The sequence below is a fragment of the Schistocerca americana genome, chromosome 5 (assembly GCF_021461395.2).
Source record: "Schistocerca americana isolate TAMUIC-IGC-003095 chromosome 5, iqSchAmer2.1, whole genome shotgun sequence".
NCBI lineage: Eukaryota > Metazoa > Arthropoda > Insecta > Orthoptera > Acrididae > Schistocerca > Schistocerca americana.
This window is the reverse complement of record NC_060123.1, coordinates 630,082,363-630,154,451: the sequence shown is the minus strand read 5'-3', so window position 1 is coordinate 630,154,451 and position 72,089 is coordinate 630,082,363. Positions and strand designations below refer to the sequence as shown.

The following is a 72,089-nucleotide window of genomic DNA, read 5'->3' as shown; positions in this document are numbered from 1 at the left end:
GTAGTTGTTTGTTTCATAACGCCAGCAATCATTCTCATTGCATTACTTACTTGGACATCTATCTTCTGTCCACATGGGCTGCTTATCAAAACTGGAGCAAAATATTTAGCGACTCAGAAGAAGAGATTAAGAGCTGAGAAAGGTAGATTGGACGCCGATGCTGGCCAGGTTCACCCAGAAATTTGAGAAATACGTGTTCATGGCATTGATTGTAATACTACACTACTGGCCATTAAAATTGCTACAGACGCGAAATTTAACTGACAGGAAGAAGACGCTGTGATATGCAAATGATTAGCTTCTCAGAGCATTCACACAAGGTTGGCACCGGTGGCGACACCTACAACGTGCTGACATGAGCAAAGTTTCCAACCGATTTCTCATACACAAATAGCAGTTGACCGGCGTTCCCTGGTTAAACGTTGTTGTGATGCCTCGTGTAAGGAGGAGAAATGCGTACCATCACGTATCCGACTTTGATAACGGTCGGATTGTAGCCTATCGCGATTGCGGTTTATCGTATCGCGACATTGCTGCTCGCGTTGGCCGAGATCCAATGACTGTTAGTAGAATATGGAATCGGTGGGTTCAGGAGGGTAATACGGAACGCCATGCTAGATCCCAACGGCCTCGTATCACCAGCAGTCGAGATGACAGGCATCTTATCCGCATGGCTGTAACGGGTCGTGTAGCCACGTCTCGATCCCTGAGTCAACAGATGGGGACGTTTGCAAGACAACAACCATCTGCACGAAGAGTTCGACGATGTTTGCAGCAGCATGGACTATCAGCTCGGAGACAATGGCTGCGGTTACTCTTGACGCTGCATCACAGACAGGAGCGCCTGCGATGGTGTACTCAACGACGAAACTGGGTGCACGAATGGCAAAACGTCATTTTTTCGGATGAATCCAGCTTCTGTTAACAGCATCATGATGGTCGCATCCGTGTTTGGCGACATCGCGGTGAACGCACTTTGGAAGCATGTATTCGTCATCGCCATACTGCCGTATCACCCGGCGTGATGGTATGGGGTGCCATACACGTCTCGATCACCTCTTGTTCGCATTGACGGCACTTTGAACAGTGGACGTTACATTTCAGATGTGTTACGACCCGTGGCTCTACCCTTCATTCGATCCTTGTGAAACCCTACATTTCAGCAGGATAATGCAAGACCGCATGTTGCAGTTCCAGTACGGGCCTTTCTGGATACAGAAAATGTTCGACTACTGCACTGGCAAGCACATTTTCCAGATCTCTCACCAATTGAAAACGTCTCGTTAATGGTGGCCGAGCAACTGGCTCGTGACAATACGCCAGTCACTACTCTTGGTGAACTGTGGTAACTCGTTGACGCTGCATGGGCAACTGTACCTGTACACGCCATCCAAGCTCTGTTTGATTCAGTGCCGAGGTGTATCAAGGCCGTTATTACGGCCAGAGGTGGTTGTTCTCGGTACTGATTTTCCAGGATCTATGCACCCAAATTGCGTGCAAACGTAATCACCTGTCAGTTCTAGTATAATATATTTGTCGAATGAATACCCGTTTATCATCTGTATTTCTTCTTGGTGTAGCAATTTTAATGGCCAGCAGTGTAGAATAACAAACTTCTCTCAACTTTGTAATTTATACATAAGAAACAGCATGTGGGGTCAGTTGGTGAATGCACGCCTTTTCCTTGATGGAAAGGAATGGAGTCCGTGAGAGCATGGCAAGCAATTGAAAGATATCTTGTGTTAAACATAGTTTTTAATTTCTAGAATTATTTATCGCTTTCTAGACTCTTGTTCGTGATGGTACTTTATCCCCTGGAAGTAAGGAGAAATTTAGGAACTGACATGTGTGAAAAAATAAAGACGCTTTTACTAAAGTGAACTTTGTCGGAGAGGCCACGAGCATCATGGCTCACCTGCCACCCCCTCACATCTCACCCCCGCCTTCCCTCCCCATGTTAGATACACACCTGATCTGGTCACGATACGTGTTGAGTTGGACACTGTCAGTGTTCGCCGGTTTGCTGGGCAAGTGCCACCTGCGTGGGAGGTTTCACGTGTTGTGTCATGTGGGACAGCACGGAAGACACGCTGGCGCGCCTAATTAATTCCCGGACCACGTCAGCACTCTGCCGGTTTACACGGGCATAACTCTGCGGTCTCGCGGCGAGGCGGCCCCAAAGTGCGGCGCCGACAGTTGCGCACGCAGGGCGCGAGCAGAGCCCACCTGCCGCTGATTACAATTGCGCGTGCCTGAAAAACACGCGTAATTTAGTCCGGAAACTTGGCCGATAAATAAGACGCCCCACCGTGCGTGCCTGTACCGTCGCACAGTGCTTCCACGCGCAGCTGGCTGTGTAGTAGGGTGAAGGGAAACTACGTCACCAGGTGGTGACGGAAAAGGGTGGGGGGGAGGGGGGGGCGCAGGTTGTAGCGAGAACGAGACTGGCGGCAGGTGGAGGCAGTGTTTATAGTGTGGCACTACACGCCGTAGCGTGCGCCGCCTGCCCATAGAAGACTCTCCCCCCTTCCACGAGGCAGTGCCACAAGCAAGGAACACCATTATTTATCGCACAGTCGAAGAACTTTACAAGCCGGTGTGTGATTATGGAATCACGGATTGTGTACACATAAGTATTATCTAAGTAAACATTGAGCTCCAAGTAAATGAAAACAGCTGGGAACTGATATTTTTGTGCCTCTGTTTATCTTATCGAGGGCTAGTCATAATGTTTTAATTGTCAGCTTCAAAAAATAAAGATACGTAATAAATTTTGAAAGTATCAGTGATAAAATTGTTCCAAATTAATTATTCAACAAAACTGCATCTGACTGCGTCTGTGAACTTGTTTCGTGCACTCCTCCATTTTGCCAGTAATGAACCATGTATTTGATTCAGCAATTAAGTTTAAGAGAATAATGCTGTTTGTGCAATGACATTAAGATGGTACTGAAAAATTAACTTTTGGCCCTGATGTTTGCTATATGAAATTATATCTTGGCTTAACGCCAGTTGTGCAATGACATAAAATTAGTTATTTCAAATAACTTTCCTCTGATAACTTTAGTTACACCAAAATGGATTTCAAACCATGAACTGCACATACATATTGTATAGAGGCGTCATTTTCTTTACGTTCTTTCATTGGTGGGTAACTTTACTTTACTGCTCATTTTCATATTCAACACAAACAAAGGATGTGGATTATGATTCAGAGTGTTAGATTCAAACACAATGTTAATCTCAACACACACACACATATATATATATATATATATATATATATATATATATATATATATATATACAAAAACTACCATTTCCAACATTTTTGTAGCACGAATCACTCTTACAAAAAATTTTACAAAACGCTTACTGCTTCAAACCTTGGACATACAAATCCTAACTCTGAACATTATCGAACAAAACCCATTTTGAAATCATTATATAGCTTCTCCCATTAACGTGCTAAAGTTTGCTCAGTGTGCAAACAAAAAAAAAAAAAAAAAATGCGTAGCGCGAATCTTACCTTTGACGTCACACGGCACGTAGCTGCGACTCCCGAGTTTTTTACTGCTCGCGCCCGGCTCTCTTAACCATCAAAGATCCTCCTACTCAAAGATATGACACTCATTCCAACTTACGGTTGGCAACCATCGACTTTATTTTCTGGATCTACGCTGATCAGACCTTAGCGCAGACCTTTCAATTTTTGTTTCGCTTCAGTTAAGACTCCAGGGCCGAGAGGCCGTGGTCCGTATTTACATTACTAACCTACTAACCTGGTTCGAGCTTAATGATTCACGATAATCTTTGAGTATCGACATCTGTAGCTTAACCACGCAGCGATCTAGCGCAGCAGCTCTGCCACCAGGAGAACCCCCAGTGATCGAGAAGCTAGATTTGGCGCCATCCGTTACGGAAGGCAGTGAGTTGTGGGGAGTCGTGGCTGGATGTCTAACGTCGATGGACTATACATGGGCGCGTGTCGTGAGGAGTTCTATAAATACGTTAAATGTCATAGTGTTCGTGGACAGGATTGAGAAACCATCACTATAAAAAACGAGTCGTTAGCAAACATCGGTAGAAGCAATGGCTACCTCAGAAAGGTAAAGACAAGCGCAAATAAGAGTGATCCTCAGTACGTGTGCTTAGAAACGTTATAAACGTATACCGTTCCTTATACTGGAGACAATAAACCTTTCAGTTCTATAAAATCAGTGTCTCTTTTCGAATCGTTTCCATCTCTGATAGATTATGGATGAGAATGGTGCTATATTTGTAGCATAGTCAACAAAAAATCTTACGGGGATACCGTCTGGGCTAGATGCCTTCCTGGCTTCTAAGGATCTTAACTGTTTTACGAGTACAATCCTAGATACACTAAACACTATGTCGGCCATGCTTGCGTTTGTTCGATTATTGAAGGGGGAATGGTGTTGCAGTCCTCTATCGTAAACGAGTTTTTGAAAGCAAAGTTTAGAATTTCGCCCTTCTGTTTATCACCATCAGTTACGTTACCCTGACTGTCAGCGAGATAAGGTATTGAATTGTTTGTAGCGTTCATAGATTTTACGTACGCCGGTGCAGGATTTTGTGTACAAACTGATTTTCGATTATGGCTCATAAATGTTTGATGCAATTCATGTCGGGAATTCTGGGAGGCCAAATCTTTCACTGGACTCGCATTCGGGAGGACGACGGTTCAATCCCGCGTCCGGCCATCCTGATTTAGATTTTCCGTGATTTCCCTAGATCACTCCAGGCAAATGCCGGGATGGTTCCTTTGAAAGGGCGTGGCTGACTTTCTTCCCCATCCTTCCCTAATCCGAGCTTGTGCTCCGTCTCTAATGACCTCGTTGTCGACGGGACGTTAAACACCAATATCCTCCTCCTGCTCCTCCAAATCTTTCGCTCGAATCGTCCACCATGTAATTTTGGATTCTCTAGCGGCGAGCTACAGTACTCAGGAGTGGAGGTTTCAGTGTGTAGCAGGGCTGCAGGCATGTAGTGCTAACGAACAAAATTACTAATCATGACCGAATGAGAGGTGGGTTGGTTTATTAAAAAAAAATCCACTGGAGCTGGGTGGGTGCGTACCGCTGAAGACAGCAGTGCGTGGAAAAGCGTAGAGGATGCCTTTATACAGTAGATCAGTGGCTGTCAAATGTGTGGTGATGTTGATTTATTAAATATATTGCTAAACAGTAATAATAATACTGTGGAGTTATTACTGAACAGTTATAAAAATCTCATTGTTTCTAAACATACAAAAATTTTGTTTATCTCCTCATCGTACACTTGTGTGCCCCCTCCACTAGCGCTATGACTCATATCCAATGGTATTTATCGGTTGTTGAAATGTGAGTTAGGGCTAGGAAGGACAGGATGTTTGGTTGGAATGCAGCCCCGTCTGTCGCCTGCTCTAATCTCGCCACCATGTGGATCAGTAACTGCCTTCCACGTTAAACGGCGAACTTGTCTATATTGATTCGTGAATGCCTACATCAGCCTGTTCAAACATACTCCGAAGGCCACTATACAGTGCGTGGTGGAGGCACCATCCACAACTGCTAGTCATTACCATTCCTGTTACATTCACAAATCTCTTATCTTCACAGCCTCACGGGAGGTGTACGCTGAGGTGACGAAATTCATGGGATAACTCCCAATATCCTGTTAGAGAAGTGCAGCGACTCGACTCGTTGGAGGTCCCCTGCGGAAATATTAAGCCATGCTACACTTACAGCCGTACATAACTGCCGGTGCAGGATTTTGTGTACGAACTGATTATTCGATTATGCCCCATAAATGTTCGCCACACGTCGGCGACCTTTCCACGTGAATCACCTGAGTACAAATGACAGCCCCACCAATTCACTGCCCTGTCATACCTTGAGTACGCGATACTACAGCCATCTGTATGTGTGCATAGCGCTATCGCATGACTTTGTGTATGTTGATGGCTGTAGGATCGGTGAGCAGTCTGTCGCAGATACTGTTTCTCAAAACTTTCTCAGCAATGTTTCGCCAAAAGAGCATCGTCTTTCCTCCGTGGATACCAGTTTGAATTCATGAAGTACTCGCGTGTTGACGGAAACTTCCAATAACAAGTCTAGCAGGACGCCTCTGAATTGCTTCGATGTCTTACTTGAATCTGATGAGGTGGGGATCCCAAACATTCGAGCAGTAGTCATGAAAGGGTCACACTCGTGTTCTATGCGCGGTCTCCCTTACAGATGACTCATACTTTCGCAAAGTTCTGCCAATAAAGTGAAGTCGATCATTCGCTGCCCTTCAGCCAACATCTCGTGGTCGTTCCGTTTCATACCGCTTTGCAGGATCATCCCTAATATTTAATGCGATCTCACTGTGTCAAATGGAACATTGAGGTGTTACTTTTCCTGCACGTCTTCATGAACTTACATTTTTCTACATTTAGAGCTAGCTGCCATCCATGGCACCATTCTGTCGAAGTAATCCTGTATCCTCCTACGGTCGCTCAATGACGACACTTCCTCTCACATTACAGCGTCACCAACAGACACGTGGTTCAGCAACGTCTTCCCTCATTTACTACTGTTTGAGAGGATGTGGACTATTATGCAGCCCGCTCAAGTTTCTGATTCTCCGGTATCACTTAAAAATTAAAATTTGTCTCTACATAAGAGAAAAAAATGTCTAGCGTATCGATATTTCTTCCTTTTCGTGTGCCCTTTTTGCCGCACGGACGCATGGTTATACATTACACCTCCGACATGGTATTGATGTGAAGACGTGCTGTATACCTAATCCCGTCTGGTTTGAATTGATCTACGCCACATGCCATAATAAGGACACTGGGCACTGTCTTTAAAGCTTTGACGAGAGTCATTTACCTGATGGAATATTTTCCATGCGCGGTATCCCCCGTACCCATCGCTACCATGTATCAACCAGTCAGAAGGTACCTAAATAAAGGTAAAACGCGTCATTAGGAAGTAATAAAAAAATTAACACTGCAATAAAGACTAGTTGTTTCTTCATTTTGCATATTCAGTTCAAAGGCTGGTCAGCCTTCCTATCGCCATTCCGTTAACCCTCGGGAAGGAACACATGTACCCCAACTGACTGTGTGTAGTGTTATGCCTATGAAAGTAAGCTTAAGTTTTGTAAATGCTACGGCGTGAAGTCAAGCGCCGGCGTTCCAGTCGGAAACGAGAGAGCAGAGACGGCTGTGAATAAAGACGTCATCCATCTGCACGCGGACCGACCCCTCTCCAGGACGACAACGCGACGGCAGCGCCCGCTATGCGAAGAGGAGATGAGCGCCGCGCCGATTGGTGCGGTCCAGTACCAAGATTAAGCACGTCAAGACCATCGACTTAGGCATTGTATATACTGAAAAGATTTCTTATTTGCATATCGCTCATTGCTTACGACACTTCCGTGTTATTATCAAAATTAAGTATTGTCATTGATTCATTTCGTATTAAAACTCTTTAATACGATTTGCTTTAATTGTTGTCTAGAGATCCGCGAAGCAGGTTTCCTTGACTCCCTATATTCGACGACAAGGCAGGATTCAACAGTAAATATTTGAGAATAGTATAACTGAGGTGAGATTTGGGTAACAGCGTGGTATTCACCTTTTGGGATGTGGGAAACCGGCTCTGAACCACTTACAGCCTGGCCGGTACACTGACCTTCGTCGTTAATCCGCCGGGCAAATTCGATCCGAGGCCAGCGTACCTCCCCGTTCCGGAAGCAGCGCCTTAACACGCGCAGGTATCCGGACGGGTCAGTGTGTAGCATATTGATGTGACAGACAGAAAAAAAACCTGTGAATTCAATGAGCACTAGTGCAAATGAATGAATGAGTGAATGAACGAAAGGAATAACAAGAGTGAGGGGTGCTGCAAAGTGTTGTGGGTACGCACACAACTGCCTGCCTGTGTTGCAAGACATCGATCGGCCGTTGCTAGGTGTGCGCTGCTCCCCGTGTGAGTTAAGGACCATTAAGCGCAGTGCGGGAAGCGCTAGGTAGCAAGTTCGTGCGCCGCCGCCGATGGCAGGTGCCGTACAGTGCGTGCATTAACATAACGCCGCGGCGCCCGCCTCTCGCCACACACGGGGACCCCGCCCGTTCGTGTTCCCCCCGGGCTGTTTTATTCTTTATCGAATCGTCCCCGCAGCCCGGTCCTTTCAGCGGCGATTTCAATTTCCTCCCGCGGCCGCGTCACTTAAAATATGCTGACATCCCGGCCCTTTCCGGCTGCGGCCGTGAGAGCGCACCACGTGACTGATGCACAACGTGACGTCATCTATTGCCGACACTTTGCATGGAAACGAGATCCCATTTAATGCTGCGCTTTTCTCCCCCTTTTGTCTTCGATCGGCGCGCCCCCGGCGCGCTGCCTCCCGCTTCGCGACCCGCCTGCATTTAGCTTCGGCGCTCTTCTCTTTTTTTTTTACTTTTTTTTTATCGTCGGTTTCTTTGGCGTCTAGTGTGCTCGCGGCGTACGGTTCCCCTCTCCGTATGCCTACCAGTCGCGGCGCTGACAGCGGAGCGAAAAATGTCATACTCCGAGGAGTGCGGCGCGCCGAGAGGTCGAAACGTGCGGCAAAAGGTTGAGCTGAACGAGCGGGCGGCCCTTTCTCTTACTTTGCGGCGCTGCTGCACTTCAGCCTGGATACGTCGCGGGGCGGCCAACCCGCGTAAAAATGTCGTCACATTTTGTACGCTCCGGTTCCGCGCGCCACGGACGCCTATGAAATGTTATTCAAACTTCGTTTGCGGAAATACCGCAACGGAACGAACGGCTTTCTTCGCACAGTGGCAATTGTTTCACTACTTGTACAAGCCAGAATTTTGGAAACGCTAGAATCATATGCGCAGGTAAGAGGCGAGGTTTTGAGACAACTGCTACTGTAGTTCTGCGCCAAGCTCGCTTCGTTATGGTTCAACCCAAAAGTCTCACTCTCTTTAAAAAAAAAAAAAATATAAAAAAATATTGCTTTCAAAACTATTTCGAGTTTTATGAGAGAACAAAAACGTGCACCTTCGTATGAACGTACAGTGTCATGCTCACCAGAAAAGAGGCGAAATTTATTTAGCTGCTTCCAGAATGATTCTTTCACTCAGCAACGGAGTGTGTGCTGTATTGAAACTTCTTGCCAGATTAATACTCTTTGTCGGGCCCACAGTCGAACCCAGCAACTTGTCTTCCTCTGGCAGTTCTCTTACCAGCGGAACCATCTAGACATTACCCACGCCTCTCCCTCAAGGCCTCGCTTCCGCCAGTACCTCTGCGGCCGTTGAGTAACGCCTGGATAACTCAGTCGATAAAGAGCATTTGCCAGCAAATACTAGGCTTTCACCAGGAATGCCACACGGTTTAAACCTGCCAGGAAGTTTCAAAACAGTGAACACTCCAATGCAGAGTGAAGGATTCATTCTGGAAGAAATCCACTAGGCTGTGGCTAAGCCATTTTTCCGCAATATCGTTCCTTCGAGGAATGCTGGTCCGTCGAGGTTTGTAATAGACTGTCTTAATTTCATAAGTTTCGGGATTGCAGCCGGAGAATGTACACTTCTTGCTACCATATTTCGGCTGACAACCAATCAGCCACTTTCAGGTGAATGTTTGAAAGACTTACCAGAAGATGGCTGAACGAATGTCAGTCGAAATATCGTATCAGGAAGTCGACGTCATCCAGCCGCAATCCCGAAACTTTCCTTGAATACTCATTAGAGTAGGGAAACTTCAAGAATTAGGGCAATCTGAGAAGTTTGGAAAGTAGACGAGAAGCAGTGGTTTATGAGTGCCCCCTTTTCGATGATGTAGCAGCCGCACTAAGCCAACAACTACCAATTAACAACACCTATGACCTATTCAAACAAGAAGAGACCTATCAGAGACTGAACACGCTAGCCAACGAGGTATCACAAAAAGTATTAACAACTTTCCTGAGAGACCTTCGTGATTAGTTAGCTAGAAATCACCGATCGGGTCCACCACTCCAGTCCCGTACCGCCTGTTCGTGGATAGGTCGACTTAACAGTTGGAATCCGCCACGTGCAGGACTAGGGGGACTGGGGTGATCTTCTTCACGAACTAGACAACGCACCGACTATGACTTAGAATAGGTAGTAGATTTTAGTTAAATACGGGGCTATTACAAATGATTGAAGCGATTTCATAAATTCACTGTAGCTCCATTCATTGACATATGGTCACGACACACTACAGATACGTAGAAAAACTCATAAAGTTTTGTTCGGCTGAAGCCGCACTTTAGGTTTCTGCCGCCAGAGCGCTCGAGAGCGCAGTGAGACAAAATGGCGACAGGAGCCGAGAAAGCGTATGTCGTGCTTGAAATGCACTCACATCAGTCAGTCATAACAGTGCAACGACACTTCAGGACGAAGTTCAACAAAGATCCACCAACCGCTAACTCCATTCGGCGATGGTATGCGCAGGTTTAAAGCTTCTGGATGCCTCTGTAAGGGGAAATCAACGGGTCGGCCTGCAGTGAGCGAAGAAACGGTTGAACGCGTGCGGGCAAGTTTCACGCATAGTGATGTGAAAGATTCAGTGTTTAAACCTCCTCTACCAAGAAACGTGCCAGAACTGCGAGCTCGCATCAACAATGCTTTCGAACTCATTGATGGTGACTTGCTGCGCCGAGTGTGGGAGGAACTTGATTATCGGCTTGATGTTTGCCGAATCACTAAAGGGGCACATATCGAACATTTGTGAATGCCTAAAAAAACTTTTTGAGTTTTTGTATGTGTGTGCAAAGCATTGTGAAAATATTTCAAATAATAAAGTTATTGTAGAGCTTTGAAATCGCTTCAATCATTTGTAATAACCCTGTAGAATAGGATAGTAGATTAGGAACCTGCAGCGATAATTAGCTCCTTGGCTGCCCTGCGCCAGGGGCATGCTCATAGGGATTAGCTCTATGAGCCAGGCAGCCAAGTAGGTTTATATTAACACTGGCACATACGTAACGCTGCAGGCAGTCAACACTAACCACTCGTAGATATTAGAAATTATGCTAACACTAGAAGTAGTCTGCCCATTAATAAAAATGTAGTACTGTCTGTAATAAAGTGAAAATGTAGTAACTGCTATTATAATAACACTAAGAAAATTAAGAGCCACTAATAAGTAAGGTGGTGGGTTACTTTGTATAATTATTGTTATTATGGAAATAAAGATTTTTTTTTTAAGTAATGGCGCAAATGAATCTTTGACAGCGGATCGTGAGTCGTGCAGTCGGCAAGAACTTTGCCTAAAAATCGCATGGTTGCCGGTTCTAGCATCGAACTGGAACAAGTGGTGTAGCTTGGCGAAACAAAAAGTAAACAGTCAAACTGCGTACAGCAATCGGTACAACGCGACAGCTGCAAACTGCACTGGTTTATTGCTTAATTCTGAACTATATGATACTGTTTACAAACAATTCTTTTAATAATACTAACACTATGCAAACATTGGTATTGATCATTCTAAATTAAGGGAGATTGTTTTCCGTGTTTTGTACTGTATAGAATCTATCGTGGTAAAACACTAATACTGGCAATCGTTAACTGAAGGACAATTAAACCAATACTGTGTTTCACCAGCGAAGTATGCGAGCAGATAGGAAGGTTTCAATTGAATCTCAAACCATTTTGTTACACAGAACGCGCTTCATGAATTAATCAGGCAATACTCTAAGCTCCGGAAACAAACTGCAAATCTGAGCGCTACCGATAACACAAATCGAACTCTGCTTCCGAGATCAGAAGTTTTCGTATCCCATCTCGCGAAAGGTTCCGTACACAATTATTCTTTATGAACCGCAAAATAAATATTTAGTGTAGTGATAATTACCGTCATATTAGTTAAATAACATAGAATGCAAATTAAGTTTCATTCTATATGTATTGGTTCCTCAAACAAAAAATACGTTGTTTTTAAAAATAGAAATGCACAGTATTAATGTGGAACATTATAATGTGTATTTCAGTTTGTCACGTTTCTAAGATCCTCCAAAGTACAGACGATATATACCATAAATATTTTATTTTGTTGGAATTAGAGATACAGTCTGATATTTCGTAGGGAGCATTTTTAAAGTGTATTTCAGTATCAAGTGAGCGTATGCAACTGACCTTTGTCTATGTCATAATAGTGTGCAGAATCCTCAACACATATGTAGTTTAGATTACAGAATTTACTGATCTTGTTCATACAGTTTTAGGTAATACTGACGTTTCGAAATATAAGACAACAACCTATGAAGGAGAGCAGTAAATTCTCTAATGTATACAGTGCCCTGCACGTCGCTATAACGCCCACCGAGGTCACATATGTAATAACTGTAATGATGATTTAACTTACATCTTTCCGGTATGCTACTTTATCATCTACCCTTGTACAAAGTTCATACAAATATAATACGTTTTTATTTATGCCTTTGTTTTATTGCAATGTATTCTTAAATGTTTTAGTTCTGATGACAGTCACCCAGTGGTTGAAATCTACAAGCGCAAGAAACAGATTATTACCGAAAGTTGTTGTACAGTTGCTCTACTTCAAATAAACACAGTCGCTGATAGCATCCGTTCCATATGGAATCAAATCTGACTCAGTTCAAAGGCTTCATGGATCATAATCATATAACCAACTTTGCAGATTATTCTTGTTTTTCGAACATGTGAATCCTAAGTACTTCTGAGAGGCTTCGGAACTATGAAAGCTGAGTGCTCTGAAACGCAGAAATTGTTTTTTCCATAAATCTGAGGCGTTCACGATATTGGGTGAGACACATTGGATAATCAGTATCAATACAGTCACAATGCGCAGGTTTTATGACAATACCCACCAGATGGTTCTTTCTGGATGATTTCTAATGAATGTCAGACAGTATAATTTCACAAACTTGGCTTTTATGGAGAGCTTTTGCGAAGTCCTTTTTCAGGAAAAAATTCTTCTTCAGTTCACTTTTATTTTGCCATAACCAGTGAAAGAGTTTCTAATTTTTGTTCTGTTATTCATGGATTCCTCTGTGACAGGAAGTACACTTCAGTCGCAGTTACATAGCTTGATGGCTAAATGGTCGAATAGCGAATTGGCGTTACAATGGGACGGGAACACAAAAATCCAAAGACCAGTGGTGTGTTAAACTGTCCAGCCAGATCATGACTATTAGTTGGATGTCCACACTACGCAAATCTTCATCTCCAACTCATAACCTCAGATCACAATCAGTTAAGGATACAAACTGATACAAAACGAAGGCTGCACTGTAGTTACATAGACAGGGTACTTTGCGTTCCAACCTTCAGGGAAACTGAGCATCCCAGCAATAGGAACTGCTTAGTAGTAGAGTGACTGGGACCAAGGGTCTGGAATAACACGCGCGAGTGTATAATCTCTGGGCATCGTTACCATTTCCTACGTATTTTCGCAATGGAATTTTCTTCTATGTCCGTGTGACAGCAAGTAGATTAGAAATTGCTCGGTGGAGAGCCAACGAATTCTTCTTCTAACAACAATGGTGCGAGCTACCATACCAATAACCTATGTGGCGGCATTTGAGAGCCCACAACCCGCTTTGAAATTCTCCACTAGTGTACCACAATTGAAAGATCAAATGACATCGTCGAAACTTCACAATTTGGGGAAGATCTATTTTCTAATATCAGATCAATGGTTATCTACATAGCAGGGTAAATACTGCTCCTTTCACGGCAATTTACTGACGCGGCAGCAGTCTGCCAACGAGCCACGGCTTACCAAATAATTCGGGATGACAACTGTTCAAACACGCGCCCGGAAATCGTGTGATTCCCCTAAGCCGCGCCAGCCAAATACCGGGATGGTTCCTCTGAAACGCCGATTTCATTCCTCATTCTTGAAACTTTCCAATCTTTTGCTCCGCTTCTAAAGCTTCATTGTCAGCGGGACGTTGTATCGTAATATTCATTCCTTTTGTAAAATACAGATCAACCGCCTTCAGTCACAAATTCTGCTTTTATTTCAATTCACGATGCATTTCGAGCCGTGGGTGCTCATCTTCAGGTTATTTGACAGTCTACATCCTATCATTCCAAACTGATGTTAATTCTGTTCCCAGTAACATTGCGTTGGTATATTACAAAGTGGCACAGTGCGAATATAAGTTTACCAAAGTAAGACAGACCGAGTAATAACTTACTGTTTCAAATAGTGTATACATTGTTTCGAAGTACTGTATGAATAGAGATGTCTAAATACGTGTATACACATACACGTGTACATACAGAAATGTACACATCGTGTTTACAAGTGTGCTGTAGAACGGAAAATTTATATATTTTTATACATGTATACGTCTACCCATACAAAACTGTGTAGCCATTACTGGAAGCACTAAGTTATTTTACGATTTTATATTCACAATACGCCACTTTGTAATTCACCAAAGCGAATTTACTAGGACCATAATTAGCCGGCCGGAGTGGCCTAGCGGTTCTAGGCGCTACAGTCTGGAACCGCGCGACCGCTACGGTTGCAGGTTCGAATCGTGCCTCGAGCATGGACGTGTGTGCTGTCCAAAGGTTAGGTAGATTTAGGTAGTTCTACGTTCTAGGGGACTGATGACCTTAGAAGTTACGTCCCATAGTGCTCAGAGCCATTTGAACCGTAATTAACCTAAATTTGAAAAAAAATTGATGTATACTGTCAAAGAACCTGAAGATGAGCACTCAGCGCTCTAAATGCATCGTGCACTGAAATAAAACTACGATTTGAACTGAGGACTGTTGTTGTTTATTTTACGAAAGTAATGAAGTCATAAAAGAAACACTGACAGCAATGGATAAAATTAAATTCCTTCCTGTTTCCCGACTCGAGGTCAGCAAGTGGGCGAATGCGTAGCACCTTAAATATTCAATTCTTATAATGGACGAAACTTGCGAGGTGCCGGGGATAGCAGTGTATTTAACACTAAATTCTTCTCGAATCTTCATATGGAAATGATGCCCCCCCCCCTTTTCTAACTCCTACTTTTGCTGTTGCACATGGATTAAGAAGATACGCGAACTGACTGTAATCGACCCTGCAAGTGGAGTAGAAAAGAGTTTGGCACCTGTAATAATTCAATTTGATAGACATTAATTAAATTAAGGAAAGTTTCAGTAACGTAGTGAGAAATGAAAGGGTTGTTCTACCGATTAACACATTTCACATAAATTTTCTCAGCATGTTATAGTCTTACGTGAAGATTTCAATTTACCAGATATAGACTGGGACACTCAGATGTTTAGGACGGGTGGTAGGGTCAGAGCATCGAGTGATATTATACTGAGTGCACTATCCGAAAATTACCTCGAGCAATTAAACAGAGAACCGACTCGTGGAGATAACAACTTGGACCTACTGATAACAAACAGACCCGAACTTCTTGACTCTGTATGTACAGAACAGGGAATCAGTGATCATAAGTAAGTTGCAGCATCCCTGAATATGGAAGTTAGTAGGAAAGGGAGGAAGGTTTATCTGTTTAGCAAGAGTAATAGAAGGCAGATTTCAGACTACCTAACAGATCAAAACGAAAATTTCTGTTCCGACACTGACAATGTTGAGTGTTTATGGAAAAAGTTCAAGGCAATCGTAAAATGCGTTTTAGACAGGTACGTGCCGAGTAAAACTGTGAGGGACGGGAAAAACCCACCGTGCTTCAACAACAAAGTTAGGAAACTACTGCGAAAGCAAAGAGAGCTTCACTCTAAGTTTAAACGCAGCCAGAACCTCTCACACAAACAGAAGCTAAACGATGTCAAAGTTAGCGTAAGGAGGGCTATGCGTGAAGCGTTCAGTGAATTCGAAAGCAAAATTCTATGTACCGACTTGACAGAAAATCCTAGGAAGATCTGGTCTTACGTTAAATCAGTAAGTGGCTCGAAACAGCATATCCAGACACTCCGGGATGATGATGGCATTGAAACAAAGGATGACACGCGTAAAGCTGAAATACTAAACACCTTTTTCCAAAGCTGTTTCACAGAGGAAGACCGCACTGCAGTTCCTTCTCTAAATCCTCGCACAAACTAAAAAATGGCTGACATCGAAATAAGTGTCCAAGGAATAGAAAAGCAACTGGAATCACTCAACAGAGGAAAGTCCACTGGACCTGACGGGATACCAATTCGATTCTATACAGAGTACGCGAAAGAACTTGCCCCCCTTCTAACAGCCGTGTACCGCAAGTCTCTAGAGGAACGGAAGGTTCCAAATGATTGGAAAAGAGCACAGGTAGTCCCAGTCTTCAAGAAGGATCGTCGAGCAGATGCGCAAAACTATATACCTATATCTCTGACGTCGATCTGTTGTAGAATTTTAGAACATGTTTTTTCCTCGAGTATCATGTCCTTTTTGGAAACCCAGAATCTACTATGTAGGAATCAACATGGATTCCGGAAACAGCGAACGTGTGAGACCCAACTCGCTTTATTTGTTCATGAGACCCAGAAAATATTAGATACAGGCTCCCAGGTAGATGCTATTTTTCTTGACTTCCGGAAGACGTTCGATACAGTTCCGCACTGTCGCCTGATAAACAAAGTAAGAGCCTAAGGAATATCAGACCACCTGTGTGGCTGGATTGAAGAGTTTTTAGCAAACAGAACACAGCATGTTGTTATCAATGGAGAGACGTCTACAGACGTTAAAGTAACCTCTGGCATGCCACAGGGGAGTGTTATGGGACCATTACTTTTCACAATATATATAAATGACCTAGTAGATAGTGTCGGAAGTCCCATGCGGCTTTTCGCGGATGATGCTGTAGTAAACAGAGAAGTTGCAGCATTAGAAAATTGTAGCGAAATGCAGGAAGATCTGCAGTGGATAGGCACTTGGTGCAGGGAGTGGCAACTGACCCTTAACATAGACAAATGTAATGTATTGCGAATACATAGAAAGAAGGATCCTTTATTGTATGATTATATGATAGCGGAACAAACACTGGTAGCAGTTACTTCTGTAACATATCTCGGAGTATGCGTGCGGAACGATTTGAAGTGGAACGATCATATAAAATTAATTGTTGATAAGGCGGGTACCAAGTTGAGATTCATTGGGAGAGTGCTTAGAAAATGTAGTCGATCAACAAAGGAGATGGCTTACAAAACACTCGTTCGACCTATACTTGAGTATTGCTCATCAGTGTGGGATCCGTACCAGATCGGGTTGACGGAGGAGATAGAGAAGATCCAAAGAAGAGCGGCGCGTTTCGTCACAGGGTTATTTGGTAAGCGTGATAGCGTTACGGAGATGTTTAACAAACTCAAGTGGCAGACTCTGCAAGAGAGGCGCTCTGCATCGCGGTGTAGCTTGCTCGCCAGGTTTCGAGGAAGTGCGTTTCTGGATGAGGTATCGAATATATTGCTTCCCCCTACTTATACCTCCCGAGGAGATCACGAATGTAAAATTAGAGAGATTAGAGCGCGCACGGAGGCTTTCAGACAGTCGTTCTTCCCGCGAACCATACGCGACTGGAACAGGAAAGGGAGGTAATGACAGTGGCACGTAAAGTGCCCTCCGCCACACACCGTTGGGTGGCTTGCGGAGTATAAATGTAGATGTAGGTGTAGATGAACAGAATGAAAGTTCTGTCCAAAATAACAATTTGATTTATTATGACTAAACACAAAATCATAAACAAAACACATGATACATTTACAATACATCAAAATGGATCAAATTGGATACTCAAATAAGTGCTGTGAAGGTGAAGTTGCCCATAAACTAGATTGTGACATTTATGATGAAGTGGTATGTGGAGTCAATCCCTTGCAACTCAAATCCTAAGAGAAACACACAACCAACCCAACATTAATTGCTGCTACAGTAGTGAGAACTCAGACAATGAACACCCAAGACAGAACAAAGAAAAAGACGAACAGGCGCGCTTTGCTGAGCTCTGATTATCACAGTGCAAATTCCCTAATCTGCCGGTGCTGCGGACATACATTACCAAGCTGTCTTTTTAACTGCAAGGACACGATCTGGCGTACCGGAAGCGATGGCTGGTTGCTTCGACGTCCCGTCGTGCTGATGATAATTTCGCAAGTATAGCCCGAAACAAATTGTCCTGATCTGGTTGTTCCAGAATAAAGACTTCCTATCAATACAAATGCGCCTCTGAGGGAGACGAAGAAGGCTCACCACACAATCACTGACGGTACAGTGATTGATTTTAACAAGCGAAGTCACACAGTAACTCCGATACAGTCAACTTTAGCCGAAACTGCTCAAGACAGACAACATTGGCCGCTTGTACGCAGAACGCTCAATTGCCAACTGTACTCGGTAATTTACATTGAAGTCGAAACTTCAGCAACTTCGTTACACAGTTACAATCAAATAAAAGTGTATTAGACAGCCAACGGAAGGCAGGCTGTCCAGAGCAGCGAGAGCTCAGTCTTGTAACCTACTCCGACCGAAATGCGAGAGCCGACTACCACAAGAGCACCCCTACAAACCGAACACAGAACATTCCCGCCCCCACGACAGTGGCCACGGTTAAACATTCCAATCAGTAACTCGAAAACCGGCGGAAAATTCCACTCTACTGCCGAAGCACTACCATTCCACCAATGGAGATTCTTGGCGCCAATTTCTGCGCCGATTTTGCTACGTCACGGAGCTATGCCCTGAGCAAGCCAATCACAGTTACGATTTTGCAGAAAACGCGGGAATTTGCCCACCAAGACTGCCTGGATACACAAGTCATTCCCACGCCTCACTGGTAGCCCGCCAGAAAGTGTTTTCGCTAAGTTTCTGCGAAGTAACGGAACCTCTAGCCCAGCCGCTCCTCCAGGCCTCTGCGGGCTTGTCTCCACCCGCCGCTCTTATGACAATGTCGGCGTCTGGAAAGCATTCACTCGACTCCCTCACACCCATCGGCTTAACCCTTTCAAGATCAGCAGAGCCCGCCTGTCACCAGGCCATCCGGGTGACGAGAGACACTGCGTGGGAAGTCCGCGTGTGAAGGAATAACGACTTTTCACCACATGCAATTAGAGAGGAAGATCGAATTACTCAGACTAAGATAGAAATATGAGCGGGGCCTTCTGCCACCTCTCAAACTGACCACCAAACAAATGTTGTTGTTGTTGTGGCCTTCACGCCGAAGACTGGTTTGATGAAACTCTCCTCGCTAGTCCGTCCCGTGCAAGCCTTTCTTTCTGTCAGTAACTAGTGCAACCTACTCACAGCTAAACCTGCTTCCTCTATTCAAGTCGTGGTCTGTCTGTACTGCTTTTATCCGCCACATTTTCCTCCGTTACCAAAACGACGGTTCGTTGATGTCAGGATGTGACCTGTCATCTGATCACATCTTTTAGTAAAACTGTGCCATGAATTTCTTTCCCCGCCATGTCGATTCAGTTATCCAGTGTACCCATCTAAAGTTCAGCATTCCGCTGCAGCACCACGTTTCCAAAGCTTCATCCTCTCTTTGTCTGATCTGCTTGTAGTCCACGTTCTACTGGCGTACAAGGCTACACACCACGCAAATATCTCCAGAAAAGGCTTTCTAACACTTAAATTTATTTTGTTGCCGTAACCTGGAGTAGACATAGTGCAAATTATGTAGTTGCAAGAATTGCTCAGTTAGCGGAAATAAAGAAACAGCGTTCGCATGGATATTTTTTGGCTGGGAGATCCAGACAAGTTCAGTTACACCGGAATGGTTTTTCTTCCTCTGCGCACCATGGCCCCCTTTCCTTGTTTCATGTGACAGTTGCGACGTAAGTGTATGTGTTGAGTGTTGGTGGCTGTAATTGGTGTGTGTAGCGTGGAGTCATGTTTCCATTTTATGGTGGAGAATGAATTGAGAACTCAGTGCCAGCACATAATCTACAGTCTACTCATCTCGAATAGTACCAGGGGGGACACCGGGCTTAATGTCTTCATCCGACGGACGAACGACCGTCAATAGTGTATCATGTCCTTGCTTCACTAGCCACTGCGGAGAGGTTTAATCGAGCGTATTGGCGCAAGGTATGGTGTTCGGAAACGCCTCTCCATGCGGCCAGAAATTGACTTTGAAAATCTCTGCCGCCATCACTATTCGACAGGTCGAAGCGACTGCTTCCGAGCCCAGCGCGAACGCACAGGCCATTAACGCCTCTGTATGTAAGGGCGTATCTCATTTAGCAAAGACCGGAAGCGTCTCCATGCCACAGATCACAGATGCTTGTATCCGTCTCCAACGCCGTCTATATTCCGCAAGGCAATTTATGGTGTGTAGCGGAAGGAAGTGCTGGTACGAATGTCTCCAACCCCTCCTCCCTGCTCCATTCGTGAATGGTGTGTGCGAAAATGATAGCCGGTAAACCTCCGTATGAGCACAAATTTCTTTGCTTTCCTCACTAATGTCATTTCGCGAGATGTATGTGGGAGAGAGTAACATGGTGTCCCACTCTTCCCAGAACGTACGCTCTCAAATTCACAACAGCAAACCTCTTGCACAATGCCTCTCTTGCACTGTCTGTCACCAGAGTTCGTTTAAGGATCTCTGTAACTCTCCTGCACCGAGTAAACGTTGGATCTCTCTCTCTCTCTCTCTCTCTCTCTCTCTCTCTCTTCAATTAATCCTACTTGGGACAGGGCCCTAGACAGATAAATAGTATTCAAGATTCGGTCAAATGAGTATTTCGTGGATAAATTACATAACTTACATATTTTTAAGATTCTCTCAATGTGTCTCAGTTTGGCATATGCATTTCGAGCCGTTTGTTTTAAGGGGCCACTCTACTTTAGGTCAGCCCGCATGGTTACTCCTGTGCTTTATGGTTGCTACCGTTTCTGACAAGTACTGTCATCGAACAGTAGCAGATGCCTTCGCCTATATATGCGTAGGTTTCATTTTTTAGTCAACAGTCCCGTTTGCACCAACCGCTCTGAGTACTACCTGTACTGCATGTCCTCAGTTATTTGTTGGACGTATTCCAATCTCTGTGCAGTTTTTACCCTCTACAGCTACCTCAGGTATCATGAAAATGATTCCCTGGTATTTTTACACATATCCTATGATCCTGCCTTTTCTTTTGGTCGGTATTTACGTTATTTACGGTACTGTAGTGAGCTTCCTCCCTCTTCGCCTTATCAGTCCATGTAATGTACAAGATCCTTGTACAGCGCAACATCGCAAGCGCTTCGATTCCATTATGTTCCAATTTTCCCACAATCCACGGTTGACTTCAATACAATTCCGTGTTCTTGAGGTACGTTTTCAGATATCTGTTCCTCAGATTAAGGTCTATATCTGATACTAGAAGGCATCTCATGACCAACAGTGCCCTCTGTGCCTGCGCTGTTCTGTTTTTTGTGTCCTCGCTTCGTTCGTCATATGTTATTTTACTTTAGACAGCATAATTCCTTAACTTCATCTGCGGCATGTGCACCAATTTATGCACAATACGTCACATTTATTTACTTTCGTAGTCAAATGGCAGTCCTTTCATCAATCCCCGATCTTCTGCACATCTTTCTACTTTCCGCTACAGTCTTATGGCGTTGTTACCCTGCTACAGACAACAGCATCGACCACGAATGGCTTCTTGGTGCCCCTAGCATCACCCATCAGATCATTAATGTATATTGTAAAAATTAATGGTCCTCTCGCACTTCCTCGTGGCACCTCTGACATTACCTTTATGTCTCTCGATTTTATTCCTATTAACCCGGATAATAAACAGTAGGCCAAGCACTACAAGACCAGCATTCCGATGGCGGCCAGGCAAGCGGACTGCATGACGTCCTCTACGAGAAGGAGATAGCATCTGCGACTGTGGTGGTCCCCACTGGGGAGAGGGTGGTGGTGAATAAGTGGTTGACGAGATACGGGTGGGGTGTGAAGGGCGGGCTGGAGCGAGACTGGAGGAGGCACCTGCTCCTAATTAAGCACTGGAGCGCTATCCAGAGCCTCAGCCGTGGCAGTGATAAAGCATATAATGTTGTGCTGCCACACTGTTCTGCAAAGAAAGCGACAGCCGACCACATCTCTATGCGAGTTCTTCATGTCAGTCGGCATGCCGGAAACGCGTCAAGTTGGACTAAAGTTGCGGAACTACTGAACCTGTCGATACCACCATGTCTTACCGCTTCGTGACGTCATCATTGTTGTTTGTTGTTGTTGTTGTGGTGTTCAGTCCGAAGACTGGTCTGATGCAGTACTCCATGCTACTCTACTCTGTGCAAGCATCTTCATCTCTTGGCCTCCCTCGGCGATTTTTACCCGCCACACTTCCCTCCAATACTAAACTGGCGGTCCCTTAATGTCTCTGAGTATGTCCTATCAACCGATCCTTTCTTCTAGTCAGGTTTTGTTACAAATTTCTTTGCTCTTCAGTTCTATTCTGTACCTCCTCGTTGGTTACCTGATCTACCCTTCTAATCTTCAGAACTCTTCTGTAGCACCACATTTCAAAGGTTTCTATTTTCTTCTTGCTAAACTGTTTATCGTCCTTGTTTCACTTCATACGTGGGTACCTTCCATACAAATACTTTCAGAAGAAACTTCTTGACACTGAAATCTATATTCAATGCTTAACAAATGTTTCTTCATCAGAAACGCTGTTATTGTCGTTGCCAGTCTACATTATATATCCTATCTACTTCGGACTCGCCACTTATTTTCTTGCCGAAATAGCAAAATCTGTATATTACTTTAAGTGTCTCGTTTTCTAATCTAATTCTTTCAGGCCGGCCAGGGTGGCCTAGCGGTTCTAGGCGTTACAGTCTGGAACCGCGCGACCGTTACGGTTGCAGGTTCGAATCCTGCCTCCGGCACGGATGTGTGTGATGTCCTTAGGTTAGTTAGGTTTAAGTAGTTCTAAGATCTAGGGGACTGATGACCTCAGAAGTTAATTCCTATAGTGCTCAGAGCCACTTGAACCATTTAATTCGTTCAGCATCACCTGATTTAATTCAACTGCTTTTCATTATCATTGTTTTGCTTTAGTTGGATTTCATCTTACATCCACCTTCCACGACATTGTCCATTCTGTTCAACTGTTCCTCCAAGTCCTTTGTTGTCTCTGACAGAATTATAACGTCATTGCCAAACCCTCATGTTTTTATTTCTTCTCTGTGAACTTTAATTCCTTCTCCAAATTTTTCTTTTGTTTCCTTTACTGCTTGCTCAATTTACACACTGTATAACATCTGGGAAAGGCTACAACCCTGTCTCACTCCATTCCTAATCACTGCTGAATACTGATCATTCCTCCTGGCAAACCCTGTATAAGGCTATTATATATACGGAAGGCTTTTGTATACAGGGAAGTGACAAACGCCAAAATATTGAAGTAAAATGATGGAAGACCCGCAGGGGAGCAAAGCAAAAGATAACGATTAACGAGTGAATCGGTGGAATGGTCCATCATTAGTTTGTAACAAGGACAACTGGCAGATAGAAATACATAGGAGTAATTCTAACGAAAAGTAATCCAACCATGGAACTTACTTCACAAAAAAAAAAAAAAAAAAAAAAAAAAAATTCCGATAATTCTTTAACGTTGTTCGTCACTCTACGACTCATATCAGCTTCTCTCAAGATTTGGCACACTCAAACAGGGAGCGCCATATAGACGTTTAACCACCTCCAGCGTCTGACTCTACAAGAGATGCGTCCGGCTTCACGGAGGAGCTTACTCTTGACTAGTTTTCATTTCAATTTCATCTATGGTCTGGGTATGTTTTGTTTTCCATATAACTATCCTTTTTCGTATTCTATTAAGTCAACAGATTTTTAGAGATACTATTTATGTTTAAAATTTGTGTATTCATGTAGAATGTCATGTGAATTTCTTTTTTTTTTTTTGTTCTTTTTGTTTTTGTATGAATATATACTCCTCGTTCTCCGAGAATGTTCATAGTAAGTCCTCTCTATAGCCTGTGTAATATTTCTAACGTAGTTTCAGTTTTCTTGGTTTTATGTTGTTGATTTTTCGGATGTAAACAAAAACTTGACAGATTACGATCTCTGTTTTTAGTGTTTTCCTTAAATCTGGTGTTAATGTTCAAATGTGTGTTAATTCCTAAGGGACGAAACTGCTTAGGTCATCGGTCCCTAGGCTTACACACTACTTAAACTAACTTATGTTAAGAACAACACACACACACACACACACACACACACACACACACACACACACACACACACGTGTGGAATTCGAACCTCCGGCGGGAGGGGCCGCGCGGTCCGTGACATGGCGCCTCAAACCACGCGCCCACTCTACGTGGCTCTGGTGTTAAAATTTCGTCCGGACTGGCAAGTACAGAGACTGTTGCAGTCGTCACAGATGGTTTTGTGTACTCCAGAAGTGCCATATTCTGAGATTGGTTGTGCTTGAACGTAATTTCGTTATGAGATTGTTATTTGTACGAAATGCCAATTGTATGCGTGTGGATTAAAACAGTGCATTGAGTTTAATTGATATTCGTCCTAGGTAAACTGCAGGAATGTTGATTGTCCGTCTTTTGTTAAGGTTCCTCTAGTAAGATGTCATTATGTATCGTGATGGGTTTGCGTTTTGTATGTTTTTTGCATAATTCTGTTACTATATCTAGATCAAAATCATTTTTGTAGGTATGCAACAGTGTTTCCAGAATGATATTTTCACTCTGCAGCGGAGTGTGCGCTGACATGAAACTTCCTGGCAGATTAAAACTGGGTGCCGGGCCGAGACTCGAGCTCTCGGGATCTCATTCTGGAAACATCCCCCGAGCTGAGGCTAAGCCATGTCTCCGCAATATGCTTTCTTTCAGGAGTGCTAGTCCTTCAAGGTTCGCAGGAGAGCTTGTGTAAAGTTTGGAAGGTAGGAGACGATGTACTGGCGGAAGTAGAGCTGTGGATGGTGCGTGAGTCGTGCTTGGGTAGCTCAGTTGCCCAGGTCCCGAGTTCGAGTCTCGGTCCGGCACACAGTCTTAATCTGCCAGGAAGTTTCATGTAACAGTGTTTTCAGTTGTTTTTGTGTAGCTGGTTGTTCTAGAGGTAGCGAGATTACTCTATTAATAATTGAGTGGATGAAGGTATGCTTTCGTGTTTTAGGATGGCAAGAGATGGAATTTATTATATTATCTGTGCTGATACGTTTTCTGTGTAAGTCAAATATGTGGTGGTTCTGGTCCTTGGTAATTTTCAGGTCAAAGTAGTTTACTGAATCATCTGTTTCCAGTTACATAGTAAATTTGGTACTGGGATGGAAGGAAGACTACGTTATTTTGGCAGACTTTGTTCAGAGTTTAGAGAACCGACGTTTGAGGCAGACTGCAGAACAGTTCTACTGCTGCTAACGTACATTTCGTGTATGGACCACGAAGGGGAAGTAAGATAAATTAGGACTAGTACGGAGGCATATAGACGGTCGTTTTCCCCACCGTACATTTGCAGGAGTAACCGAAAAGGAAATATATAGTAGGGGAACATGGTACCTTCCGCCTTCTACCATACGTTGGCTCGCGGAGTATTTTATGTAGATATAGAAGTAGAATGGCCTTAACGTGACAGAAATTTTTTCAAGGTTCCTGGAAAAAGGACAGTGGTTCTGAGGGAAACGGCAACGTCAGCGAAGTACTCTCCGTTACATTCCTCAAGCAGATGTGAGGACAACAACCATACACTGCACCATCGACGGAAACGCTTTGTAGTAAAAGAAAATGTACCAATGATTTTCAAACAAAGTCGGTATTTCCCACTAATGAGCCTGCAAGTTGGGGAGGCTCGGTGACGGGTGCCTGTTGTTGCTATGTGCTAATGGGAAACACTGTGCCCAATCCATTCTGGGGCCGGCACTTAATCAGCCCCACCATCTCTGCTGCAACCCTCCACCCCCTCCCTCACCCCCAACCCCATCACAATTCTGTGGCGCTACGGGACTGTTTATAACAGAAAGCCTGTCCCGCGGAGTGCCAAAACACAGCAGGAATTTGAATATCGGCATAGCAACGTGAATAATGTCGTTTTGAAGTGGACACGCATTCGCGATCATTTTCATAATTTTGTATACAGTCACCTATATTGAGGGGTTCTCGTTTCAGTAGCGGATTAAACTAACGGCGGACGCAAATTTTAGTAAGCGGGATTTTAATTGCTAATAAATTTTCGAGTAAAACCACGTATCACTCGGATCTCATTGCGTTTCATGCTAGAAAGAAATGTAAACACATCGTTTATAACTGTACTCGCTTTAATTACAATGGCGCGACAGGTATTGATTAACTGAATCAATTACAACAAAACGAAATCTCCCATTTGTAGTATTATAACGGTGCTCCGTGGCAAATTCCGCCGGAATATTTATCTTCCATTTATGTCGCATTTCGGTGAGTGGTTATCCGGTGACAAGGTAAAGCGCGCTGGTGTTCTCTTGTCAGCTAGAGTGTGTCCGGCCTGTGACAGCAAGCAAAAAGGGTTGTTGGTGTTTTGTTTACGTAGCTGGAGTGGAAGTCGACACGGATATGGCAGAACGCCGTGATATAAGTCTGCAGCTGTTTCAAGTCGGCAGGGACGGGTTGTCAGAGGGGAGATTCTACGATGTCGTATTCAAATCAGAGAGAGATTTATTTTACGTTCTGTTAATGCTGGACAACAGATTTCCGTAGCCGTTTAGAAAAACCCAAGCACCCGCAGTGGTTTTCAGGAGACGTTCTGAACTGCACGAGAGGTGGAAAAGTCCCTCCGGGGACAATTGTGAAGGACTTGCTAGGTATTGGGGGTCAGAAATTACCAGCTACTAGGCGCAACCACGTTCGGAAAATAGAAATGTTACTTGTATTGTGTAAAGGTACACATTAGTGACGTTGATGATTCACGCAACATAGTCGATTTGGGAATACACAACCCATTTTCAGACCCATCTGGAAAACTGGTCCCATCTACATCAAATGGTTCAAATGGCTCTGAGCACTAAAGGACTTAACATCTGAGGTCATCTGTCCCCTAGAACCTAGAATTGCTTAAACCTAGCTAACCTAAGGACATCACACACATCCATGCCCGAGGCAGGATTCGAACCTGCGACCGTAGCGGTCGCGCGGTTCCAGACTGAAGCACCTAGAATCGCTCGGCCACACTGGCCGGCCCCATCTACATATATTCAGTGAAATATTTCCTTATCTGGATAGCCGATCACCACTAGTGTGCTGACATATCAGTTTACCAGTTTTCAAAAGGTTTCAATATGTACGGACCTCAAACGGACGTATGAGCGTACCAAGAAAACCGAATTGAAGAGGTTTTTCGTATACAGTCCACCCGTAAAATACCACAGTTCAACTAACGGATCTAAGAATCCGAAGGCAACACGAATCTATCTCGAGGAATATTATTCAAATTCTTATCCGGATCGACCGAGAGAGGTGGCGCAGTGGTTAGCGCACTGGACTCGCATTTAGGAGGACGACGGTTCAAACCCGCGTCCGTATATCGCCTCGGGAAAATGGCGGGATGGTTCCTTTGAAAGGACACGGCCGATTTCCTTCCCCGTCTTCCCCTAAAGCCGAGCTTGTGCTCCGTTTCCGATGACCTCGTTGTCAACAGCACGTTAAACACTAATCTCCTGCTCCCTTACCCAGATTGGCAAAAACAAACAAATAAAAATACTGAGTTTCAGTGAAGTCGTGTTGCAAATGAGGTGCCTGTCAAGCAGGTTTGTTTTTGGCACCAGATACAGAACAGAATTTATATCGCCTGTGTACATCAAAGACTAAATGGTTCAAATGGCTCTGAGCACTATGCGACTTAACTTCTGAGGTCATCAGTCGCCTAGAACTTAGAACTAATTAAACCTAACTAACCTAAGGACATCACACACATCCATGCCCGAGGCAGGATTCGAACCTGCGACCGTAGTCCTCAGTACTGCTCGAGTGTCTGGAATCCGCACCAGGCCAGATTAAGGGAAGCTATCGAAGTAATTCAGAGGCGGGACCTACTGGCGATCAACACTGAACCGAGATTTATTTCAAAGAATATTCTTAAGAATTTATTTTATTTCCTTGCGATTCATCAAGAACATCAACACATTTAATCACACCATGTAAGCATGGAAGTAGGTGCCAGGGAGTAACTGATGAAATCATAACCAAATTCCTTTTAACACATGGGAATTTTATTGACTTTAATAGTGCCTAAAAGCATTTTTTAAAAGAAACAGATTCAAAACTATATTCAGAAAGCACCCTCTAAATATAAAAGTTACAATTTATTCAGAGGCAGAAAGAAACAAGTTTTGACTGTATGAAATTTCGAACAGAGAACCTTGCAGCACCCTTTTGATACGGCCGTAGTTATGACCGCTCACAACAGCCCCTGAAAGACTACACTGGTGCAATGTGCAACACACCAGATAACTTTAAACTAAAAGTTTTAACAATTTACACAAGCACACAAACTACGCACCCCCCGTAGGAGGGATGGAAATGGTTCAAAACACTAACAATCAAAATATTAAAAATGGTTCAAATGGCTCTGAGCACTATGGGACTCAACTGCTGTGGTCATAAGTCCCCTAGAACTTAGAACTACTTAAACCTAACTAACCTAAGGACATCACGCACATCCATGCCCGAGGCAGGATTCGAACCTGCGACCGTAGCGGTCGTGCGGTTCCAGATTGTAGCGCCTTTAACCGCTCGGTCACTCCGGCCGGCTCAAAATATTAACCTTGCCACCGAAGGTGCAACTTGATTTTAACTTCTAAGAAAAGTTTTACGGTGAAAGGGTGGCAACTTTATATACTAAAATGATCATTTAAATAAAAGCCCATGAAATACAATCTTATATAAAATTCTACAAGGTTGGCCAAACAAAAGTTAAGATGCTCTACAGTACACAGATACCGCCTCCCAAGATCATAGGCAATAATGTCAAAGTTTACAAAGATCAAAACATTTCAGGTATTAGGCTGTTACACTCCAAGCAATAAATTCCTTAACACACCAAATCCGACAAACATGACAGAGGCAGCTACTAACGTACGGTAGATTGATAGGGAGATTACCGAACAACCCGAACCGTAGGTTGCTCTAACCCGCCCCTACTCCACAACGGAAAAAGGCAAACGCAGAAGAATGGTGGGACGACCCCAAAGCAAAACGGCTGGTTACCTCACCAAGAAAACAAGTAGAATTTAACAAGAGTAAATCAAACAACATATCATCAATCACTTAACTTCTAATAAACTGCGATTTCTCGAGAAGACCTGGCGCAGCACCCCCAAATCGCTCTCCCGAATCGTCCGCTGCCAGCCGCTTCAACGGACGCAGGAAGGCGCGCCGATCTCCCGTCTCACGGCGTCGCAGCTCGCACCGTCCAGACTGATGTCGTGGGTTGACTCCTGTTGTTCTCGTGTCGACCGCGAAGTCACTACCCCTCACTATACGCGCGGCCCACTGGACTCACGTGGTGACCTCACATGCGTCGACGCTCAAGACGGACCAGTCATCTTGTGTCTCAGTGCACGACAGACCAACCGATCGATCCAACCGCCAATCACCGTTGCCTGAGTAAACTCGAGCAGACTGGCGGCCTAACGCGCAGACTCAGATGCGGCAACTAAGCCCCGACCGCGCGACCACTCGCTGAGTTCTCTTACTGGCGGAGTGGAAAGACTCTCATTTTGCTGGCTTTAAAGGTTGATCCGGACGACAGACATACTAGCACTCCGAACGACAGAGACTAACTGTCTAACAAATGTGGACGAGAGAAAGACTAGCAAGCTGGGGACGAGAGACTCAGCCAGACTCATCCTTTGGCGAGCTCATAGCGCTCCTTAAATGCACGTGAACAGGCAACCTTTCTCCTTTCCCACAAGAGGGAGACACCAAAGCTGCGATTGCCACAGCGGCGCCACCGCCAGAAACGGAAGACGACTGCTTCACACTACGCGCTGCGGCGCTCTCTTCAAAACAGCAGTTTTTAGCACGACTCAAACACGCAAGTATTACGCATGTGCTTCGGGAAGTGAAATGAGAATCTCTGGATGGAAGACGACGTTCGTTTCGAGGTACGCTACACAGAGATTTTGGAGAACCAGCATTTGAAGCTGACTGTGGTACGATGAAACCGTCGCCAAAGAACATTTAGTGCAAGAACCACGAACATAAGAAAAATTAGGGCTCGTACGGAAGCACATAGACAGTCTTTTTTCCTCGGTCTCTTGGAACAGGAAAGGAAGTGACTAGCAGCGGTCCAATGTACCCTGCGCCACGCACCGTACGGTGGTTTGCGTAATGTGTGTGTAGCTGTAGATGTATGCCGGATGACGGTTTTAGCTGTTTAGTAGTGAAAGTGGCGCCATTAATTATCCTCAGGCGCGTCTAATTTGCGCTTTGGAACGCCACGGTGCTATCAAGTGAGCCACTGCCCACTTAACTGTACGCTGAGGGAGGCTGCAAGAGTCCCCTACTCCAGCGGTGACTGACTTCGGGGAAGAGGCCCATCACAGCACGGCGCTGCGCCGCTTGAACCAGAAGGGCCCTGTCCGCCGCTGCTCCTCGTCGGTGAAGGAGCGGCTTCCGAGCCATCGGGCAGCAGAGACGCTGTGGTCCGTGGATCCATTAGAGGCAGCCGTCCATCACGGCCAACGAGAATGACCGACAGTAGGGGCAGGGGCGCGGAGCGATGATTGCGCCACAAATCTCCGCACAGCAGGTGGCTGGCCGCGCCGTGACCGCGAGAAGCGGAGGCAGCACTCGTGTGCCGTTACCGCAGTACGGAGGAGCGGCTGCCGCACTGCACCCACATTTTCAAGCAGGGCAGTTGAAAAACAAATCCTGGCATCCAGATTTTGGTTCTCCGTGGTATGCCTAAAATCTCTACAGGAAAATTCTGGGACGGTGAGTTTGAAAGGACACGGCCGATCCCCTTCCCCAAACAACTCGTCACGACCGATAATTTAAAAAATTTGCGCTTTGAGATGACACTGGTACGTCTATTATTCTCAATCCACGGTCCAGTCCCATTAACGTGAGCACCGCCAATGTTTGACGTCACATGCAATAAGGACTCACAGACGGCAGCACTAGCAGTGGAGGGTATACAGGGTGGTCCATTGATAGTGACCGCGCCAAAATCTCACGAAATAAGCATCAAACGAAAAAACTAACTCGTCTAGCTTGAAGGGGGAAACCAGATGGCGCTATGGCTGGCCCGCTAGATGACGCTGCCATAGGTCAAGCAGATATCAACTGCGTTTTTTTTAAATAGGAAGCCCCATTTTTTATTACGTATTCGTGTAGTATGTAAAGAAATATGAATGTTTTAGTTGGACCACTTTTTTCGCTTTGTGACAGGTGGTAATGTAATAGTCACAATGTAATAGTCACAATGTAATAGTCACAAACGTATAAGTACGTGGTATCACGTAACATTCCGCCAGTGCGGACGGTATTTCCTTCGTGATACATTGCCCCTGTTAAAATGGACCGTTTACCAATTGCAGAAAAGATCGATATCGTGTTAATGTATGGCTACTGTGATCAAAATGCTCAACGGGCGTGTGCTATGTATGCTGCTCGATATCCTGGACGACATCATCCAAGTGTCCGGACCGTACGCCGGATAGTTACGTTATTTAAGCAAACAGGAAGTGATCAGCTACATGTGAAACGTCAACCACGACCTGCAACAAATGATGATGCCCAAGTAGGTCTTTTAGCTGCTGTTGCGGATAATCCGCACATCAGTAGCAGACAAATTGCGCGCGAATCGGGAATCTCAAAAACGTCGATTGCACCCATACCATATTTCTCTGCACCAGGAATTGAATGGCGACGACTTTGAACATCGTGTACAGTTCTGCAATTGGACACAAGAAAAATTACGGGACGATGACAGAATTTTAGCACGCGTTCTATTTAGCGACGAAGCGTCATTCACCAACAGCGGTAACGTAAACATGCATAATATGCACTATTGGGCAACGGAAAATCCACGATGGCTGCGACAAGTGGATCATCAGCGACCTTGGTGAGTTAATGTATGGTGCGGCATTATGGGAGGAAGGATAATTGGCTCCCATTTTATCGATGGCAATCTAAATGGTGCAATGTATGCTGATCTCCTACGTAATGTTCTACCGTTGTTACTACATGGCAGAATGTCGATGTACTTCCAACATCATGGATATCCGGCACATAGCTCGCGTGTGGTTGAAGCGGTATTGAATAGCATATTTCATGACAGGTGGATTGGTCGTCGAAGCACCATGCCATGCCCGCACGTTCACCGGATCTGACGTCCCCGGATTTCTTTCTGTGGGGAAAGTTGAACTTCGCACTTGCCCGGGAACACCAATGTTCTAGGTATCTTTACGCGCTCATTCTAGGCTAGGAACTGTGAAGTACGACTTGACGCGATCGACGGAAATACTGCGCAACACATCTGCACAAAACTTCATCCGATTTTCACTATGGTTTTAATTTCGTGACCTATAGGACCTTGAAAAACATTAGCCCTCGTAATATCTGGTGGAACGATTCTTACCCAATAGCGAACTTTATCAGGTGATGTCGGTCCCACAGAACCAGTGATGAGTCGATATATTCCCATCAGAAAAGTGTTAACTTGCTGAATAGGAGTGGATCTGTACCAAACAGGGAAATGCCGATCTTTCTAATACAGAAGCAGCTTTATGAAGTAGTAGTGGATAATAAACAGTATTTGTAGTCGGTGGTTGAAGTTTTGTCATGTCAGAACAAATAATTATTTAAATAAACATGCATTTTTAATATACCGCGATTTAAAATTGGAATGAAAAGTATAAAATGATTTCTCCTAGCCCTGTACAAATTCCTAACCCCATTCGGATAGTCCTGAAAATCTGTGTTTGTGAATTTTTAATAGCTATGAAAATACTGATAAGACAGAAAAAAACATGGGGTCCATGCATTAGATAATAGTAAGGAAGTGAAATATTCATGCATCTGTTAGTAAGTACTGTAATAGAGAGGTGGTGGACTTTCATGACTTTATTATACACTCCATGTGCCCCACGTTTTTCGTTGAAAATCTTAGAACTATTTTCATAACTTTTGGAAATTCGTCAACACAGTTTTTCAAGGCTATCTGTGTGGGGTTAGGAATCTTTATAGGGCTAGATGCAATTGTTTAATGCTTTTTAGTCCTGTTTAAAAACGTGGTATATTCAAAATTAATTTTAAACTATGATTTTCTGATTTTTAGTCTTGTGTCTTTGAAATTTTTCAATCGATGTCGAACGTTTTGATGAGATTGCAACAGAGACATGAGATAAATTTATACAATTTCTGTGTAACTGATTCAGCCAGTATATTGCTTCCTCCTATGTATTTACTGTCATGAGACAATGAAAACACAACTCCAATAAATTGAGGTAATATTACATTGTCATACAATTAAGAGCTTTGTGTAAAATTTCAAGTGTCTAATTCATCGTGAAGTTAGTTTAAAAATGAAGTCAAAATTTGTGCTGGACGGACAGACAGGAAAACACTAAATAAAAATTTCCCAGGCGACATTTGATACGTTTATTTGCCAAACTTGATGATTTTACCGCTCAAAACATGACGTAACACTTGCTGCTCGGAATGGGAATGTAGCATCTGCGGTAACGATCAGTTTCGCACGAGTCGTACGTAGCGTAGTGATTTAGCAGGTCGGTGGCGGGGCATTACTCTGGCGAGACGGAGATTTACGGCCGCTTTCGCTGCGCCGGAGGTCGCCCGGGCGGCCGCGAGATGCAGCGGAGGAAACGGACGCCTGGCACGCCACGCACTCTGGCCAACTCGGAAAGAGCGCCACAAATCTAGCGCCTGTCCGCGCGACTTCTCCGCAACTTGGCCATTCAGTTCAGCGCCGATCCCCGCGGGATAAAATACCGCCCCGCGCCCACCTGAGCGGCCTTCTGCCGACCCCGGGGCCTGCTCACTTCAGAATTTCCCTCCTACCTGTCTCTGAGGACCCCGTCGCCAAAGTACAGTCACGGAATCACGAGTTCGGCAACTCGGAGTTCGCTGCATCCCATTGCGACTACACACGGCCACTTTCGAGTGGTGGCCGCACTGTGAGCGCGTACTGTGGCTGCTAAGGGCAAAAAAAGACTGCCACGGTTCTGCATACGCTAGCATCAGCGCCAGTACATTTTACTGAGTTGCGGCGGAACTTACAGTGATTTCCATGATAATAATTCGCGTTCAACTGCCCGCTATTCAAATGTTGATGACAATCGGTACTGTGTTAGGTACACTACTGGCCATTAAAATTGCTACACCACGAAGATGACATGCTACAGACGCGAAATTTAACCGACAGGAAGAAGGTGCTCTGATATGCAAATGATTAGCTTTTCAGAGCATTCAGACAAGGTTGACGCCGGTGGCGACACATACAACGTGCTGACATGAGGAAAGTTTCCAACCGATTTCGCATACACAAACACCAGTTGACCGGCATTGCCCGGTGAAACGTGATGCCTCGTGTAAGGAAGAGAAATACCTACCATCACGTTTCTGACTTTGATAAAGGTCGGATTGTAGCCTACCGCGATTGCGGTTTATCGTATCGCGACATTGTTGCTCGCTTTAGTCGAGATCCAATGACCGTTACCAAAATATGGAATCGGTGGGTTCAGGAGGGTACCACGGAACGCCGCGCTGGATCTCAACGGCCTCGTATCACTAGCAGTTGAGATGACCGGCATCTTATCCGCATGGCTGTAACGGATCGTGCAGCCACGTCTCGATTCCTGAGTCAACAGATGGGGACGTTTGCAAGACAACAACCATCTGCACGAACAGTTCGAAGACTTTTGCAGCAGCATGGACTATCAGCTCGGAAAGCATGTCTGCGGTTACCCTTGACGCTACATCACAGACAGGAGCGCCGGCCGGAGTGGCCGTGCGGTTCTAGGCGCTACAGTCTGGAGCCGAGCGACCGCTACGGTCTCAGGTTCGAATCCTGGCTCGGGCATGGATGTGCGTGATGTGCCTAGGTTAGTTAGGTTTACTTAGTTCCAAGTTCTGGGCGACTGATGAACTCAGAAGTTAAGTAGCATAGTGCTCCGAGCCATTTGAACCATTTTTGAACAGACAGGAGCGCCTGCAATGGTGTACTCAACGACGAACCTGGGTGCACGAATGGCAAAACGTCATTTTTTCGGATGAATCCAGGTTCTGTTTACAGCATCATGATGGTTGCATCCGTGTTTGGCGACATCGCAGTGAACGCACATTGGAAGCGTGTATTCGTCACCGCCATACTGGCGCATCACCCGGCGTGATGGTATGGGGTGCCATTCGCTACACGTCTCGGTCACCACTTGTTCGCATTGACAGTGGACGTTACATTTCAGATGTGTTACGACCCGTGGCTTTACTCTTCATTCGATCCCTGCGAAACCCTACATTTCAGCAGCATAATGCACGACCGCATGTTGCAGGTCCTGTATGGGCCTTTCTCGATACAGAAAAAGTTCGACTGCTGCCCTGGCCAGCACATTCTCCAGATCTCTCACCAACTGAAAACGTCTGGTCAATGATGGCCGAGCAACTGGCTCGTCACAATACGCCAGTCACTACTCTTGATGAGCTGTGGTATCGTGTTGGAGCTGCATGGGCAGCTCTGTTTGACTCAATGCCCAGGCGTATCAAGGCCGTTATTACGGCCAGAATTGGTTGTTCTGGGTACTGATTTCTCAGGATCTATGCACCCAAACTGCGTGAAAATGTTACCACATGTCAGTTCTAGTATAATATATTTGTCCAGTGAATACCCGTTTATCATGTGCATTTCTTCTTGGTGTTGCAAATTTAATGGCCAGTAGTGTATTACGTTATCATGGCAGCGCAGGCTAATCAAGTCAATGTACAAGCACGTCGCATGCATGCGCTACTGCCATACAGACTGGACCCGAGCTACTGACGTAACTGTCGGGAATTAACTTTCGACAGAAGTCGTGAATTTTCGACAATACTCGATTACATATCGTTATTTCTTCAAATAACTTAGGGGAATGTAGTCGTGTAATATACTTAGGTTGGAACTTAAATAGTGGCATTACTGCTGTGGAGACACTATGTAATGGAATCTACTATTGTCGTTGATAGCACACGTATTGGCATACCTACCTCACCTTCGAGCAAATGAACTCGCCCGTCCTACGTCACCAACGTGCGCACAATCGAGGGAAACAGAGTCACTTGTGAGCGAGCGGTCTAACGTAACGGTGTCACTATGGTGATGGTGTTATCCTAACGCATTACGTTCCTGCACGGCAGACCGTCAATGCACGATATTACTGTTCGTTTTTGGAGCATCACCTGACAAGCTTTGCGAAAGAAGCGGCGACACTTTGCGCAACCCACCAATCATTGTGCACGACAATGCGAGGGCGCATACAGCGCAAACTGTGGGTGCTCTGTTCGGTCGATGGGACTGGGAAGTACTGCATCATCCACCATAGTCCCCAGACGTAAGTCCTTGTGACTTTGATTTGATTCCGAAGATGAAGGAACCACCTCGTGGCATTCGCTTCAGAACCATTCCAGAGATTCGACTGGCAGTAGACAGCTCCATTCGCACCATCAACAGAAATACTACGCCTTCCACATCGCTGGCAACGGGTTCTACACAACGCTGGTGACTGCTTTGAAGGACACTAACAGGTGCAAACATGTAATTCTTCTGTATCGGTTGTGAATAAATAGTTGCCACTATTTAGGTTCCAACTCTCGTACTTGACAACAGCCGATATTTCGAAAGGTGAAAATCCCGTTAGTTTCAAAGTACAAATGCAACGAGAGATCACTATGACTGGCAATTAAAACTCTCGGTGGACGGGGTTGCTCTCTTGATGGGCTGCGAGGAGTGGCCGTGCGGTTAGAGGCACTACGTCACGAATTGCGAGGTTCGAGTCCTCCTTCGGGCATGGGTGTATGTGTTGTCCTTGGCATAAGTAGTTTAAGTGATGTGTAAATCTAGGGACCGATGACCTCAGCAGTTTGGTCCCTTAGAAATTCACACACATTTGAACATCCCTTAATGGGACTATCCCAGTAACTGATAATTCGTGTTGTGTGTTGTTATACACATGACCGATTCCGAGACAGTGCTCTGGAATCGCACATTTGCTAGGCTGTTACTAGAGTGTGTGGTGCGTATCGTCTATACATCGGCAATCCTACGGTCGTAATGATCTGACACTAATGTGTGACACATCACAACTGCAGAGGATACGGTAGACATCCGTCTTACCCAAACCAAGATCACCATTTTCTTTGGTGAGGAGGGGGCTGAGCCGGCCGCTGTGACCGAGCGGTTCTAGGCGCTTCAGTCTGGAACCGCGCGATCGCTTCGGTCGCAGATTCGAATCCTGCCTCGGGAATGGATGTGTGTGATGTCCTTAGGTTAGTTAGGTTTAGGTAGTTCTAAGTTCTAGGGGACTGATGACCTCAGATGTTGAGTCCCATAGTGCCTAGAGCCATTTGAACTATTTAGGGGGGCTGACATCATCAGTCTTCCAAGTGGTTTGTTGCTGTCAGCCAAGAATTCCTATTCAGCTACAACCTCTTCATCTCAGAACAGCGTCTGCACTTAACATTTTCATTCGTATCTTTGCTTCCCTGTACTGTTTTTACCCTCGATAACGCCCTCAAATAGCTTGGGAGCAATTCCTTAGTGATTATTTAGAAAGCACAGTCGTGGTCGTGGTCGTGCATAAGTTGTTACTTTTTGTTTCTGAATGACCGGTTTAGATCTGTTACAGAGCTTATCATCAGATCTATATTCTTTGGCGGTAGCAGGAATCCTGACGAGGAGCAGGCCCGTCCGTGCTGTCGTTGAGTAAACTGCTCTGTTCTCAATGCCGACGGGCCTGCTGCACGTCAGGGATTTCTGCTAGCACCAAGGAATACAGATCTGATGATGGTCTCTGTAGCGGATCGAAACCGGTCATGCATAAATAAAAAGTAAAAGCTTATACGCGACGACGACTGTATTTACTAAATACATTATAATACTGTTAAGTCACTGTTTCCTGGAACAAAGTTCCAAAATTCGGTAATGACTTAACACAGGCCCTATGATCCTCTCCCTTCTTCTTTTCACTGCTGTGAACATGTTCCTCACCTCGCAGATTCTGCGCAGGACATCTTCATTCATTATCAGTCTATATAATCCTTAACATCCTTCTGCGGCAGCGCATCTCAAACACTTCGGTTTTCTTCTTTTCCAGTTTCTCCCCACTGTCCCCATGATGGTTTAGAGATCCTAAAAATACCGTAATCTAAGACGGTTGCCGAAAACACACACTTCAAACTATGTTTTTTTCTGAATATAAAGAGTTCTTTGGCAAACGCTATCACCGTCAGACGAAAAAGCTGCGGAGTTAGGGTGCTACCACATTACTCCCACCACTCACCCAGTTCACCTGATTTCATGGTTAATGAATATCTCACATGATTCAGGGTTGAATCACCTCACTTCATTCACAGTTAATCAATATCTCACCAGATTGACGGTTAATCACTCTCTCACCAGATTCACAGTTGACGAATGCCTGGTCAATGGTGGCAGAGCAACTGGCTCGTCACAATACGCCAGTCACTACTCTTGATGAACTGTGGTATCGTGTTGAAGCTGCATGGGCAGCTGTATCTGTACACGCCATCCAAGCTCTGTTTGACAATGCCGAGGCGTATCAAGGCCGTTATTACGGCCAGAAGTGGTTGTTCTGGGTACTGACTTCTCAGGAACTATGCACCCAAATTACGTGGAAATGAAATCACATGGCAGTTCTAGTATAATATATTTGTCCAGTGAGTACCCGTTTATCATCTGCATTTCTTCTTGGTGTAGCAATTTTGATGGCCAGTAGTGTAGAAGGAAATACACAGTTGTGTTTTGCTTGATTTGGACGTATGGCCACGTCGATATTCAGCTGTGCCTGTGGAATTTCGGCGCAAGTGATGGACAGCGCGCAGTGCAGGCAGAGCGGCCAGTGGCGTGCACAACACAGGCAGACAGATAGCAGCGGCGGGGTGGAAGAGGAGAGCGCGCGCCCGGAAGAGTGACAGCGGGGAACCACAGCAGCAGCACAGCAGCAGCCGGCGCACCCGCACGACTGATTGACGTAATTGAGAAACTTGGCGCCCGCGCGCCAGATGGCGGGCCGAACCGACGCCGGCGGCACACACACACACACACACACACACACACACACACACACACACCTACTGCATTTCACACGCGCGGCCACAGAGGGCGTCACCATCAGCGGATTCTGACACCACCTTGTCCGCGACCAGCACATGCAATTCACTTTACACCATCTCTTTCACTTCCACTGGTTTTAGTTTTCAAGCAATGACAGTGAAAGTTACGTAGTACAAGTTTTCACAGTGAATTTATTGGGCAAGTCAGAAAAAATTACAAACTGTGAATGAAATGACTCAGTTTTCGGTTTTCTGATTTTATCCTTGTGTATCAATATAATCTCTGTTATTTCGTACAGCAGGCAACGGCCTTGCCGCAGTGGATACACCGGTTCTCGTGAGATCACCGAAGTTAAGCTCTGTCGGGCATGGTCGGCACGTGGATGGGTGACCATCCAGGCCGCCATGCGCTGTTGCCATTTTTCGGGGTGCACTCAGCCTCGTGATGCCAATTGAGGAGATACTCGACCTAATAGCAGCGGCTTCGGTCGAGAATACCGTCTTACGACCGGGAGAGCGGTGTGCTGACCCCACGCCCCTCCTATCCGCATCCTCCTCCGAGGATAACACGGCGGTCGGATGGTCTCGATAGGCCACTCGTGGCCTGAAGACGGAGTGCTTTATTTCATACAGCGCAGGTTGTTAAAATTGCGTCATCGAGACGGATAGCAAACATAGATAATTTACTAACTGTGCGTATTTAGTACAGCGAGAAGAGTACACTACTAAATTTTTAGATGATTCGGGGTTGTACAGGGTGCGAAAATTAGAACACGATGTTGCAAAATTACCTCTAACCCTTGTGGGCATCTAGTCGAACTGAGCCTGGACAACAGAAGTGGTGCGAAATCCCGTAGTGTTTCAAACTCTGCTTCTATCTTACTCGCTAGCAAGAAGTTTCGAGCCAACCTGTAGACAACACAAGACTATATGAAGGGCTTATTTCAATGGTGGTTCTTTTGTGTTAGCAGACGAGCAAACACCGTGTTACGAGTGGAGGGCCAAATGCACGCGTTTTAGTTCACGCAGGCTGGCATGAAGAGGGAAGAACTACACTGACGTGAGGTCTGGAACATGACAAGGAATCAAAAAGCGGACATAATTAGTTTGATACTTAACTTTAATCTATTAATGATGAACATCGCTCTTGACGGTACATGATTCGCAATATTATCTGTTCAGAATACATTCTTGAAGTAATTATACTAACTGAATATGGCGCCTTGCTAGGTCGTAGCAAATGACGTAGCTGAAGGTTATGCTAAACTGTCGTCTCTGCAAATGAGAGCGTATTTTGTCAGTGAACCATCGCTAGCAAAGTCGGCTGTACAACTGGGGCGAGTGCTAGGGAGTCTCTCTAGACTAGACCTGCCGTGTGGCGGCGCTCGGACTGCAATCACTGATAGCGGGTCCGACGTATACTAACGGACCGCGGCCGATTTAAAGGCTACCACGTAGCAAGTGTGGTGTCTGGCGGTGACACCACAGGTACACACCCATTTTTGTTCATTTTGAGATACAGAGTCCTAAAGATAAATGAGCGCTGAAAAATGAGCGCTGGATGAGGGATCAGGAGAACACTCCCAACACCCTTTCTATCGATGTAGTGCAGGATAGCAGGCGCCTTGCCACGGTTCGTGCGGCTCTCCTGTTGGAGGTTCGAGTCCTCCCTCAGGCGTGGGTGTGTGCGTGTGCGTGTGTTGTCGATTGAGTATTGTGTAAGCCCAGGGACCCCAGCAGTTTGATCCCGTTGAACTTACCGCTACCACCTACTGTCCTAATTAATAGCTACAAAAATCAGCGGTAATAGCGTTGAAAGGGAAGCAGTGGTTGGGAAAGGAGTGAGACAGGGTTGTAGCCTCTCCCCGATGTTATTCAATCTGTATATTGAGCAAGCAGTAAAGGAAACAAAAGAAAAATTCGGAGTAGGTATTAAAATTCATGGAGAAGAAGTAAAAACTTTGAGGTTCTCCGATGACATTGTAATTCTGTCAGAGACAGCAAAGGACTTGGAAGAGCAGTTGAACGGAATGGACAGTGTCTTGAAAGGATGATATAAGATGAACATCAACAAAAGCAAAACGAGGATAATGGAATGTAGTCCAATTAAATCGAGTGATGCTGAGGGGATTATATTAGGAAATGAGACACTTAAAGTAGTAAAGGAGTTTTGCTATTTAGGGAGTAAAATAACTGATGATGGTCGAAGTAGAGAGGATATAAAATGTAGACTGGCAATGGCAAGGAAAGCGTTTCTGAAGAAGAGAAATTTGTTAACATCGAGTATAGATTTAAGTGTCAGGAAGTCGTTTCTGGAAGTATTTCTATGGAGTGTAGCCATGTATGGAAGTGAAACATGGACGATAACCGGTTTGGACAAGAAGAGAATAGAAGCTTTCGAAATGTGGTGCTACAGAAGAATGCTGAAGATTAGGTGGGTCGATCACGTAACTAATTAGGAGGTAGTGAATAGTATTGGGGAGAAGAGAAGTTTGTGGCACAACTTGACTAGAAGAAGGGATCGGTTGGTAGGACATGTTTTGAGGCATCAAGGGATCACAAATTTAGCATTGGAGGGCAGCGTGGAGGGTAAAAATCGTAGAGGGAGACCAAGAGATCGATACACTAAGCAGATTCAGAAGGATGTAGGTTGCAGTAGGTACTGGGAGATGAAGAAGCTTGCACAGGATAGAGTAGCATGGAGAGCTGCATCAAACCAGTCTCAGGACTGAAGACCACAACAACAACAACAGTGTTGTCTTCCCAGTGGCACCCAGTAACCTTATGTTAGGTCCTGGGCACATACGACGAAGACTAATGGAATCTCCTCGAGACCTCACTCACCTATGCGTCCGTCATGATGCTGTATTCAGGTTGGAACTCACCTGAATGACGATTAGGCGTCACTCGTATGTCCAATTTTGCCGCTCTGAACACCACTGTCGGCGCACCTCTTTATGCTGACACGCCAAGAGAAGCAGACTGTGCGTTGTGCTACAGATGTAGACGAACTGCCCGTGTGTAGGGCTGCTAGGTGTCCTGATTTTTACAGCCGTGTCCGACCAAATACGTCCAACCTGTCTGGCTTTTGGTAGGCTTTTTTAGCTATGAAGCAGTGAACGCATAACTATGGCCCCATTACAAGCTAATTACGTAAGTGCAATGAGTAATTATAAAGAGGTATAAGAAGATATACCATAACGACATAAAGGTATACTAACAAGTGATATTGTAGAAAAACCTAAAGTTGAATGTCGGTAAATTCATTGATCAGCGCCAAAATTTCGCAAAAATAAAATACAACTCTGCCTTAGAATGCTTCTGGCTATTACAGTGTTGTCAACGTATTTCATATCACATCGCTACGAAGAATTTTATTCGGAACTATTGAAACTGTAGTTCCAGGCCATAAGGCCAGCGTCGAAATGTTCTCCTTCATAAGCGCCAAGGTGAGAAAGGAACGCAATAAATTGCAAAGCGACACACTCAAAACATGCTGTAGTTGTTGCGTAATTTAAAAAGTATCGTCTCAAGAATTCGACGAAATAATGTCCAACACAAATAACGTTCTCGATAACATGGCCTCAAATGAGACATATTAATATGTAACTACGGATTATTGTTACTTCTTTATAAATCTGTAATTTTTCTAAAGGCCTTCTTTTATTTTATTTATATACAAGATTATATTAGGAAAAACTATTATCATAACTCCCAAATTATAAGGTTGTTTACTGTTTTTTAAACATATTGGAGGTTGATCTCGGAAGCAACTGAATGTTAATAAACGATTGAAAATTCCCAACTGACTCTTTTTAAAATAGGCAGTCCGGTTTTTAGGGAAAAATGTAGGGCTAAATATAAAGCTAAGTTCGTCTTTTCTATCTGGGAACCATATCCATGGGATATTAGTACCACTATAGGTGTATGTCGTGGTTATCCGATCCTGCACAGTTGATGAACGATAAGCCTGTTCTCTCGGGCGCTAGTCACGTGGGATCGTTAGGATCCTGCATGACGTTGAGTTTGGCTCACTTGAACTCATAGATTACATATTCGCATGACAGTTGTGGGATCCTAACCAACCTGAGCAGCAACATCGATGATAACACTATCTACTGTAAAAAAAAAAAAAAATAAAAAACCGAACACACTTTCAGAGTCAGAGGACGCTTGAATGTCAGAGAAGTGGAAATTGATAAACTGATGGTAGATTCACGTGAGGGGAGACAAGCGAATGCTGGAAGTGTAATGTTCATGACGTTCGAGAAACTGGACGGAGTGCAAAATTTTGTCGGAGCGAAAATGCTGTATGTGTTGATGTAGGAAATGATAGGTCGGATCATGGCTGTGTAGGTGATCAGGATAACGGAGAGTTGAAATCTCGACATTCAGCGAGTTAATGGTTTTAGACTATTTTACGGTTTCTGTTGCACCATTGGTAGGTGGAGTTTCTACATTTGCGATCGAAAATTGAAATACTTAAGTGTGTTAGTTTTGGACAGAATGTTTAAAGTCTTGGAGGTTGTACCTAGGGGTTCCCTAAGTTTGAATACATGTTCAGGTAACACGAGAATACAGCCACGTGACCTGTCTGCTTTTCCGTAAGTTATTTGAACGTCTGTGTGTTGTTTACCCAACTGCTTGGCTACTGGAAGGGCTTATCTCAAAGACTCAGTGGTTATCCCACGAGATGAACGGACTGAAATGGAGTAGAAGAATCGATAGTTACCGAAGGTCGCTTAATAGGGCCGGTGACATCGGCATTTTGGAGTGGTCTAGACCAGGGGTCCCAAACTTTTCCTCTAGCGGACACTTTGAGAAGCCTGGTACTGTGATGGAACACCTTCCTTATTTCTAAGGTCAATAAATTAAAAAAAAAGAGGTTAACTTGTTTTATTCAACGATTACTTCAGTTTTAAATCACAACTAATGATACGGAAATCATAATTAAAATTAAAAAGTTGTTGAGGTCAAGATGACCAAAAAAAGAACCCACGTTATTAATAGTTTTTCGCGGAGCGCTTATTCACTTGCGACAGAATATCACAGTTCCGCGAAACACAGTTTGGGAACAATTGAAAGAAAATCAGCCCTCGGTCACTATTTTTAACAAATTAACCTGGTTTCGACACTGCTAGGTGTGTCTTCCTCACAATTTAAAACAAAGAATGGTCTATACTCTATAACATGGTGACAGAATTATGACTAAAAATGTATGACAGAGTATAAGTATGGAATCGTCGTGAAAAACTGACTGTACTTATATGTCATTTATAAATAACAAATATGCCAAAAGGTCATTAGTCACAAAGATATTCAAGATGAAGAAAAATGTGATCACGAGCCACTAATGGCTGCTCGATACTTGCGTGGTGTAGGTTGCAAACGGACTGGGGTGCCCGCGTTAACAAATGCGGCCAGGTGGACATGGCACTGCAACAAGCGCGCCATCTAGTAGCCGTAGATACAATTAGGCTACTTCACATTGAAATATAGCAGAAATGATTATAAATAAACAGAATTTGGTACATAATGGAGAGCAATGTTAAAAATAGTGACCGAGGGCTGATTTTCTTTCAATTGTAACTATTCACGGTCTCTGAACATGCAGCCATGTACAAGATTTTGACAGTTTGGGAAATTCTGGTCTTTGCACATCGATAGTTTAGAGGACTTGCGAGAATGGAGAGAGAACAGAGCCTTGGCGCATGCTTGTAGTGGGAAGAAATATGGACTCCACAATGAAACCTTTATCTATGTATGAATGTGAGAGTGCAGGGCGTTTGGTTGGTACGAGGTGGAGGATAGACCAGAACCGTGACAGACGCCACTGCACGAGACGGAGCGAAGAGCAGACTCCGAGTGCAGACTGAAGTGGAACTGCGAATACTTTAGGCGACAGAGCGCGTTTGATGTACGCCGTACGGTATATCTACCCGCGTCAGCCTGCCGGGGAACACTGAGTCGCATCTCGGCAGTTGTCAGCCACGATGCAGCAGGCGGCGCGCTGACGGAGCGAGGGTCATAATAATTCACGGGACGGTCGCCGTCTGCAAATTAGGCTGCATTATAGATAGCATAATACATCAGAGCCCATCTGGCTGGCAGCGGGCGAGCGCGCAGTTATGCGCGAAATGTCGGCGGACACTTTAGTGGCACTCAGTGCCAGTCAAAGTACGGCCCGCGTCGAAGAGGGAAGCGCCGCTGCACGGAGGAATGGGCTGCAGTTACAGCAGCGGGCGAGGCGCTGTGGTTCTATGACCTGCATAACGGAGGCAGCACAGCGTCCACAACCTGAGGGTGAAATTGCACACTCGTCCATCTCGTCAACTTGACCTCTGACGGTGAACGTTGAAACTATGGGCCGTCGGAAGCAGCGGATATTAAGCAGTAGTGGTGACAATATTGGAAACTAGCATGAACTTAGAATCCTAAGAGTTTTACCATGGCAGCAAGCCACGAATGATTGCTTCCATATCTTTTCTTGTCATTTTGATTTCTGATTCCATTTTCCTTCTGTCTGCCATTTTCTCTTTGCTTCTTTGCTTTTCTTTTCTTTCCCATATCCAATCTTTCTTTTATTTTCTGTTCTTTACTTCCGAATTAAATTTCTTTTAGTTTCTGGTCTAATGTTCTCTCTGCCATTTTCCTTTAGCATTTTTCTCTTTGCATTTCTCTTTCTTTTTATTTCTTTTACCATTTTCCTTTTTTATTTTATTTTCTTTTCAATTTTTCTTCTTTCTTTTATTTGCTTCTTTCTTCCATTTTCGTTTTTTAATTCTCCATTTTCCTCTACTCTTTCCCCTCCTCCTGTTTGCTTGCTTTCTCTATTCTTTTCTGTTTTATTTTCTTCTGTTTTTTGTGTTTTCTTTTTCTTCCCATATTTCTAGTTTATTTTCTTATCCATTGTCCTACTTTCTATTATTTTTCTTTTTCCTTCTTTCTTTCCTTTATCACTTCCCTTTTTATGCTGTTTTTCTCTCACTGCCATTCTCTTCTTCTGTTTCTTTATTTTTCTCTATCATTTTGCTTTCTTTTTTCCTGTTTTCCACGTTTCCTTTCCTTGATTCTTTTTTTTTTTTCAATATCTAGCACACATTTAACGTTTGAAAACAGATAGATTTATATTGCCTGGAATGAAACAGTATGTTTCACGTGATTTACAACCATATATCTTCAGTCCACAGAAGAAAACTTATATACGTTCGCAAATGTGGGAGACTGATAAGACCAAATCATTCGTTGCGTTTCCCTGTCAGTAGTCCTCAAAGGTGACGAACAAAATGGAACAGTGTGAGATTACCATTGGATCTAGGATCGCTTCATCGTGTGGTGGCCACTTTTTTTCTGTGATGTTAACTTTGGTGCCCGTAAGCGGACGTTTAAATTGCAACAGATGGAAACGACCGTATTCTTTATGAACATCGTCGGAAGGTACTGGCAGACTGCAGATCAGCGGGATACAGGCAAAGTGTTGTCTGAAACACAGTCTAGACTAATATTTAAATGTACATTTATTTACTACATTTGGGTAACATCAAATTAGGGTCTTCTGGTTCTCGCTTGTCTTGGGGCAGGATTTTAATAAGTTCAAAGGTTAGTTTAACTGACGCTCGTGACCCGGGCCACACTCTGTTTCGACTCAAAATAAAAAAGAAAAGTATTGCATTTAGTTATTATCAGCTACAGTCTCACTGGTACTCAGTACTCGAGCCGCAGTATTTCACTCTAAACAGAAAATTACTTTCCCCGCTGCAGTCAAGACATTGTTCCTTATAATACGTTAAATTTTGTGTACTACCTATCGTAAGGCAGCGAATCCGGTAACGAAGTTACGTCAACATAGTAAACGAGAATAATGTTGATTTCACCTTAGAAAATTATACGCCCTCTTTTATTGAAGGTCTTCAGTATGTAAGTAATGACCATCACCTGTATCTTCAAAACTTCAAAATATGAGAGAACAAAGTTTTCGGCTAGTAATGGTATGTAAAACGCAAAATAATTTGCTGTATTACTAATATTCGTAATATTTTTCACCCAAAGAGACAGTGTAGTAAGTGCAGGCAATTATTTAACTTCAGTTTATCCACATTATAATGCGATTAGTTGCGGTACACATGTGTCTTAAGAAAATAACAAACTCTTTCACGTTTTAGGCGTCAATTACTTTCTTCTGTCCAGTAACTGTATGGTACGACGCATTTTGGCAGCACGCTCCTGCTTTCGCATCCTCATGTGTTATTCCACAGCACTTTTTGTAATACAGGTACTTACCAATGGAAATACCTTTTGGATTTGTTGTTTTGGGTAGATTGCGAAATTCTGCCTCTGATCAAAAGAAAATCTCAGCGAATGTATGTCATGCTGTGATTTGTGTACTGTGAGGAAAACTGTAATTTAGAAAAAGAGAGTATGTAGCTCTCAGTTTGCAAAAACTGTTGTATTGACTAATTTGTAATACACAGACACAGTGTTAGCCATTAAACATTCTTTATTTGATGAAACAAATTTTCGAATAAATTTGCAGTGTTGTTTTCTGCTCCGTCATTTAGCAAACTGCATCCATATACTGTACCCTCGTTGAATGTTTATAACTTTTCTTACAAATCTGATCTCCACTGTTTACTATGTGTGCTGGCCGGAGTGGCCGAGCGGTTCTAGTCGCTGCAGTCTGGAACCGCGTGACCGCTGCGGTCGCAGGCTCGAGTCCTGCCTCGGACATGGATGTGTGTGATGTCCTTAGGTTAGTTAGGTTTAACTAGTTCTAAGTTCTAGGGGACTAATGACCTCAGCAGTTGAGTCCCATAGTGCTCAGACCCATTTGAACCTGAGCAGTTAAGTCCCATAGTGCTCAGAGCCATTTGTACCATTTTGTTTACTTTGTGTAATATTCGAGAAACATGTGTCTTGTCATGGAATCCCGTTCATTTTTTAACAGTATTCATTGCTTTGATAGATGAGGTCTTCATTATTTTACATTATATTACATTATATTTTGTCAAGGTTCACTGTGAGACGTCCCGCAGAATTAGCCGAGAAATACGAGGGTAGTTCGGATAGCAAGTTCCGTTTAGTAATAAAAAAGGAATCGAATACAGAGACAGAAAGCAATTCATTTCACAAAAATCTATAACACTTACACTTCTTTTCAACATAGCCCTCGTAATTGTCCAGGCATTTCTCACATCGTGGTATAAGTTTATGTATTCCTTCGTCATAGAATACTGCTGCCTGTGTTGTCAACCATATGGTAACAAGTTCTTTTACCTCTTCAATGTTGTTGAATTGCTTACCACCAAGGAACGACTTCACAACCGAAAGAGATGAAAATCGTTAGGAGTGAGATCGGGACTGAAAACGGAGGATGGCCAAAAATGTCCCAGCCAAAGCTCCGAAGGAGTTGTTTTGTCTCTTCCGCAGTGTGTGGACGGGCGTTGTCATGAATGAAATCAAAACCACACCTCTTGAGAACATTCCTCTGCGCTTGGTCTGCATTGCACGGTGCAATTTCCTAAGCGTCTCGCAATAAACATCCTTATTGATTGCCGCGCGGGATTAGGCGAGCGGTCTAACGCGCTGCAGTCATGGACTGTGCGGCTGGTCCCGGCGGAGGTTCGAGACCTCCCTAGGGTACGGGGGTGTGTGTTTGTCCTTAGGATAATTTAGGTCATGTAGTGTGTAAGTTTAGGGGCTGCTGACCTTAACAGTTAAGTCCCATAAGATTTCACACACATTTGAACAAAACATTTTTTGATTGTTTCATCTAGTGGAAAAAAATTAGTCAGTAAAATGCCCCGTCTGTCCCGAAACACTGTGTACATGACGTTTCGGGGTGTCAAGAGTTGCTTGGGTCTAACCTTTCATTGGGACAAAGCGTTCCCCTGTTCAATCGATTGCAGTTTCTTATCAGTAGTGTCATAAGCAACCCAAGTTTCATCTCCCGTGATTATCATTCCATCAGAAACCACAGATGGACTTCGCTTCGTTCTCCATCATGCACTTGCTCACGCCCTTCTTAACATTGTCGGACTGATTGCATTTTGTCCGTAAACCTCACAGATTTGTCGACGAATGTCACTTGGCTTAGCGTTCTTAGCATTCAGAAAATGAGTCACAGATTTCAATTTACACGCGACAGGAGTTTCGATCAACGTTGCTATTGTCGTGGAGAAAAATCAAAACGGAACTCTCTTTCCGAACTACCCTCGTATACTAAATGTGATGTAATTCTATAAAAAAATTCAAGATAATTTCTGCAAAGGTTGTAGTACATTGAAATGTTTTATGAAAAACTAAACTTTCCTTTCTCGTGAATGGTATTCGGAGCAGGATAACTGTGGAGCATCTGAAGTAGTTCTACGTTTATATTGTACTTCATTCGTGGTGATTCTCTGCTAGGATCAGCAGACATTAACTAGTGACAATGTTACCTTCTCCAACCTGTATAAGTTTTTAAAACCGGCTTTTTAGACGTCAGATTTCCATAGAGACGCCTCCAGAAACTGGCCAACCCGCGAAACATAGTGAAATGTAAATTACGTCGGAGCTAAACCCTGCACTCTGTTTCAGCGTAAGATTTAGAGAAAATGGAATAATGTACACTAATGCCGGCTGTAACAGGATTACTTCTTCTCTCCACTGAAACGTGAAATATGCTGATTCTATCTCACTTAAAAATCAAATATCCTTTCCTTTTAATTCCAACTGAAACACGACGGATTAAAGAAAGGATTTTCTTTCTCCGAAAGTCAAGTGAATTAGTTCCTCTGCATATATTTGTTCTCGATTACCGGCTTGCCCGAGTCAAACAAGCTATTGTTTCTTTTGTTTCCTTTGAACAGATATTTGCATTCTGTTTTCTGCCAATAAAATTCACTCAACGTTTGCGGCGCTGTAGTGAATCTGCTACGTATTACGTTATTGTCCATTAAGTTTTATCCGGCTACCGTATTAAATACAGACTGCAGAACTGGCGTAATGCTCTGCATTTGCACGAGATTTATTACTCTCTTTGCAAACAGTTTATTACTCCCTATTTAGAGTAGTCAGAATAAAACCCATTTACATGTTATTCACCTATTCCTTTTACTATTTTTTCTTTGTCATTGTCAATACGTGGTTTTACTGAGCCGATAAACTCTTTGTGTGACATGAATGACTAGTTGAAACAATTACAAGTATCAGATGTTTGGCTTTCCTAATTCTGTATAATGCCTTGATTTGACGTTGGAAACTATCCACTATTAATAATTGCTTATGAGTAATTACCCTGTGAAGGGAACAGTACTGACTAAAAGTTTCATTTGTGTTGTGTGAGTCAGAATATGCAGTTTTCATGTATTAAATTAGGGTTTCATATTTGAAAGTATAACTTCATCATTGCTGACATTATTCATATGATGCTGTAAGAAAACTGAATAAATGCAACTACTTTAGTATAATTTCTAATTCTTTTTGCATACATTCAATAAGAGGTTCTGAATAGCTGTTCAGTGCAAGTGTGGACAGAAAGGTACCTTTCTTCTGCTGTTTCGTTTTCTTCGTCCTTTTCCTTCTTCGTTTTCTTCATCTTTTTAATGCGTCGTTTTCTTCTACTGCTTCATCTTGTAACCCTTCACTTCTCGTACGTGGTTACTTACCGTCCACTATAGTGCCCGTCTTTTCCTTTGTTTGCCAAAACCGCTTTTCACATTTGGATCGAAATTCTTTTGTGGCTCTCTTTCTCAATCCATTCTCTGCTGTTATGAATTCATTTTCTTATATCTTCATTTTTTTCATTTACATTACTGGTGTAAATAAAGCTCTGATGGCAGTTCGTAAGGTGTGCTTGGGTACCGTAGTGGCTAGAATACTTGCCCGTGATACTCAATGGTCCCAGGTTCTTGACCCGGAGGTCCAGCATAAGTTTTACTTTGACAGCAAGTTTTTATTTGTGTTTTAGTTTTGGAATTGATTCTTCCATATGTCATGGTAGATTTCTTTCGCCTTATTTTTTACAACATGTCAATTCCAACGTAATTAGAATTATTAACCAATATTTTATTTCGAATAGGATTTTTATCGACAAAAGGCATACTCATTGCCTAATTAGGTTCATGTTCCCTTTCCAATTTGTATCCTACTTTTGCTGTTTATTTCGCTTCTCATTCCTGTTGCTGTCCCAAGAAGATAGTCGTACATAGAGATTACATTCCACTCAGCACGACATGAGGACGTGCTTAACTTCTAGTTTCCAGATATTTCAGGCAAACCTTTAGAATTTCAGGTTATGTTATCACATGTGGTGAGCATCTCCCATTTCCCAAGAATCCGTTTTCTTTAGATTGTAGCCTATTCGCTCTCCAGTAGATTCAGAATCTGCTGTGGAGGACGTATTTTCATTTCGCAGCTTGCTGCCAAGTCCCTAACGTCCAGCCTTTATTTTCTTCGTAATTTCCCATCGTTCAGTGTCGCTACGCTAAAAGTATGTTGGGACATATCTTTTCTCTCTTCATTATTCTGCTATTGGCTCTGAGCACTATGGGACTTAACATCTGAGGTCTTCAGTCCCCTAGAACTTAGAACTACTTAAACCTAACTAACCTAAGGACATCACACACATCCATGCCCGAGGCAGGATTCGAACCTGCGACCGTAGCGGTCGCGCGGTTCCCGACTGAAGCGCCTAGAACCGCTCGGCCTATTCTGCTATTCACGCAACTCATAGCTGTCTAAATTAACCATCGACGGTGGTAACTGAGGAAACAAGAAAGACAGATGAGGATTGCATGTCAATATCGAATATAAGATTCCTGGTTTCACCAAAAACGAAGAGGCGAAAGACTTAATAGATATGCAGACAGCATTAGTAAATGTAGTATGTGATTCAGGTTATCATACACTTACCACAATTACTTTTGTCCACAGGTGAGTGCCGATGTGTGGCGTCAAATCTGAAGTGTTCACGGGTCAGGTAAGTGGGCTGCTATCCTTATGCGTCATTCGTTCTGTCTGGTCGGCACAGCGACTTTTGTCTTACTCTGCTTAAGGTCTACGGCACTGGGCCGAGGCAGACTTTCAAATCCGCGGTCAGTCGCCTACAGTTTGCTTTAATTAATGCTCCAATGCTTACGTCATGGACTCTAAACTACAAAATTACGTTGTTTACCAGAACAGTATAGATTTAAATGGAATAATTGCAACTTTTATGTAAACCGCTCTTCTGTATTATAGGCACGCAGCATTGTACTAGACCGATCGAGGTGGCGCAGTGGTGAGCACAATGGACTCGCATTCGGGAAGACGATGGTTCAAACCCCGCGTCCGACCATCCAGATTTAGGCTTTTTCCGTGATTTCCCTAAGTTGCATCGGGCAAATGCCAGGATGGTTCCTTTGAGAGGGCATGGCCGACTGCCTTCCCGTCTTTCTCTAATCTGATGGGACCGTTGATCTCTCTGATTAGTCCCTTCACCTAAATCAACCAATCAACCAACATAGAACTAGACGCGCTAGAATTAATGACAAGAATAGATACCATAATCACTGCGTGAAAAAGACATAGAAACTGGTGAAGTAATGAAAGTGTATTTATGTTAGTACCTTGACGTCAAGGTTGTCCAACATGGTGAGAGGGAGGGAGAGAGGATGAGCCGGGGGGGGGGGGGGGGAGGGAGAGGCAGCGGATGTAGGGGAACACATAAGATGTAGAGAGGAACATGTCGTTAGAAAATAACGTAATACAACATGACGCCGACAAATATTGATCTAGAGTTTCTAAAGTTTCTAAATATGTACCTTGTGGTAATTTACAATGAATCGATTATAAAAACAGACCGCAGTATTTGAACAACAAGCAATGGAAACCTGTTACTCTCTCCACAAGGACCAAGTGGTCATGTTACGTGGCCAATAAAGTGTGGGGTTAACTATGAGAGGACCCCATTTATTGCTGAAGCGTCGACATATAACAGTGCATGTCGCCTTAGATTTGGCATTAAGACAAATAATTTCCAGTGTTAATCTTTAATTGACTAAGTAACCATTCCGAAAATTCTAAAGTCCTTAACCACACTAATATATATCTAAATATAATTTCATTCACTCAAAACTGATCTGAAAACATTAGTTTAAAAATGTATTCAATTAAAATCTGTAAAATAATCTTGACTGTACGGTCATTTATTAAAGGTGCGACCGGTTTCGGCCTCTAGCAGTAGGCCATCTTCAGATAATGCATTGTAAAGATAGTAATTAAAAGTACTGATTTACATAGGGAAATAAAGAACATTAAAAAGATTGCACACTGATCAGACAGATCATTATGACCAGCTACCTTCTATCGGTATAAACCCGTCCAGGAGATAGCAGCGTCACCTAGAGAGGAACGACTGTTAGTCAGACACACGCACGAGTGTATAAGTGAGCGCTGTCCGTGTGTAGAATGGGGAAGGCGTGATCTATCTGAGATTGATCGAGGGCAGAGCATTTCGGAAACTGCACGACTTGTCTGGTGTTCGAGAAGTGCTGTGGTTAGTGTCTTGAACACGTTCCGAAACCGAGATGGAACCACGTCCAGATGCCGTGGGATTGGGCGCCCATTGGACACTAGAGATGTCGGACGTCGTAGGTTGGGCAGACTGGTAAAACAGGACAGGCTGCGAATCGTGCGGAACTAACGTCAGACTTTATTGCTGGGCAGATTACATGTGTGTGTCTGACCATGAAATGCACCGAACACTCGTAACGATGGGTCTCCGCAGCCGACGACCCTTGCACGTGCCAATGTTAACACCACCGACTGAAATCAGCACTTGACCGTTGGCACTGGACGTCGGCGAGGTGGCAGAGTGTTGCACGGTCTGATGAAATGCGATACCTTCTACAGGGCTATTACAAATGACTGAAGCGATTTCATAAATTCACTGTAGCTCCATTCATTGACATATGGTCACGACACACTACAGATACGCAGAAAAACTCATAAAGTTTTGTTCGGCTGAAGCCGCACTTCAGGTTTCTGCCGCCAGAGCGCTCGAGAGCGCAGTGAGACAAAATGGCGACAGGAGCCGAGAAAGCGTATGTCGTGCTTGAAATGCACTCACATCAGTCAGTCATAACAGTGCAACGACACTTCAGGACGAAGTTCAACAAAGATCCACCAACTGCTAACTCCATTCGGCGATGGTATGCGCAGTTTAAAGCTTCTGGATGCCTCTGTAAGGGGAAAACAATGGGTCGGCCTGCAGTGAGCGAAGAAACGGTTGAACGCGTGCGGGCAAGTTTCACGCGTAGCCCGCGGAAGTCGACGAATAAAGCAAGCAGGGAGCTAAACGTCCAACAGCCGACGATTTGGAAAATCTTACGGAAAAGGCTAAAGCAGAAGCCTTACCGTTTACAATTGCTACAAGCCCTGACACCCGATGACAAAGTCAAACGCTTTGAATTTTCGGCGCGGTTGCAACAGCTCATGGAAGAGGATGCGTTCAGTGCGAAACTTGTTTTCGGTGATGAAACAACATTTTTTCTTAATGGTGAAGTGAACAGACACAATGTGCGAATCTGGGCAGTAGAGAATCCTCACGCATTCGTGCAGCAAATTCGCAATTCACCAAAAGTTAACGTGTTTTGTGCAATCTCACGGTTTAAAGTTTACGGCCCCTTTTTCTTCTGCGAAAAAAACCTTACACGACACGTGTATCTGGACATGCTGGAAAACTGGCTCATGCCACAACTGGAGACCGACAGCGCCGACTTCATCCTTCAACAGGATGGTGCTCCACCGCACTTCCATCATGATGTTCGGCATTTCATAAGCAGGAGATTGGAAAACCGATGGATCGGTCGTGGTGGAGATCATGATCAGCAATTCATGTCATGGCCTTCACGCTCTCCCGACTTAACCCCATGCGATTTCTTTTTGTGGGGTTATGTGAAAGATTCAGTGTTTAAACCTCCTCTACCAAGAAACGTGCCAGAACTGCGAGCTCGCATCAACGATGCTTTCGAACTCATTGATGGGGACATGCTGCGCCGAGTGTGGGAGGAACTTGATTATCGGCTTGATGTCTGCCGAATCACTAAAGGGGCACATATCGAACATTTGTGAATGCCTAAAAAAACTTTTTGAGTTTTTGTATGTGTGTGCAAAGCATTGTGAAAATATTTCAAATAATAAAGTTATTGTAGAGCTGTGAAATCGCTTCAATCATTTGTAATAACCCTGTACATCATGCCGATGGGAGACGCGAACGCGTCGTCTTCCAGGGGAACAGCTCCCTGACGCCTATACTGCGGGACGGAATCAAGCTGGTGGCGGCTTCATTGTGCTGTGGGTAACATTCACGTGAGCGTCCATGGAAAGTCGTGCAAGGCACCATGACAGCCAAGCAGTATCCTACAATGGTTACAGACCACGTGTACCCCCACATGACGATCATGTTTCCCGACAGCAACGGTATTTTTCAGCATGATAACGCACCATGTCACAAATCCATGACTCTGATGGGGTGATTCGAGGAAGACAATGACGAGTTCCATTTGATGCACTGGCCCCCAAACTCGCTAGCTCTGATCCCGATGGAACACATCTGGGACGTGATTGAACGCGTCAGAGTTCATCGCCCCCGCAAATGTGGTGTAAACTCCTTCCAACAACCTACCCCTGCTTCCATGCCACGACGCGTCGCCGCTGTTATCCGTGCGAAAGGTGGACATAGCGGCTATTAGATGGGCGGTCATAATGATCTGGCTCACCAGTGTACGTAAAAACGAGGTACCGTTACCCATCCGGCTAACAATGATGACGCTAGCTGACATGGGTTAAATAGAGAGAAAGAGGGCGCGCAAGAGCCGCATGACCTCAGACTCAGCTGTTTTTTGTTTTTTTTTTTTTTTTTTTTTTTTACTTAATTGATAGATCGCTGTTTCCTGATAATGTTGTCTATAACTAATTTAATGTTGAAAGCGATCGATTGGCGGATTTGACCGACCAGTTACGAAATTGTCCTGATTAGGCAGGTGGGAAAGGGTAAGGATAGCCCAGTAGGAGCCGATGACTCATATTCAGACAGCCATCACGAGTGCATTTCGTGTGGCCATCTCGTTAAATTAAAAGTGCGTTAATATTTAAGTTTTCCCATAATAAATGTTTATACGCAGTCTTATGTTGTCAGTCAGACTGTGAACATATGAGAATCATGAGTGCTAATTCTCACTTAAGAAAGAAATTTGAATTTTGTGCTGAGTTGTGCAACGATTGGAACTGAAGAAACATGGACCACATATCGCGTATTGCTTTGTGAATGTCTTCGTGTTCTAAAGGTAGTAATCAGACTCCGCTATTATTACCACAATTAACGCTTTCAGACTGGGTCGCAGATAGGATTCATTGTGAAAATTCATTTTCCTCAATTTGGTTTAAATTAATAAGTGAGGTGATTTCCCATATTTTCAGACTTTATTGTAGCATCGTAGGATTATACTCACGCGTCACTCCAAAATTCATTGTCTGTTGGTTGCACGTTAGGAATCACGCCCGACATAGAGGAAATCCAACGAAGAGATCAAGGCAACCTTAGAAGAGACGAGGTAAGCGATACTCCTTCACGTGATCTAGATAAGAATCAGGCGAAAACTGCTACAACTCTCCCTCGCGCTTAGTTCAACGTAGCCCTCCACATGGAGCCTTTCGCAATCAGCAGTTTTCAGGGTTACAGCTTCCAACGCAGTAATGCACCAAAGAAATTCAAAAGCATACTCCCGCAATATCTATTTATAAAAAAATATCAGTGCAAGATTGAAAGAGATGGAAGACCGACTTAAATCACTGAATAAAATCCACAGAACTTTTAGTCTTACAAGGACTGTCATCACATTTCCCTAGTATCTGTGAATTCGTAATGTCTCTTTCATGCCATGAAGTCTTTTATAACTGAAGTATTATTGTTACAGCACTCTTTGAGACTAGACTTTATATCCACGGCGATTGGTGTGATGTGCTCTTTACTTCTGTTAAGCTACGTCACTATTGACGAATACGCCATTGTAGCGTTCAGATAACACTACGCAAAATGCCGTGACATGAACACCGGTGTTCGAATATTCCATGCAAAAAAAAAAAAGAAATTGTCCATCATAAGTTATTACCAGAAGAAATGTCCTGCAGTGCATCACTAGGGCTGTGGTATTTCCAAACACAAGTCTGTTGACTAAGATGGCGTATTCTAATGTGGTATCTCTCAATAGTCCACTGCACTTGCAGGTAACTTTATACATGCGACTGTGAATTGTAGAACACAACTGTTGACTGTAAACTGTGACTCTACAACCTGACTGGGACTGCACCTGTAACTGCAGCGCGGAGCCGCAGGTTGTAACACAGTATGGATGACTGCATTGGATACGCGATTGGTTGTTGCTGCCGCAGACAGCGAGCTCGGCGCCTGTTGACTCATGCGGCTGAATGACGTCATCGTCGTACCTGGTCTGTGTCTGCGGGCGGAGTGGTAAAGAGTTCCTACGTCAAAGTACCTCTGTTGAAAAGCCACAGACACTTGCGCTGTTAAATGCCTTGCCTGTGGATTAGGTAACTTGGAACACAGAGATATGGGAAGGGATGTATCCATCAGGGTGGCGGGAGGATCCAACATCCGTATTCAGGAAACCTTGTAAAGTGCACAGTAGTGAGTACCTCCCACTGCACTGTCTATCAGGGTTATTTCCCATTCCATCTGCATATGGAGTGTGGAAAGAATGGCTACTTAAATGATACCATACATCCTGTAGTTAGCCTCATCTTGCTTTCACTGATCCCACAGTAGTGATGTGTAGGCAGCTGTTGTGTAATCCTAGATTCTTCACCTCGTAGTGGTTCTTACAACTTTGTAAGTAGGAATTTGTAGGATACTTGTCAATAGGATACGTGCGCCAGTGTAGTCTCTTCAGCATTTCGTGAAGCTCCCCCTTGGCTCAAACAAACATGTTATCTTTCGTGCATTCCTTCTTTGTATACTTCAAAATCGCCTGTTAGTTCCATTTGACACAGGTGCCAAACACCGGAGCGGTATTGTAGCGTGTGGTACATCGGTGTTTTGTGAGAAATCTTCTTTACAGAGAGATTGAATTTTGCCAGTAGCCTATGAAGGAAACAAAATGTAACACTAGCCGTACTTCAGCTGATATACGTGATATACCACTTGTAATCGCCAAAAATTGTTTACACCCGTATTTATATGAGTTGACTGATTCCAACTGTTAATCGAGTTTTACATTTCTGAAGTACACGATTTTTTTAGCACTTTTACGTCTTAACAAATATCTGCCTAAATACCTGGGCGGAATTGTACTTAATTTTAAACAAATACATCATGTGAAAAATTTCTGACCACCGAGGATCCCAGTACACTTCTCCAAGGCACTCCTGATGCAGCTTCTACGTTTGCCGAACGCCGGTCATTCAAGATGACGTACTGCATCCAACCTGTCAAAACGTAGTTAGTCGAGTTGCAAATATAGTTTGAGGCCGCATATGATCGCACATTCTTTAATTAGCGGTTTCTCAGAATTCAGGAAATACTGTGTCCATCTGAATTGATACATAACTTTCAGGATATAATATGGGAAGAGCTTGAGGTGGCGATGTTTACAGAATTCACGCTGTTGCCATGGAGGACGTTACTCTGATCGAATTACCACGTTACTTTTTGAAGCACATGTCGTTTAACCTTTAATTTAACGCGTATTTGTGAGGGTACCGAAAGTGAAGCCCCAGCAATTTTAACTCTCGCGTCTGTTCCAGCCACGAGTCCGGAGGATCGTAGAATTAAGGAACGGCTGTGCCCGCCAGTCTCTGAGCCGACCGACCGTTGTGTGTGCAGAAAGTTTTTACGACCCTGCCCTCTGTCGCTCCCTTATTTCCGGATAGAACGAAATGCTGGAATTTATGTGAGCGCGCATTGACATCGGCGTAAAAACATTCCGCGCTGCACGCAAAATCCTCGTTAAAGTTTCCGGCAGAATCCTTATGCGTCAGGCCGGAACGGACCGCGGAAAGATCCCCTTGGCATTAGGGAAACCGAGAGTCACGCAGGTGCGCATTTACTTAGCGAAGGACGGAACGCAGACCCGTCTCTTTAACTCTGCATAACTGCTGCAAACTAGTCACGTGAGGCCGCGTACTGCACTGAAACCTTTGTGTCTCGTTCTACAATTCCCCCCGCCCCCCTTCCAACTTCCGTACTCAAGCTAACCATTCTCCCGATTTCGATTCAGTAGCTATCCGTTAATTTATATGTCTACCCATCTAATTTGCGTTCACCTGTAGACCACAGTTCAAGAGCTTACATTCTCTCCCTGGTTATACTGCTTATCGTCTGCCCTTCACTTCCTTGGATGACTGCGCACCAAACAAATACTTTTAGAAGAGACATCAAAACATTTAAATATAAAATGCAGACTGTCAATGACAATAAAAAAAGCGTCTCTGAAAAAGAGAATTTTCTTAATTTACCTCTATATTTGTAAGACACCTGTAAGATTGTTTGTCTGTTTGAACACGCTTCTCCAGAACTACTAGACTAATTTTCATGATTCCAGAATGAGATTTTCACTCTGCAGCGGAGTGTGCGCTGATATTAAACTTCCTGCCGGGCCGAGACTCGAACTCGGGACCTTTGCTTTTCACGGGCAAGTGCTCTACCACTTGAGCACTTGCCCGCGTAAGGCAAATGTCCATAATTCTAATCTCGGTCCGGCACAGAGTTTTAATTTTGATGATATTTTCTCAGATAAGTTGAGCACAGCTTGGAGCAACGTACCGACTTCAGTACAAGAAAATCGGATCACGAAAAAAATTTATCGTTGTTTAAAGTTTTACGAAAACTGTCTCGTTTGTCTGTTTGTGTGAACACGCTAGTCTCCAAAACTACTAGGCGAATTTTGATGGGGTTTTTACAAGCAAGTTGAGCTTAGCTTGGGGCGCACTGTTGGCTTAATTTCATCAAAATTGGGCCACGGCAAAACAGATATCCAACCGTACTATAAAAATGTGTGCATCTATGAACGAGTATGTTCCACACCTCCTTCGAATCCACCGGACCGATTACAACCTAACTTGGTACACGTATCACTTACTGCCTGCAAATAATCTCTTTGGAAGTAGGAACCACCTATCTACCAAAGAGATAAAGAGATGAGAGTGTAAAAGAAGTGTAGCCAACGACTTGAGAAACGATAATTTCTTCATAAAATATTTGGGAATCAGAGCACTTACTTGCAACAAACTTTATATATAATTTGAAACGTTTACGAAACTTTCCTTCGCTGCCCCCGCGCACTTCCCTCCACCACTAGGTTGACGATTCCTTAATGCCTCGGGATGTGTCCTACAAACTGATATCTTATTTTGCTCAAGTGCCTGTTATCGACGTTGATACTGGCAAGATATTGGTCTCACGCATCCCAAGACTTTCGAGACTCTTTCAATTTCAGGTTTGAAGTCTGATAACAAATTACAAAAGAGATATACTTTGTGATATAATTGCAAACTAACAGTTTTCTAATTCTCTTCCTTTACTTGCACTGTGAAACCCTCCTTCTTGCCAAATTTTATAGTTCTAGGTCAACGGGAAGTACACTATAGTTTTGATGAGTCGGTTTCTGAGTATCAAAATTTGCGACTTCATTGACTTAGAAGCTTACAGTTTTTACACTGTCAAAGCACCATATACTATACTATGTGACGTAAATTTCAACGTAATACGTTTGCTCATTCCAGAGAGAAAATGCTCTTAACAGACAGACAGACAGACAGTCAGATAAAATGACACAAAAATATTATTTTCGTGTGATATAATTATAAATTAACAATCCTTGGATTTTTTTCCATTGGTTGTACTGTGAAATCTTGCTTCTTGCCAAATTTCATGGTTATATGTCAACGGGGAGCACGAGATCCGACAATAAAGTAATGAGACTGGTTTTCCTTGCAAGATGTGGCAACCGTGCAGGCTTGCGTAGGCACAATATCTGACCTTGGTCTATACGCTGCTTCTACTCCAAGCAGCACATCGATGCAACTGCTCACTCGTGAGTTGTGCTGTAATAAGTTAACACGTGTTTGTGTCTCTCGTCGCGGAAATGGAACCGCATAATATTGCGCAACGGTATGCCATTTCTTTTTGCGTTAAATTGGGTGAAAACGCGATGACAACTTACGGTAAGGTTCCCAAGGCTCTTGCAGAGGAGGTTATGTCAAGAGCTCAAGTTTTTCGTTGGCATACAATGTTTAGTGAATTCAGAACGAATGTTGAGGATGAAGACCACAGTGGACCGATTACAACCTAACTTGGTACACGTATCACTTATTGCCTGCAAATAATCTCTTTGGATACTTGTGTGCCTCTTTGATTCCAAGGGAATTGTTCATAAAGAGTGGGTGCCTCCTGGACAAACAGTTAACCAATATTACGACAAAAAAATTTTAGGAAGACTTCGGAAAAGGGTTCTTCGTGTCCGTGCCAACATTGGTGATAATTGGATTCTCCGTCACGATAATGCCCCACCCCATACTGCTCTGTCAGTACAGCAGTTTTTAACCTCGAAACAAATTTCAGTACAACCACAGCCAACTTATTCACCAGATATCGCTCCGTGCAACTTTTTTCTATTTCCAAGAGTCAAAACGGGGGTCAAGGGACACCATTTTCAAACCACACAAGATGTCCAAAAAGCTGTGACGAGGGTCTTGAAAGATGTTACAGAAGATGAGTTCCAGAAATGTTACCATCAATGGCAGAAACGCTGCAAAAAGTGTGTGCAAATAGAAGGGAACTACTTTGAAGGAGACAACACTGAACTTGACTAAAACGGCAAGTTACTTTTTTTTTTCACATCAGCCTCATTAATTTATTGTTGCACCTCGTATCCAATAGGTTTTGATGAGTACGTTTACGGCTATCAAACTATGTGGCTTAAGTGTCTGTCTCTTTTGATTGCATTGATTCAGAAGCTTAAATATTGTACACCGCCAAGGGATCATCGGTATTTGTGACACAAATTTCAACGTGGTATGTCTGTCTGTTCCTCAAAAAATGGGTCCTCAACAGTCGCACACTCCGCTGCAGAGTGAAAATCTCATTCTGGAAACATCCCCCAGGCTGTGGCTAAGCCATGTCTCCGCAATATCCTTTCTTTCAGGAGTGCTAGTTCTGCAAGGTTCGCAGGAGAGCTTCTGTAAAGTTTGGAAGGTAGGAGACGAGGTACTGGCAGAAGTAAAGCTGTGAGTACCGGGCGTGAGTCGTGCTTCGGTAGCTCAGTTGGTAGAGCACTTGCCCGCGAAAGGCAAAGGTCCCAAGTTCAAGTCTCGGTCGGGCACACAGTTTTAATCTGCCAGGAAGTTTCATATCAGCGCACACTCCGCTGCAGAGTGAAAATCTCATTCTGGAAACATCCCCCAGGCTGTGGCTAAGCCATGTCTCCGCAATATCCTTTCTTTCAGGAGTGCTAGTTCTGCAAGGTTCGCAGGAGAGCTTCTGTAAAGTTTGGAAGGTAGGAGACGAGGTACTGGCAGAAGTAAAGCTGTGAGTACCGGGCGTGAGTCATGCTTCGGTAGCTCAGTTGGTAGAGCACTTGCCCGCGAAAGGCAAAGGTCCCGAGTTCGAGTCTCGGTCGGGCACACAGTTTTAATCTGCCAGGAAGTTTCATATCAGCGCACACTCCGCTGCAGAGTGAAAATCTCATTCTGGAAACATCCCCCAGGCTGTGGCTAAGCCATGTCTCCGCAATATCCTTTCTTTCAGGAGTGCTAGTTCTGCAAGGTTCGCAGGAGAGCTTCTGTAAAGTTTGGAAGGTAGGAGACGAGGTACTGGCAGAAGTAAAGCTGTGAGTACCGGGCGTGAGTCGTGCTTCGGTAGCTCAGTTGGTAGAGCACTTGCCCGCGAAAGGCAAAGGTCCCGAGTTCGAGTCTCGGTCGGGCACACAGTTTTAATCTGCCAGGAAGTTTCATATCAGCGCACACTCCGCTGCAGAGTGAAAATCTCATTCTGGAAACATCCCCCAGGCTGTGGCTAAGCCATGTCTCCGCAATATCCTTTCTTTCAGGAGTGCTAGTTCTGCAAGGTTCGCAGGAGAGCTTCTGTAAAGTTTGGAAGGTAGGAGACGAGGTACTGGCAGAAGTAAAGCTGTGAGTACCGGGCGTGAGTCATGCTTCGGTAGCTCAGTTGGTAGAGCACTTGCCCGCGAAAGGCAAAGGTCCCGAGTTCGAGTCTCGGTCGGGCACACAGTTTTAATCTGCCAGGAAGTTTCATATCAGCGCACACTCCGCTGCAGAGTGAAAATCTCATTCTGGAAACATCCCCCAGGCTGTGGCTAAGCCATGTCTCCGCAATATCCTTTCTTTCAGGAGTGCTAGTTCTGCAAGGTTCGCAGGAGAGCTTCTGTAAAGTTTGGAAGGTAGGAGACGAGGTACTGGCAGAAGTAAAGCTGTGAGTACCGGGCGTGAGTCATGCTTCGGTAGCTCAGTTGGTAGAGCACTTGCCCGCGAAAGGCAAAGGTCCCGAGTTCGAGTCTCGGTCGGGCACACAGTTTTAATCTGCCAGGAAGTTTCATATCAGCGCACACTCCGCTGCAGAGTGAAAATCTCATTCTGGAGAACCTGGATTCATCCGAAAAAATGACGTTTTGCCATTTGTGCACCCAGGTTCGTCGTTGATTACACCATCGCAGGCGCTCCTGTCTGTGATGCAGCGTCAAGGGTAAACGCAGCCATGGTCTCCGAGCTGATAGTCCATGCTGCTGCAAATGTCGTCGAACTGTTCGTGCCGATGGGTGTTCAGTTGCAAACGTCCCCATCTGTTGACTCAGGGATCGAGACGTGGCTGCACAATACGTTGCAGCCATGCGGATAAGATGCCTGTCATTTCGACTGCTAGTGATATGAGGCCGTTGGAATCCAGCACGGCGTTCCGTATTACCCTCCTGAAACCACCGATTACATATTCAGCTAACAGTCATTGGATCTCGACCAACGCGACCAGAAATGTCGCGATACGATAAACCGCAGACGCGATAGGCTACAATCCGACCTTTATCAAAGTCGGTAAGGTGATGGTACGGATTTCTCCTCCTTACACGAGGCATCACAACAACGTTTCACCAGGCAACGCCGGTCAACTGCCAATTGTGTATGAGAAATCGGTTGGAAACTTACCTCGTGTCAGCACGTTGTAGGTGTCGCCACCGGCGCCAACCTTGTGTGAATGCTCTGAAAAGCAAATCATTTGCATATCACAGCATCTTCTTCCTGTCGGTTAAATTCCGCGTCTGTAGCACGTCATTTTCGTGGTGTAGCAATTTTAATGGCCAGTAGTGTATATCTAAAGTTTGGTGAGGAGAAGGAGGGAGGAACATATGGAGGGGCCGCCAAACTACGTGAAGCTTTCGGGGAGAAATTTTGTGAAACTGACGGAGGATGAATAGATAACATGAAGGCCGAGTTCGAGGAGACAGGCGAACTAACGCAGCGTGCCCTGTGACCTTTGTGGAGGGCGGCGCTATCTAGAAGCGGAGCCTTGCGGAAGATGTGTTGGCGGCTCAGGCCGCGGTCTGGGCCAGCTAACCCCTGCCCGGCCACGCCCCACGCGAATGCTGGCGCCCGCAGACCCTGATAGATCCCCTAGGAAGGCGGCGCTTGCGGTGTGGGGTGGAGTGGGGTGGGGGTGAGGGCAATTATCCCAGGCCGTTATTAGGCGCCCCGCCGGCCTCGGCCGTTGCGGCGGCATCAAGCGAATACGTGATTTCGGTGTTTAAGCGGCGCCGGATTAAAAGGCCCACTTGCAGGGTTGTCACGCGCTGGCACGCCGATACACTCCCTGCAGGCCGCTTCCGTTGTTGTTGTGCTACTGTGTGTGTGTGTGTGTGTGTGTGTGTGTGTGTGTGTGTGTGTTTGCGCCAGCCCAAATGAGAAAGCATTCCCTCTGCAGCACGAGCAGCGTGCGATGCCGCCGCGTTTACACTCGGCCCTTGCGATTGCAATTGCCCGCGTTCCCCTGTTCGTTTCGTGCACGATTATTGGCTTTCGACTGCCGCTTCGTTGTTCAAAATGTTAGTCTGAAAATGCACAGTGCAGGAGCCAATAGCAGGCGTCATTGTGTCTAGCTGGAAACCACGACACAAAACGGCGAATATATGACTGAATACTGTCAGCTGGTGAATAGAATTCACACTTGCGGAATATCGTAACATGTATGTGACAGGACTAAAGAGTTAATGCGGACACTGGAAGCTGCGTCCAAACGCGCCTGTCATCTGCTCCGCTGTGTAGACATACCCAACTCTTCCTTCCTGCGGATTGCTAAGCGAAGGTGCCCGGGTTCGATTCTCGGCCGGGTCGGAGATTTTCTCCGCGCAGTGACTGGGCGTTTTGCTGTCCTTATTTTCGTATCGTCATAATTGACATTACACTCTTGCGGTAACTGTATCGACACGTTTCGAAAACCAATAAATTAAAAATAAAGTAAGAATAAAATCTCTTCCCTCCAGTATTCGCAGTCAGTGCGTCACAGGTACATCCCTCTCCTACAGTGGTTTTCGCGTCCCAGTCTCTCTAGTCGTTCTTGCCCGTCCTCGTCGTTTCTTATCATCTTTCCATACCTTACGCTTCCTTTATCAGGACTACCAAATCTGTGTACGGAATATTATCGTGCTGCTTACTGCCTATGGTAATCGCTCCTCTCGCTAACTTGTCAGCGCTATCATTCCCCTAAAGGAAGCGATGGCCTTTTTCTTCTTACGCGGCTAAAAATTAATTCGTTGTTTCTCTCTTGCAAGTATTGCCCATCTTGTGTTATACTAATCGGGAGGCTGTTATGGGGTTGTTTGTGGTGGTATTTCAGTACTGCTGCTTAAAAGTCCGACTGTACGACAGTCTTAATGCAATGAAGAGCCAAAGAAATTGCTACACCTGTTAAATATCGTACAGGGCCTCCGCGAGCAGGCAGAAGTGCCGCGACACGACATGGCATGGACTCTACTAATGTCTGAAGTAGTGCTGGAGGGACCTGACACCATGAATCCTGCAGGGCTATGCATAATTCCGTAAGTGTACGAGGGGGTGGAGATCTCATCTGAACAGCACATTGCAAGGTATCCCAGATATGCTCAATTATGTTCAGGTCTGTGTAGTCTGGTTGTCGGCGGAAGTGTTTAAACTCAAAAGAGTGTTCCTGGAGCCACTCTGTAGCAATTCTGGACATCTGGGGTGCCGCATTGTCCTGCTGCAGTCGCCCAAGTAAGCTGGAAGCACAATGGACGTGCATGGATACAGGTGATCAGACAGGATACTTGCGTACGTGTCACCTGTCATAGTCGTACTAGACGGATCAGGCGTCCCATATCACTCCAGCTCCACACGCCACACACCATTGCAGAGCTTCCACCAGCTTGAACATTTCCCTGAAGATATGAAGGGTCCATGGATTCATGAGGTTTCTCCATACCTGCACACGTCCATCACCTCGATACAATTTGAAACGAGCTCGTCATAACAGGCAACATGTTTCCAGTCATCAACAGTCCAATGTTGGTGTTGAAAGGCCCAGGCGAGGCGTCAGGCTTTGTGTCGTGCAGGCATCAAGGGCACATGAATGGGCCTTCCACTCCGAAAGCCTATATCGATGATGTTACGTTGAATGGTTCGCACGCTGACACTTGTTGACGGCCCAGCGCTGAAATCTGCAGCAATTTGCAGAAGGGTTGCACTTCGATCACGTTGAACGATTCTCTTCGGTAGTCGTTGATCCCATTCTTGCAAGATCTTTTCCCGGCCGGAGCGATGTCGGAGGTTTGATTTTTTACCGGGTAACAGATATTCACGGTACATTCGTGAAGTGGTTTAACTCGCTTAAATCTTGAAAACCTGCCATTGCAGCAGAAGTAATCGACCTAACAACTGCGCCAGACACTTGTCTTATATCGGCGTTGCTGATCGCAGCGCAGCGCCCTATTCTGCCTGTTTATGTATCTCTGTATGTGAATACGCATCCCTACAGCTGTTTCTGTGGCACTTCAGGGTGTAAGCTAATTGATCAACGTTCTTAAGTGACACTAAAATAGCAGTTAATTCTTTCTGCGGTTGAAATCCATGGCTCTGGGGGAACATTTTATATGGTTCTCAATTTCCCCAGGTTTAATTTAGTTATTTTTTTTTTTAAGAATCAGTGTGTTTATGATTATTTTTGAAAATATGCTGTAGGAGACTATCCAAAGTGAATTTCCCCATGCTTACTCTGTCCCACTGATTTTAGAGAATAGCTCTATTTTGGTGGCGAAAAACCAGAATAATCATTAGTCTTTTACTTACAGGGCTGAAATGAATGTCTTGCCTATTAATAGAAATTTTGTTATTAAATTCTGGTACTTAATGTTTAAATTGAAATAATTATCTCTCTACACGACGGTAAGACGCTGTACGTCCCGGGCCGCCAAGATTTCGGCTCGCGGGCAGTGACTGGGCATGAATGCCAAAGCACAGGGCCTCGCGTGATTTCGTAATGAAATATTTCTATAAAAATTATTATCCGCAATTTCACCCCCTTAAAGGTTGAATTTCCAAAAACACTGAAGCATATAGTTCTTTTTTTTTTTTTAATTCTAACCGAGGTCAGATTGAAATGTTCATATATTAGCTTTAAAAATATTTTGATAAGGAAATATTTTCATAAAACATTTTATCCACTGCAGTGCTGAATTTCCAAAACCACTGAAACACATATATTTCTTTATTTCCTACCGACAAACCAAATACCAATTTTCGTAGTTCTTGCTTTGCCTTAACAGTGACGTAATCTCAAAAATCATTTCATCTCCTACTTCACCCCCTTATGGGTGGAATTTCGAACAGTCCATTACTTAGGCAGTCCAGTTCGTGTAACACTTGCCCACGGACAATCCAATCGATGAACCAGAGAGGGAACCAAATACCGTTTCATTTGTTTTTCTTAGCACCTGATGACGCGTAGAGCGCTTGAACTATTAACACGTGATACTCTCACAGAGAAGTCGGAAGGTATAGCGATGAGCTCCCGGTTCAAACGTTGGTTAGCGGACGTGACGGAGCGTGGTTGGCTGGTGTCCGGGGGTGCTGCTTGCCCGTGGTGCAACTGCAGCCTGCAGGTAGCGTGCACTGCGGAGGCGCGCTGGTCTCCATTAAGGCCGTTGCCCACACTGTATCCGTGGCAACGGCTGCGCGGGCTGTGGGAGTGTGCGGACTGAATTGGGGCAGGAAATTAGGTGTCAGGAGCCGGCAGCACGCTAATCGTACAGGTTATCTTCTCGCGTAGCCAACCGCTCGTCACACCATCGAGCCGAAGGAAGCACAGTACGGCACGCCACTTGCGTTGCTCTAGCTCTCTCCGGCTTCGGGAGCAACTGTTCCTTTAGTTTGGTAGTACCGTAAGCTAGTGTTCAAGAAAATATTGTAATACTTCAAAGCAGATAATTACAAAAATGCATAAAATATCCAATTGTGTTGTAGTGTGCATACTGTAAGACCTTCAGTACACACACACTTGTCGCTCTAACGAAGTATGCGAGTGTCAGCAATATGTCTCGTGGTCTTATCGTGGCGTGTTTATCTTCTGCCGTTAGGTCAGACGACAGAAATGCCACTTGCACGCTTAGAGTAGCAGATTGACGGTGACCAACTTTAAACAGAACTTGATTAATTTTCACACACATTTATTAAAATAATAACAAGCATAAAAATTACTTAACTTGGTTCTGGATGCTATTTACAATTGACAATCTGAAGTTCCTTTGGTATTGGTACGTTACTCTTATTCTCACATATATCTCTGATACTTCACAAAAGTGTCTATACATTTATCTTCATGGCTATCTACAGGAATATGGTCATCTTATTAGGCGCAGACTGAAACTTGACTATAGACTCGTGCAGACAAATGTAGACTGATACAGACTAACGCAGACAAATGCAGACTCACTAATCGGAGGTCTGTACACTCGATATAATACCTCGCTCGTTCATGTATCACTGCGCGAGTGTGATCCACGAGGAGAAAAGGTTCTTAGCAGCAATCTCATTGGCTTCGTTACATATTAATACGCGGATCGGCGGAAGCAGAATTTGGTCCGTCTCTATGGCAGCGCCATCTCGTAGTGCGGAGACGGACGAGCGCTGCGCCTGCGCTGTTGTGCTTAGCGGGGCGCGCTCTAGAGGGAAAGTTGTGTACGCGCTGACTGCGTTGAACTATGTACACAACATGTGTGATCCATGAAATTTTCCCGGCGTAAACAGTGTTCCATGAAGTTTCGGGATTCCAACCGGATGACGTCGATTTCATCCCACCATATTTCGGCTGAAACATTCATCTACCTCCAGGTGAGTGTTTAGCACTAGGGATTGCTTGTTCGTATCGCTAACTTTATACTAAAAAATTAGCGTGGAGACGCACGCGCAACAACAGCCGCTATATGAGCGATCTCTGTCGAATTTCGCGCCTTCGAATATTGCGCACTCCCTGTTAGAATGCGGGCTTGTGGGATTCAAATTCAGGTGTCAAACTGATAAAATTAGCTGTAGAGAGACGTGTCACTAGTCATATAATGTTTACTTTCTGCATATGTCAAAGAAATAACTATGACCCACGTCTTATACCGTTTCTGGATGTCTTGGTCAGTCGGAAAGTGGATGGATCATTGGAGCATTCCGTTTACCGTAAGCCCACACATACAGAACTATACTTACATGCGTTTAGTTGCCGCCACCCGGCACAAACTATGAGATTCTTTCAGAAGTTGGTGCACCGGTCACTTAGTGTCTGTTGAAGACAGCATTTCAAAGGAGCTGAAACACTTACAGTCCGTGTTCAAATATAATGGATATTCTCAACATCAGATCTACACAGCTTTAAGGAGGAAGAATCGTGACCACCCAGAAGTTCAAGGGAGAAGGAGTGGCTCAAGTCCAGGGCATTCCTCCCATGTGCTGGCAATATATCGTCGAAATTAGACACAATCCTGCGGAAACATCATACCAAAGTAATCTTCTGCTCACCTTCAAAAATTGACGTTCCGGGATTGCGGACGGCTGTAATCTACAGAGTACCTTAGCAATGTGGCAAAGCCTATATTTGTCAGACGACGCGCACAGTGCGTGAAAGGTGCGTTCAAAATGATCGCCGCACACGACCTTCGCATTCCAGTAAGCCAACCACAGCCGAGCATTGTATCTTCACATGCCATTCCATAGATTATTCTGCCATGGAAATACTGGTCTCGACGAGATCTTTCTGGTATTCAGTTATTAATCTGTGGAAGTACGTTCGGCGGAGGATCTTGTCAATCGTGATAACGGCTATCGACTCGATAAGGCGTCGGAGCTGGCGATTTCCTTAATACCTACAAAATGGTTAAAATGGCTCTGAGCACTATGGGACTTAACTTCTGTTGTCATCACTCCCCTAGAACTTAGAACTACTTAAACCTAACTAACCTAAGGGCATCATACACATCCATGCCCGAGGCAGGGTTCGAACCTGCGACCGTAGCGGTCTTGCGGTTCCAGACCGCAGCGCTTTTAACCGCACGGCCACTTCGGCCCGCTAATGCCTACAGGAGGGAAGCATTTTATGACTAGTGAAACATGTAGCGAGAACTAATTTTATTAATTTGACATCAGAATGTTAACTCCACAAGCCCACATTTCGACAGAGAGCATACATGCAGTATCACCATTACGGAAGCGCCTGCATGCAATAGATGGAGAAATATTCGTTGTGGGCGCGAAACTCGACAGTAGTTGCTCATGTAGCGGCTGCCTTTGCGCATGCGTCTCCGCGTCAGTTTCTTGCTATGAAGTTAGCGATGTGAACTCGCAATGTCACCTGAAGATGGCTGTATGGTTAACAGCTGAAATATTGTGCAAGAAGTCGACGTCATCCGGCTGCGACTCCGAACCTTCATGTAAGATCCGGTTGTGACTAGTAGCGCCACAGGATTTAAAAGCTCACCGTTATTAAATCATTCTCACAGTCCCAAACTTTCCCTGATCTCCTCAGATAAACTACGTAATTTATTTCCACGTGGTGAACCACGTGTCGTGACGTGCTGCGATCTCTCTCTGGCAGAGCGAACCGCAGGTGCTTCCCAAGTAAACGGCGCTTCCGCTGCCCGACACGGGAGAAGAAAAACAGCGGACGCGGAGCGGGCTATAGCGGCGGCACGTTTGCGGACAAAATATTTGCGGCGCGTGATCCAGGCTGGGCGCCAGTCGCAGAGAGGCGGCCGGGTCAGCCGGCGGTTGTGTTGACCGCCGACGCTGCGGCACCCGCAGAGTCCGCCAGCACGACCGGCAGATGTGGACGCAGTTTGTTCTGGCGCCGTCGCCCGCTGTGTTCCTACTAGATGGAACAATCGCTGCAGTCCCCACTCCACTGCCAGTTTCCCGCTCATTAGCCCTCTGCGGTCAGCGACCAATTCGACAGCACTTTGCAGATTTACCAATGTTTGCCGCTAGGCTGTCGGTTATACTCTGACAGATGTGACTTTGAAGGTTTAAAGGCTGTATTCTCTATTCACCAACACTTCTGAACGGATAAAACGATCACCAGACTCCAGTACGCACCTGGTAGCTGAGTGGTCAGCGCGACGGAATGTCATACCTAACGGGCTAGGTTCGATTCCCGGCTGGGTCCGAGATTTTCTCCGCTCTGGGACTGGATGTTGTGTTGTCCGTGTCATCATCATTTCATCCCCATCGACACGCAAGTCATTGCTGTTCATTTTTGGAACACAGCCTACGACCCACTTAGAGAGAAAGTGAGAACACTTTCTACAGGACCTGGCCATCGTTTTGCAGGACAATGCT

The 72,089-nt window shown here is 44.6% G+C and overlaps 1 pseudogene; it reads left to right on the top strand.

The window, feature by feature from the left end:
* Nucleotides 1-39,522: 39,522 nt before the first annotated feature.
* LOC124617432 lies at nt 39,523-39,640 on the top strand (annotated as a pseudogene).
* The last annotated feature ends 32,449 nt before the right edge of the window (nt 39,641-72,089 follow it).